Consider the following 72,089-nt stretch of genomic DNA (forward strand, 5'->3'; position numbering starts at 1 on the left):
AAGAAAGCTCTGTTTGTGTGAAAAAAAGGACGTCAATTTTGTTTGCGTGCAACGTCGCACGACAGCGCAATTGTCAGTTAAAGTGACGCAGTGCCGAATCGCAAAAAGTGCTCTGGTCAGGAAGGGGGTAAATTCTTCCAGGGCTGAAGTGATTAAATGCTTGCCTTTATTTTAGAGCTGTCCCTGCAGTACCTCAGAAGATGTACTCCATCCTGTGGGTTAAATGATGCCCAGAATCATTGAACCCGTAAGACTGAGCACATACTGTGAGTACAGGGTGTCATGGGGAGGGTGTCACCACTGTGCCCCTCATTCTCAGTGTACTGGTGCAGAGAGCAGAGCTGACATTATCATATCAGTGGTGCTCTCTCTATCACTGAGGTCTGATGAGGCTGGAGAAGAGTCAGATGAAACACTGCAGCTTCATATGATTGGCCTGAAGGCTTCAGAAAAGGTATTAAAAACACACAAAACCAAACAATACCGCCAGCGGGAACCGCAAAGAGGGCAGCTTTAATCTGATGTTCTATATTTTTGATCGGCTTTGTGTTATGGCTTCAGAAAAAGCATTTTTTTATCTGGTCCCTAAGGTTTATTTTTAGTACAGTCTAAGTTTCCTTTTTGAGCTGTAAATGTTCCGATATGTGGTTAGTCGTAGTACACTAAACATTACATTTGCAGAGCTGCAGTTTGTATGACCACATCTGATTATCCAAGTTAGATTAAAAGCAGACACCTGTTAATTAAATGCCAGAACATGATAAACAAGCCCGAGGGTTTATTTACCAATGTTATTTATTCAACATTTTCCACACTTTCTTGCGCCGTGTACGATCTATACACATGAAGGGCAAATAGCTGCTGGAACCACAGTAAGTCATGTGAAGTGCAGCTCACAGCATCCTCCTAGTAACATTGTACACTATATTGTCAAAAGTATTGGGACATCTGCCTTTACACATGCCTGAACTTTTATGGCATCCCAGTCTTAGTCCGTAGGGTTTAATATTGAGTTGGCCCACCCTTTGCAGCTATAACAGCTTCAACTTTTCTGGAAAGGCTGTCCACAAGGTTTAGGAGTGTGTCTATGGGAATGTTTGACCATTCTTCCAGAAGTGCATTTGTGAGGCCAGGCACTGATGTTGGACAAGAAGGCCTGGCTTGCAGTCTCTGCTCTAATTCATCCTAAAGGTTTTCTATCGGGTTGAGGTCAGCACTCTATGCAGGCCAGTCAAGTTCCCCCACCCCAAACTCGCTCATCCTTGTCTCTATGGACCTTACTTTGTGCACTGGTGAACAGTCATGTTGGAACAGGAAGGGGCCATCCCCAAACTGTTCCCACAAAGTTGGGAGCATGAAATTATCCAAAATGTTCTGGTATGCTGATGCCTGAAGAGTTCCCTTCACTGGAACTAAGGGGCCAAGCCCAACCCCTGAAAAACAACCCCACACCATTGTTAGAAAAATACAACAGCAAAGTTGCTTATATAAACTGACAATATGTACTGTATGCATTATACCTTTCTATCCAGCAGGTGGCACTGCAATATGATAGTGTGTTATTCTATGGTAAAGTAATAACAGTTTGTTCTGTCTATGTTAAGTGCATGTACTTGTACTGTCCTGTTTCCTGTAAGACATGATAAAGACATCCTCCATGAAAGTAAAGCTATCCTCTGCATACAACAAGCTTCCAGCCCATGATTTCAATACTCTGATAATAACCATAATCCCCCTCCACCAAATGATTTGGACCAGTGCACAAAGCAAGATCCATAAAGACATGAATGAGTGAATTTGGGGTGGAGGAACTTGACTAGTGTAAGAGAACTGCTCTGGTGCACACACGTGCACATGATCACAGGAATGGAGTCTGAAAGGGAGGTCTCCCCACCAGAGGATCAGTTTTTGCACTAACATCTGTCGTGTAGAGTTTACAGAAGAATCTTAGTCGCATGGAGGAGCGACTTTCGGACAAGATGAATGTTGCTTCAGTCTGTACTTCTCCTTCAGTTACAGATTCTTCTACTCAAACAGAGTTTGGCTTGTTCCACGAGGCTACTCCCCCTCCGGAACCTAGGGTGCCTATTCCTAAACGATTCTCCGGAGATCGTAATATGTTTTGAACTTTCCAAAATTCCTGTGAACTTTATTTTTCTCTACTACCCCGAACCTTTGCATCAGAGGACATCAAAGTGGGAAACTTTCATGGTCTATTTTAGCAGATCGACCACCTGACGACTCTCTAGTTCTCGGTTGGTCGCATAGTCCCTGAGACAGTCCTTACAGACCAATCTATCAGGGAATGGTACAGCGCCACATGCCCAGCACTTCTTGTTTGACCTTCAAGATGGGGGTGAAGGAGAGCAATGACGTCTTCGAGACCCAGATCTTCTGGAAGACTTATGACGTGAAGAACGTGACTCTCGCTCATGACTGTCGTCATTGTCATAGCGTCTTAAAGACTTTCTGGACCGCTTTGCAGAAACAGGGCTGCAACAAACAGGGTTTGTTTGTAAGTCACGCACTCTTTTTTTTTTTTTTTATATACTCACATAAAGATGGTCCCATACCTTTTAGATACAAGAGGATCAGCAGGAGGATCTGCTTCAGGGAAACGAAGTAAGAAAGAAAGGATAGAACCCAAAGGGAAAAACTAACAAAATCAATGTCCGAAGTGTTTTCGAGCTGCAGGGCACAGACTGGCTATGTGGAGCAGCCCTGAGCCCAAAAGGAGCCAAAGTTTTACAGGAAGAGGGGGTGGGAAAACCTAATAAACAAACCCACCCCTCCTGGCAACAATTACCAATCTGGGGAGTTCCTTTCGCCAAAGAAAGATGGAGGTCGAAGCCTCACCGCCCTATGTGCCTGCACGTGCGCAAGCGCACCAGCAGCAGCAGAAGGCTTCATTGATAATTGTGTCACACTCTGTGTTCCGGGCTGCGCCTGTGCACATAGCCCTGGGACACGTCACCCCACGCCAGGAAGGATGCCACAACCCCCCTCTTCCCACTGCTTGTACAGCGAGTGGGGAGCGAGAACGACAAACCAGAGGTCACGGTAAGATCTCCTGATCGCCCCGAGACCAAAACCGGAGTGGATAGCACCATTCCCCGCGATTTGGACCCCAGGAAAAGGACCACCCGGGGCCACGCATGCGCGGACCAGGAGTTAAGGTCTTAAAGGGGACAAGAATTACTGTTGTATATATATTCCCCTATTCTCTCTCTCTCTCTCTCTCTCTCTCTCTCTCTCTCTCTCTCTCTCTCTCTCTCTCTCTCTCTCTCTCTCTCTCTCTCTCTCTTTTTTTTTTTTTAAAAGCTCAATTATCAAACTTACTACTCTTTCTTTATTTATGAAATAAGGGAGAAAGTCTAACCTGACCAATGAAACAAAAAGGCTGATCTTCCTGCTGCATTCGCCAACATTCGTTTGTTCTTAAAGTACCAGCAGACTGCAATTTTAATATGATGTTTATACAAATTATTCTTGCTGTTTCTCACCAATCTCCCTGTTTATATTTATATTTTTATTTGATTTGATTTTTTTTATATATTTTTTCTCCCTCCCCTTCCCCTTTCTTACAAACCAATTCTTTTTTCATGTTCCCAAATCATCGTTTGGTTTTGACTTCCTTACCATTTTGAGATTTGATTAACACACATCAAAAAAAACTTTTTATTTAATTTACCATCCGGAAATGATGGGAGGTAGTTAATCCCTTTTCTTTTTTATCCCCCCTTGGTTGTGACTGGATACCTGGGTGGTTTTTGGGGGGTGGCTTGCACCTTTGGCTGGATGCTTCCTGCCCGGCACACAAAGGGGGTCTTTAAACTCTCTGAGCATGGGCCCCTCCCTAAGTACAGACCCCCTCTATCAGTGCAGACCCCCCCCTATAAGATAAGCCGAGGAAGCCATGGAGGGGTGAGTGCGGGTTAGACCGTCACCATAGAGGGGTGAGTGCAGGGGGGTACAGACCCCCCTCCATCAGTGCAGACCCTTCTCCCCTCAGTGCAGACCCCCTCCATCAGTATAGACCCCCCTCAGTACAGACCCCCCCTTCCCTCAGTGCAGACCCCTCTTCTTCAGTATAGACCCCCCTCAGTGCAGACCCCCCCTTTCAGTGCAGACCCCCCTCAGTACAGACCCCCCTCCCCTCATTGCAGGCCCCTCTCCATCAGTATAGACCCCCCTCAGTGCAGACCCCCCTCCATCAGTGTAGACCCCCTCCCCTCATTGCAGGCCCCCCTCCATCAGTATAGACCCCCCTCTCCTCAGTGCAGACCCTGCTCCATCAGTATAGACCCCCTCAGTGCAGACCCCCCTCCATCAGTGCAGACCCCCCTCCCCTCAGTGTAGACTCCCCTCCATCAGTATAGACTCACCTCTGCACTTGTGCTAGTACAGGGGGGTTGGGGGGGGCACAATGGGAGGGGAGAGGGCTTGTGCTCTTGTGGGGGGCTGGATTTCAAATCCAACCCCCATGTCTAGCATAGGACCTTCCTCTCCCCTACCATAGCGCCCCCCCCCCAGCACATGTCCTCTTAACCTCCCCAATTACACCTCCATCTTTTTTAACTGTCTACTGTCCCCCTGGGCCCTTTTCTGTTCTCTGACAATGTACATACCTCAGATCAGCGTGGGACATGCACAGTAGTGTGGAGGTGGCTTTGATCCGCTCCGCTGTGTGTCTGGGAGACAGCCCGAGCCAGCAAGACAAGAGACACAGATCCGTGTAGGGGTGCGGTGTTAGCGGTGCCCCTGCCCACAGGTGTCACCCCTCTGCCGGGTGTCAACCGGGTGTGACCCGCACCCCCCTCCACCACCTAGCGATGCCACTGACCACAGCAGTACAATGTCACCATAATGATACTGCCCTTCCTCTGGAGACAGTATGTTAAAAAAATGTATATGATTGGGCACAGCATCACATGGTACAGGGCCAATCACAGCAATCACAGTAGTAACATGGGCTAAATTCATGAAATAAGATGAAGTTTCACTTTGCAAAGAATACCCAATTTACGCGAAAAGAAAAACTGCATGATTGGATGATGGAAGTCAGTAGAGCTTTATCTCATTTACTAAGCTCTGGAGCAACTGCACTTGCAAAGTGCACAGTCTGTTTGCCTACCACATTGTTACACAAGCCAATAAAATAAAAACAGATAGCACTTTTAAGCGTAATCGCTATTACTTTTGTAAAAATATTCTTTATTTACCCTCGTTTTTATGTTTTATTTCGGTGGTCATGTGACTGCACAGCCTCCCTGGGAGCCTCTGTCAATCAAACAGGAGGGTTGGGCAGTGGCCTTGACAGGTAAAATTACTATGGAGATTCTCCAAGAATGATAGAATAGGCATGCAAACTGACCACACCAGCATTGATCTGCTTCTGTGCTTGGTGTGGTCAGGATGAAACAGATACAAAGGGCAGGGCTGGTAGGATCACCAGGTACAGTATATAAGAGCAAACAACTCAAAAAAAAAAAAAGGCATGGTAAAAAAAAAAACGAAAAATAAACACATATACTGTATGTGTTTTTGGTGAAACATACGCTTGTATGGACCCTAAATACCTTGGGCGCCATTTAACTGGACTGCGGACATCTTGTGGTGAAATAGAAGTACTGTGGGGGGGCAACTCCAGATCAAAGGTGAGTATTGCAGCCTCAATTGTCTGATTTTAATTTTTTAAAAAAGACTTTAATCACAGTGATCACATGATTGGTAACCACCCACTAATCACACTGTTGAATCCAGTAGGTCAGCATGGCAGCCAGACAACGAGCATTGTAGAAGGGGGAGAATGGCAGCCTCTATGTTTTAGGTTTTCTTAGCCGCTCATTGAAAAATCCATTTCATTTCTTTGTTCAGTTCCTTTGAGGCTAAGCAAAAAACTGGTTGTCTGTATAACATATATATAACAACTTTATTCATTCAAACTCTCAGGAATGTCACAAATACTTCATTATATTCATTTTTTAAATTGTGTTCATTTTTAGTTAAAAAAATTAACAAAGCAAATTATATAATTCCATATATATCAAACTAAAATGATTTTACTTTGTAAATGTACAATTTTCAGAGACAGGTGGAACAAAGTGACAGTTTCGCAAGGCTTCAGCTAGAAACAGGTGTGACCCAGTGTCCTACTTCTATAAAAGAAAAAAAACAAAACAATAAAAAAGTATAAAACTTGCACAACTTACAGCCACCAAATAAGGAGAAATGCCTCCTAAAGCTGGGCATAGACTGCTCAAATTTTACCCATTCAGCCTACAAGAGATGGAAAAATCAGTTCATTCCCCTATTAACACTGAACATGGATGGGGGCTTCTTGCCTGTATTATGTGGCCGCTACTGCTGACGATGCCAAACAGTGAGTTTTAAAGTATACAAATATACAAGTAATGCATATAGTATAAGACTTGGTGATAACATTACTATGTCTAAACTAAGGTATGTAGTGAAAATGGAATGGTTTAAAAAAAATTATTTGTTTGTTGATCTGGGAGAAACGGAGGAACCATAGAAGGCAAAATATAAGCGCACTACAGTCCATTTAGCATGGCCTCCTATGGGACACGTTCACATGTATGCTTTTTTCAGCCACTGTGTTTTTGCAAAGGGTCATAGATTTCCATAGACTTCAATGGAAAAGCAGAATTCTGCAGAAAAGCATTGCATTTTGCATTTTTTAATCTGCCCAACAACAAATTGGCCAAAAACTAAAACGCAAAACGCAAATTGCTGCAAAATCACGTGTCCAAAAACACAAAATGCACTGTAGAATGCACCAATCACAAACTGCATAGATGTGAACCGAGCCTAAGGCAGACGTTTGCATTCCCAATGCAGGGCAAAGCAACAGTTTTGGACACTTTAGTACAGGGTTTCTCAACCAGGGTTCCGTGGAACCCTAGGGTTCCTCCAATGGGTGCTAGGGGTTCCTTCAGCAATGACCAATTTTTGCCTTCAAGATAAGTCCCCACTGACACCAATGATCTTTTTAGCTATCTGTAGGGGGGGGGGGATCTTCCCCAAGACCACAGATGTAAGGGACACTCTTCCACTGACCATCACACCAATGTATCATGAGTTGTAGATATAGCCATTTTTAACTGGGGTCCCCTGAGACCGAAAGGTTATTTCAAGGGTTCCTCCGTGTTGAAAAGGTTGAGAAAGTCTGCTTTAGCAGATCACTAGCAATGGATACCACTAGCACTGATGCCTATATATCTCAACACCAGACACTGGGAAGCAAGGACATTTATTTACACAGAACACCAGATTTAACAAAAGAGCACCCTGGACACACTCTTGCAGAAAGTGGCTCCTCACCCTTTAAAATCAGCCACATTTTGTGTGCTAGCATTCCTTCCATTCATGCCACTGACCTCCGAGGATAAGTGACGTAGCTGCTTGATTTTGCATTTGTCCACCCAAAGTCTAGCCATTTGAGATTCTGATGCCTCCCTTTTCCCCAAAGGCATTATGTGATCAGCTCCTTTTCTAAACCCCGATTTTGCTTCAAGCGGCATGACAATTTGGATAATTTAATTTGGGACTATATTAGACAAGGACAGGATAAATGCTAAACCAATCTTGCAGAAATGATTAGGTTGAAAGCAATGATGGTGACACCAGTTTCTAGCAACTTGGTTCACTGCAAGCTCAAAAATACTAATGAAGCCTACAGAATGACCTCCACAGTTGCGTAAAATTGTCAGGCACACTTTATAAAAGGCAACAAAAGACACAAATAGCCTGTACACAATGCACAAGATAAGATTTTAGTCCATGTACTAATCATGAAAAAGCTAAGTAGGTCAGCGTTGAGGAGGTCCACCGCAATTACTTCTTGTATTTGTTCATGAGGTTCATTTGACCATTATTTTCATCCAAGGGCCTAGAAAACAGATAATATTTCATCATGTCATATTTTTTTTTTAATTCATCTAGCATTGATATATTGAACATTGCCCTGCGGAGAACTTTAACCATCTTACATCACAGTGGTGACTTTTGGGACATGGACGCTTATTATTTAGTTATTACATGAAATTTTTACACTCCTCCATGCAGTCAGCAGCTATCATAGAGTTACATTACCCAGCACTAGAGATGGGTGAAGTGGATGGGCTAGCTCGCATAATGTGCTGGTTGGTAACTTGACAGCTGACCACACCAGCTCATCCTCCCAGGAGGTCATTGCTAACTGAATTCAGATTTCTCATTTTGCAAAGGATCTTCAGAGGGAAGGAAGTAATTTTTAAATTTAATCAATGTGGCTTGCATTTTTGCATTGAAGTCAATGGGGACATGAATTTGCATTGCAGTCGATAGGGGCGTTTTTTGCATTGAAGTCAATGGGATGTGATTTTTGCATTGAAGTCAATGGGACGCAATTTTGCATTGAAGTCAATGGGACGCAATTTTGCATTGAAGTCAATAGGACACAATTTTTCATTGAAGTCAATGGGACTTGATTTTGCATTAAAGTCAAAGGGACGCAGCATGCCATTATTGGCACCTTTTTTTTCTGTTAGCAAAACACCGATAACCCTATTTTCATCTGATAAATTTCAGTGGCCCACATATCGGTGCATCCCTAGAATGAAGCAATGAAGAGCATTGTAATAAAAGGTGGGTAAGTGGATTAAGCATCAGGAAATCTACTGATTATAACGTATCACATCTGACATGGTAGGTGATATTCCATAAAAGTTTCATAACCATGGTACCACAAGGCCTCACAACATCTTCACTGAAATGTTGCAGCAGAACATGGAACTTGTTGTGAAATGCTATACCTGGTGGGCAAGTGTAGAAACTGGAATTTCATGCCGACAGAAATAACATCAGTTTATTCATGTAAACAAATGCACAAACTACATGCATGTCCAGTCAAAACTATTTTTGTAAACTTTTGAATAGAGTTGTGAACGCTTAGAATCCCGTTCAGGTTTTTTTTGCTCTGTTAGAGATATTTCCACTCACTTCCTGTTCTGGTGCAATAGTTTAGCCCAGCGGTCTCCAAACTGTGGCTTGTAGGATGGATGTGGCCCTTTGCATGCCTTTAATAGGCCCCTGGGACACCTTTCCTATCACTGATATGAGGCTCTGCTACTCCCTCTGAAATGAGGCACTATTTCTTCCTCTGACACCAACCATTGGGCATTATTCCTCCAACCTATACCAATGATGGGGCACTATTTCTCTTCCTACTGACCACCAAGTCTACTCTCACTGACCCTGGGGCATTTTCTACTCTCGTTGGCCACAGTCTAGCCCTCCTAAAGTCTGAGGGACAGCAATCTGGCCCTTTGTTTATAAAGTTTGGAGACCCCCTGGTTAAGCCATATCTCCCAACTTTCTGAGATGGGAACGAGGGACACCTATTAGCAAAAGCATGTATGTATAGGACACACCCCCTGCCAAAGGAGAATTATATATATAAAAAAAAAAAATGAGTTAAACCCACAAGTGTTTTTTTTTTAACCACTATTATTGCTTTACACTGGCTTTTGAAATTTACAAATGCAGCAATTTAGAAATTGGTTGAAAGGTTTAGCACTGGGAAACACTTTTTGAAAGATAAAAAGTGCATTTTATATACAACTATATAGATTAGACCAAAATGAGGGACAAATGAGGAGGAAAGAGGGACATTGTTCCAAATCAGGGACAGTCCCTTGAAATCAGGGACATGTTATGGTTTAGCCAGACAGAAAGTGAGGGATAATCTCTTACAGAGTCCCAGATGGAATCCAGCTGTGATTCTAACCTTTTCTCCACTTTTTTTCAAATCCAGGAAATACATTTTGGCTGGGTACACACTTTAAGCATTTGATAAGGCATTAATATGGGCTTAGATAGGAAAAGTTGTTTTTTTTAAACTTTTTTTATAATTAGCTGCAACTGTCTGCTACAGCTAACTATCCTGCATAAAAATACTAACATTGTAGTTATTACTGGTCACTGTCTGCTTATTTTAGTGGTCAATGAAGTGGTAAACCCTGACGGTTCGGATGTCATGCTTAGGCCTCTTGCACATGGATGTCTTAACAGCTACTGTTTTTGACTTCTGGTTTTTTTCTACATCCAGTAGACTCCCCAGCATGGTATCCCATGTGTCCATGCACACATAGGTTTTCTTTTATCAGCGTTTTTTGGCAGGGGCATTTTCTGGCTGAAACCCCCCCCCCCCCAGAACTAGTGGATTTGAAGAAGAGTTTTTCAGCTGTAAAAATGCTCTAATACTGAAAAATGCGGCTATTCAGCATTTATGAGCATTTTTGAGCCATAAGCTTTTGTGGGGGTATAGTTTTGCTTAAAAAACGTAAACGCTAAAAAAAGATTTTTTAATGCGGCATTGTACAGCTAAAGCTATTGCCAGTTTGCATGAGGCCTTAATCAACGGCTCTGCAAACCACTGCACAAAATTTGACTGATTGTTAGTCTAATGCTTTGGTGTGAAGCCAGGCTTACAAAGCCAGGTAGGTGGAGATGACATTGTAGGATGTACGCCCTCTTGGGTTGATTTACTAAAGGCAAATAGACAGTGCATTTTGCCAAGTGAAGTTGCACTCTGCTCCAGAGCTTAGTAAATGAGGTAAAGCTTCACTTTGCAAAAAGTACCCAATCACGTGCTCATTTACTAAGCTCTGGAGCAACTGCTTTTGCAGAGCGCAACAACCCTTTTCAAAATGCACATCTGTTTGCCTCAGGCTCCACTCACATCATGGCGTTCCGGATCGCTGTCGGAATTGGCACGATTTTGGATCGCTGCAAAACGCGGGACGCCATGCGATCCCCGTTACTTTAAATGCCACTCAAATCATGGCACAATTTTGCCGCTATTTGTCAGGCGGCAATCGCGTCAAAATCACTCAAACAGAGTCACAGGATGTCTGTTGCCCAAAAGAAGTTCCGAAACTTCTTTTGGGCGACAGGCGTCCAGCGAGTATGTTTGCGCGATTTGGGTGCCATTGAAAGTGACGGGGATCGCATGCGATCCGGAACGCCTTGGTGTGAATGAAGCCTCAAGTAAATCATCCTCTGTGGGCTTACAGTTGTGCTCATAAGTTTACATACCCTGGCAGAATTCATGATTTCTTGGCTATTTTTCAGAGAATATGAATGATAACACAAACACTTTTCTTTCACTCATGGTAAGTGTTTGGCTGAAGCCATTTATTATCAATCAACTGTGTTTACTCTTTTTAAATCATAATCACAACAGAAGCTACTCAAATGACCCTGATCAAAAGTTTACACACCCCAGTACTTAATACCGTGTATTGCCCCCTTTACCATCAATGACAGCTTGAAGTCTTTTTGTTGTTTTTTTTTTTTGGATGAGGCTCTTTATCATCTCAGATGGTAAAGCTGCCCAATCCTCTTGGCAAAAAGCCTCCAGTTCCTGTAAATTCTTGGGCTGTCTTGCATGAACTGCACGTTTGAGATCTCCCCATAGTGGCTCAATGATATTGATGTCCAGAACCTTCACTTTATTCTGCTGTAGCCAATGAGAGGTCGACTTGGCCTTGTGTTTTGGATCATTGTCATTTTGTAGATACCTCCCAACTTTCTGAGATGGGAACGAGGGACACCTATTAGCAAAGGTATGTAGGCATAGGGGAAAAACCCCATGCCATACCCCCCCTTAAAGGAGAATTGCACAAAATAAAATGATTGGCTAAACCCACAAGTGCTTTTTTTACCACTACTATTCCCTTATATTAGATTTTGGAATTTACAAAACATCAGCGATCCACCTCCGTGTTTCACAGTAGGAATGGTGTACCTTTTCATCATAGGCCTTGTTCACTCCTCTCCAAATGAAGCGTTTATGGTTGTGGCCAAAAAGCTAAATTTTGGTCTAATCACTTCAAATGACTTTGTGCCAGAAGGTTTGAGGCTTGTCTCTGTGCTGTTTGGCGTATTGTAAGCGGGATACTTTGTGGCATTTGCGTAGTAATGGCTTTCTTCTGGCAAATCAGTCATGCAGCCCATCTTTCTTCAAGTGCCTCCTTATTGTGCATCTTGAAACAGCCACACCACATGTTTTCAGAGAGTCCTGTATTTCACCTGAAGTTATTTGTGGGTTTTCCTTTGCATCCCGAACAATTTTCCTGGCAGTTGTGGCTGAAATTTTAGTTCGTCTACCTGACCGTGGTTTGGTTTCAACAGAATCCCTCATTTTCCACATCTTGATTAGAGTTTGAACACTGCTGATTGGCATTCTCAATTCCTTGGATATCTTTTTACATCTCTTTCGTGTTTTATACAGTTCAACTACCTTTTCCCGCAGAGCCTTTGACAATTATTTTGCTTTCCCCGTAACTCAGAATCCAGAAACGTCAGTGCAGCACTGGATGAAGAATGCAAGGGTCTGTCAGGAGTCCAGAAACTCATTGACCTTTTATACAGACACACTAATTACAAGCAACCAGATCACAGGGTGAGGATGGTTACCTTTAATAGCCATTCAAACCCTTTTGTGACAACTGTGCATGTTATTAGCCCAAATCACCAGGGTATGTAAACTTTTGATCAAGGTCATTTGGGTAGTTTCTGTTGTCATTATGATTTAAAAAGAGTAAACACGGTTGATTGATAATAAATGGCTTCAGCCAAACACTAACCATGAGTGAAAGAAAAGTTTTTGTTTTATCTTTCATATTCTCTGAAAAATGGCCAAGAAATCATAAATTCTGCCAGGGTATATAAACTTATGAGCACAACTGTATGTGAAGTCACGCTGTATGTGCATCAAATTCTGAAGCAATCCTGAAATGACAAATTTTTCTAACGTAATACAATGCCAATAGCCAATGTCAATGGTTCAAGCACAATCCTATCTCTCTTTTATATTTTGTCGTAGGCACATATAAATTACTGCGCATCCCTTTCTCTGAGAGGCCATATTACATTTCTAGCATGGTTCAGCATTTAGAGCCAGTGAAATAAAGAAAGGAAACTTATATTGCTTTAACGCGTTGTTTGGCCATTTCCAAAAATAAGCTACATCCTGCCTCCACGTTGTGGTTAGGCTATTTTTCTGCCTTTGCGGCCCTTGACAATATTGTCACTCCTGACAGGTTTTGTTTCTGTCGATCATGCTGACAATCAAATGAAAAATGAAAAATTCTATTTAGTAATGCCCTCATGTGCGATAATTCTGTGGTGTAGTGTAACAAACAGGAAGTGGTCAAACTTCAGCACTTTTCACAAATAAATTATGGGTTTCATTATTATTCTATTAAAGACACCTACAGGGCTGCCATAAATGAGGTCTGTAACAACATAGTGCCTAGAGCGCTGTGTGATCTGGTAGAACCGCAAGGTGTTTTTTCAAGCGTATGCTAGGTCGAAATAAAAAATAAATTGCAATACACTTTTGTAGTAGGGATGAGCCGAACACCCCCCGGTTCGGTTCGCAGCGAACAGGCAAAAAATTGGTTCGAACACGCGAACACCGTTAAAGTCTATGGGACACGAACATGAATAATCAAAAGTGCTCATTTTAAAGGCTTATATGCAAGTTATTGTCATAAAAAGTGTTTGGGGACCTGGGTCCTGCCCCAGGGGACATGGATCAATGCAAAAAGAAGTTTTAAAAACGGCCGTTTTTTCGGGAGCAGTGATTTTAATAATGCTTAAAGTGAAACAATAAAAGTGTAATATTCCTTTAAATTTTGTACCTGGGGGTGTCTATAGTATGCCTGTGAAGGGGCGCATGTTTCTCCTGTTTAGAACAGTCTGACAGCAAAATTACATTTCAAAGGAAAAAAATGTAAAACTACTCGCTGCTATTAATGAATTGTCGGTCCAACAATACATATAAAAGTTCATTAATAAAAACGGCATGGGATTTCCCCACAGGGGAACCCCGAACCAAAATAAAAAAAAAATGCGTGGGGGTCCCCCTAAATTCCATACCAGGTTTCAGGTCTGGTATGGATATTAAGGGGAACCCCGCACCAAAATTAAAAAAAAAAAAATTAACGGGTGACCCGCCCCCCTCTGACAACATGGGGAAAGTCACAGGAAAGTCCCCGTGCATCAGAGGAGGGCGGGGTCACCGGGTGGCCCCGCCCTCCGTTACATAAGAAATGTCAGAAGAACCGAAACGTCACGTGCGTCACGTGCGGACAGAGCGGAGAAGATGCCTGGAGGAAGATGCGGGACAAGAAGAGCGGAGGAAGAAGAAGATGGAGAACAAGAAGATGAAGAAGAAGATGGAAGAAGAAGAAGAACACCGAAGGAAGACCAGAAGAAAGAAGATGAAAGAAGAGGAAATTAATAAAGGACTTGTCAAAAACCGTTTCTTATGTTTTTTAACCTTTTTGACACTTTTTTTGTGAAATGGTAGGGGGCGGGGGCGGCGGGATCTGGGGACCCGCTTGTTAAAGGGGGGCTTCCAGATTCCGATAAGCCCCCCGCCCGCAGACCCCTACAACCACCGGCCAAGGGTTGTGGGGATGAGGCCCTTCTTCCCATCAACTTGGGGACAAAATGCTTTGGGGGACTACCTCAAAGCACCCTCCCAATGTTGAGGGCATGTGGCCTGGTACGGTTCAGGAGGGGGGGCGCTCTCTCATCCCCCCCCCTTTTCCTACGGCCTGCCAGGTTGCGTGCTCGGATAAGGGTCTGGTATGGATTTTTGGGGGGACCCCACGCTATTTTTTTTTAATTTTGGCGTGGGGTTCCCCTTAAAATCCATACCAGACCTGTAGGGTCTGGTATGGATTTTGAGGGGGACCCCCATGCAATTTTTTTTTTTTAATTTTGGAGCGGGGTTCCTCTTACTATCCATACCAGACCTGAAGGGCCTGGTATGGAATTTAGGGGGACCCTCATGCATTTTTTTTTAATTTTGGTTCGGGGTTCGCCTGTGGGGAAATTCCATGCCGTTTTTATCAATGAACTTTTATGTGTATTGTCGGACCGACAATTCATTAATAGCCACGAGTAGTTTTACATGAATTTTTTTTTCCTTTGAAATGTCATTTTGCTGTCAGACTGTTCTAAACACGAGAAACATGCGCCCCTTTACAGGCATACTATAGACACCCCCCAGGTACGAAATTTAAAGGAATATTACACTTTTATTGTTTCACTTTAAGCAGTATTAAAATCACTGCTCCCGAAAAAACTGCAGTTTTTAAAGCTTCTTTTTGCATTGATCTATGTCCCCTGGGGCAGGACCCAGGTCCCCAAACACTTTTTATGACAATACCATAGCATATAAGCCTTTAAAATTAGCACTTTTGATTTCTCCCATAGACTTTTAAAGGGTGTTACGCGGCTTTCGAATTTGGCGCGAACACCCCAAATTGTTCGCTGTTCGGCGAACTGGAGAACAGCCATCGTTCGAGTCGAACTCATGTTCGACCCGAACATAAATCCCATCCCTACTCTGTAGTACTTGCACATTTCTCCATGTTTTATTTCCTTAAAAGACTCTGCAAATACAATAATATACAATATACAATAATAATAATACCTGCTGATCTCCCAGAAATGCACTCAGCTCGTAATTCCTGTTGTGGGCTCAGACACTGCATTTTTGTGGACTGAGTGGTGTCAGCCCTGCATAATTTTCTTTTGCTAGACTACTCAAACACTTCCACTCTCTTCATCCACTAATGGCCACTAATTGACTTGTTGTCCTAGGAACTAGGATGGCTAAATAAAATCTTTGAATTAACACAGGCAGGAAACACAGGGGCAGAACAGCTCTGAATTTCTGATCATCAGTTTCTTTTTTCACTTCTAAACCAAATATGACAAAACTCTTACAATTGTTTATTAGTAGGGTCCAGGACATATACTTTAAGGGAAGGGCGTAGAAGTTATTTTTGGATGTAAATTTGGCAGTGAACTGGTTGTTGCTAAAATTAAAGTGGTAGTAAAAGCCAAAGTTTTTTTTACCTTCATGCATTCTATGCATGAAAGTAAAAAATGTTCTGGGTGAAGCTTCCCTCCACAGCCCCCCTAATACTTACCTGAGTCCCCTCTCAATCCAGCAATGTTCCAGGCTCGGCTGTCCCAGGACTCCCTCACCTCATTGGCTGAAACTCCCGCTGCTGTCAATCACAGCCAGTGAGCCAATGAGGAGAGAGCAGGGGGCGAGCCAAGTCTGTGTCTTATGGACACATATAGCAGGGCTCGGGAGTGTGCACGAACCAGTGCCCCCATAGCAAGCTGTTTGCTATTAGAGGAACTGGTCAATGGGGGTGGAGCAAGGAGGGCTGACGGGGGACCCAAGAAGAGGAGGATTGGGGCTGCTCTGTGCAGTGGTTTTGAGATGTTTTGTTTTTTGTTTTTTAAACTGAACCTTTACAGTGCCTTGAAAAAGTATTCATTCCCCTTGAAATTTTCCATATTTTGTCATCTTACAACCAAAAGCGTAAATGTATTTTATTGGGATTTTATGTGATAGACTAACACAAGGTGGCACGTAATTGTGAAGTGGGAAGAAAATGATGGTTTTCAATTTTTTTTTACAAATAAATATGTGAAAAGTATGGCATGCATTTGTATTCAGCCCCCTTTACTCTGATACCCCTAACTCAAATCTAGGGGAACAAATAGCCTTCAGAAGTCACCTAATTAGTAAATGGAGTCCATTTGTGTGTAATTCAATCTCAGTATAAATACAGCTGTTCTGTGAAACCTCAGAGGTTTGTTAGAGAACCTTAGTGAACAAACAGCATCATGGAGGCCAAGGAACACAACAGACAGGTCAGAGATAACGTTGTGGAGAAGTTTAAAGCAGAGATAGGTTATAAAAAAAATATCCCAAGCTTTAAACATCTCACGGAGCACTGTTCAATCCTTTATCGGAAAATGGAAAGAGTATGGTACAACTGCAAACCTACCAAGACATGGCCGTCCACCTAAACTGATAGGCTGGGCAAGGAGAGCATTAATCAGAGAAGCAGCCAAGAGGCCCATGGTAACTCTGGAGGAGCTGCAGAGATCCACAGCTCAGGTGGGAGAATCTGTCCACAGGACAACTATTAGTTGTGCGCCACTGTTGAAAGAAAGCCATAAGAAGTCCCATTTGCAGTTTGCGAGAAGCCATGTGGGTGACACAGCAAATATATGGAAGAAGGTGCTCTGGTCAGATGAGACCAAAATTTAACTTTTTGGCCTAAAAGCAAAATGCTGTGTGGCAGAAAACTAACACTGCACATCACCCTGAACACACCATCCCCACCGTGAAACATTGTGGTGGCAGCATCATGTTGTGGGGATGCTTTTCTTCAGCACGGACAGGGAAGCCGGTCAGAGTTAATGGGAAGATGGATGAAGCCAAATACAGGGCAATCTTATGCCGCGTACACGCGACCGGACTTTACGGCATACTTTGCCCGGTGGACTTTTCAACGGACTTTACGACGGACTTTCCAAATGAACGGACTTGCCTACACACGATCAACCAAAGTCCGACGGATTCATACGTGATGACGTAGGACCGGACTAAAACAAGGAAGTTCATAGCCAGTAGCCAATAGCTGCCCTAGCGTGGGTTTTTGTTAGTCGGACTAGCATACAGACGAGCAGACTTTTCGACCGGACTCGACTCCGTCGGATAGATTTGAAACATGTTTCAAATCTAAGTCCGTCAAACTTTTGAGAAAACAAAGTCCGCTGGAGCCCACACACGATCGAATTGTCCGACGAAATCCGGTACGCCGGACCAAGTATGCCGTAAAGTCCGATCGTGTGTACGCGGCATTAGAAGAAAACCTGTTAGAGTCTGCAAAAGACTCAAGTCTGGGGCAGAGGTTCACCTTTCAGCAGGACAACAACCCTAAACATACAGCCAGAGCTACAATGGAATGGCTTAGATCAAAGCATATTCATGTGTTAGAATAGCCCAGTCAAAGTCCAGACCTAAATCCAATTGAGAATTTGTGGCAAGACTTGAAAATTGCTGTTCACAGATGCTTTTCACCCAATCTGAAAGAGCTTGAGCTATTTTGCAAAGAAGAATGGGCAAAAAGTATTAACCCAGGGGGGGCAGTTTACATATTCATGCCACACATTTCACATATTTATTTGTAAAACATTTGGAAAACAATTTATCATTTTCCTTCCACTTCACAATTATGTGCCACTTTGTGTTGGTCTATCACATATAATCCCAATAAAATACATTTACGTTTTTGGTTGTAACATGACAAAATGTGGAAATATATAGAGTCAGCAGGATGTGTCCCTTGTGCTGATTCTTCTTCTTGTATTTGAAATCCTCCTCCGTCCTGTCACCCCCACCCCCACCACTGTAATCTTCTGGTGCAGTGGGGGTTAATATATCTAAGGGGCTGTCACAGGCTCCCATCAAGAGAACCAGACTATGCCCTCCCTTTCCACCCAGCTGCTCCATTCATAGAAGCCATACTACAGCATCTATGAATGAAACAGGACCCATGAATGGAGGGGGCGGAGCTTTCAATCATCCATCCATTCTCCAGTTATAGATTCTGTTTTATGAAAATTGAAACCTTTTACTTAAAAAATGCCAGTAGCACGTTGTTAATGGGGGAAAGGACCAACAAAGGAAGGCAAAATATATGCAGACTTAACTTAAACTTTAAATACATACTGACCTGTGTTTACAGCGGCATCTCCTTCTTCTTGTACCTAAAACAGAAAAGAAAACATTACATCTCCTTAAAAGGATTCACATTACTAACATATAGCATAAAAAAGTATATACAGTAGGAGGGGCAGATTTTACATTTATCAGGCTGTAGATTTTTAAAAATCTCCTGTAAATAGAAAAATGTAGTAACAGTTAGTGGTTAGTGGACTTTTAGTGGACTTTAGTTAGTGGGCCTTACATTGTACTTGGCCCTTTTGGTGAAGACATTTGGAATGTATTTTGGAGAAGGGTTACATGATGTGCTTTATTAGTAGGGACATATTTTTTGCTGTTACTCCAGTCATTTTGCCCCATCTCTAGTTTTCCTCAACTTGATGTCCCTAAATACAATAAAATGTCAGCTGTGCAGAATTACTATTTTTTTGCTGCCTCTGCATCTCACAAGCAGTCATCAGCTTTCACAAGAAACTTAAGGTACAATTGTGGAGCCTACCAATCTCCATTAGAATATACCAACAGCCCTGAAGAAGAGGGAGGCAATTTCCGCTAAACATGTCACAAAGTTCTGGTGGGGAATATACATTTGCTAAAGGAACACTTCAGTCAAAATTTAAAAATTTAAAATTTAACCTGAATATGCATACAAAGAACATAGCCAGCATGCTGAGTACAGGAAATAAAGGGCACATGCTTTTATCAAAATGTTTTACACAAATAGTGTGAGAATTCCATCTAAGCTGACATTTTCTTGGAAGGTCCTCTTTAATGCAACCCTTTCCAGCAGCACATGCTCCCATTTCTTGCACTTTGCCACGTGGGCGTAGATAAAGGGAGGGCTATGGGGGTTCAAGCCTGCTTCCCAAGCAGGATTGCCTTCCATCAGTAAAAATAAATGTAAGTTTTATAACAGTCCATGAAAATATCAAGGGTTTTGAGATTCTGTTTGGCTGGAACAATCATCGACAGTTTTCCATGCTGTGATGTATAGTGTAGTTTAGAGCAGAGGCAGCCTGCTCATTCCTCCATTGGTTGCTGTTGGCTGCCATCCATGCAGAAGAACTGAGACTGATTTCTAGAGGTGAGGAGTGCTGACTGACCAGAGGGCTCCTGTGTCTAAATGGAAATAACCCATTTACAGTATACAGTAGCTCCTTGGTGCCCCATTGTGTCAACCCTGCCATCACTAGTGCCAGCATGCCAGTGCAGTGCTGGGACAAGGTCATTCAGTACCCAGGGCAAAGATGTCAAACTGCACCCCCCCCCCCATTCATGATGTGCATGCTTTGGGTGATTCTACGCCCAGCAGTATCTCACTTGTCAAAATCACTGTGTAGCTCCGTTTTAACACTGGGCACATGCTTGTGTTGATGGCTCTCTCCTCCACTCCCGGCTCTCTCCTCCACTCCTGGCTCTCCCTCCACTCCTGGCTCTCTCCTCCACTCCTGGTTCTCCCTCCACTCCTGGCTCTCTCCTCCACCCCTGCTCTCCGTCCACTACAGACTCTCCCTCCACTCCAAGCTCTCCATCCACTCCAGGCTCTCCCTCCACTCTTGGCTCTCTCCTCCACTCCTGGCTCTCCCTGAACTCCTGGCTCTCTCCTCCACTTCTGGGTCTGTCCTGGACACATCTCCACTTGGTGGTGTGGGCTGAGCTCTCTCTCTCTCCCCCTCCTGCTTCCTGCTAGTGCAGCTTCTGCATGTCTATAAACACTGCCGCCTGCTTGTTAATACAGTAGTGCTGCACTGTCGGGGGGGGGGGGGGGCGGAGACAGCCCACACCACATCTTGCCTCTCTCCTCCTCTCCTTGCTGCTCCCAATGCTGGGCTGACAGGAGTAGTGATGCTGTTGTCACTACTCCTGTCATCCTTGTAACAGGAAAAAGCACCACCCCATCCCTACATTAAACCATTAAGTCCAGGGCAGCTGCCCCTCCTGGCCACCCCTCGTCTCAGCCCTGTGCCAGTGTCCTGTATATTACCCCTGGCTCAGATTCTCCCCAACACCTGTTTTTTTTGGATCTTTCATTACAAAGGTGTCACACCCTACCAAACTATGTTGGATTGTTTAGTCATCCCATGGACCTCAGAGTGACTGCAAACCCAAGAACTAACATTCCAGCTACATACATCCCCAGAGAAGTCAACTATCCAGGAGATATCATAGATGGAGGGGATGCACAGAAACATTAAGCACTTCCCACTCTACCAAAATTCATGTGGAATCTCTCCAACATTCCACATTACTGCCTGCAAACCCATCAAAACATACCAAGCTCAAATAGGCACCTGCATGCCCTAGGACAACTAGTTTCCCCAGTGGATAACTATGTACTAAATGTAACTATGTAACTATGATACCACATTCCTACTGCTAGATTTACACTCTTGAAGTTCTTTTTACCCTAACCAAGTTTGTGCCTGCACTGCCACATCCTACAATATGTGTGTATTGTAATTGTACATGTCTATTAGACTCCCAGTTTTGGCACAGTAAGTAAGCATAATTTGTGGGTAAAAGGACTGTGCTATATGTTACCATGTACACTGTGAGTATGCCCAAGTTATACCACTGTCACACCCATAATTTGCTGCTACGTGCCACCTAATGGTTCTCCACTGGATTATCTATGGTCCTGCTCTCCAACTGCTCTGTTCAGCCACTGGAAGTGATGAAAATACTTCTACGTTGGTGCTTGGCCAAGCTGTGTCACAGATATAGGTAGATAAAGAGGGAGCGCCCGATATCCAATAAAATACAAGTCGAGAGGTGGATTTGTGGTTGTTTATTGAGAGTAGCAACAAGTGATCAAGCCAACGTTTTGGGGTAAAAAGACCCCTCCTTCCTCAGTGCTGCTGCTGATTCCTGATGGTGAATGGGGAAGAACCCCCAACAAGTGTGTCTGTGACACCGAGATCAGAATGCTGCCGCTGCAAACTTGGCAGACTCATATCATTCCGATCTTGGTGTCACAGACACACTAATTTGGGATCCTTCCCCATTCAACATAATTTTTTCCCCGAAACACTTTGGCTTGATCACTTGTTGCTACACTCAATAAACGACCACAAATCCACCTCTTGACTTGCATTTCATTGGATATCAGGCACTCCCTCTTTATCTACCTCTCCTAGTACACGCGGAAATTACCTCAAGGCCGTAACCAGAGGCAGAAGCCCAAGCCCCCAAAAAGGGCTCACCACCTCCTTCCGTTTTAGTTGTGCAGAAAGCATCGGAAGAGAATTCTTCCAATCCGCCCACACTATTACCTAACCATTTACCTACAACCGATTGAGTCAGTCCAGAGTGGTCTCCAACCCTATAGAAGCTCTGTCACATGGTATCTTCACCAGCTATCTTTAAAAGAGAAGTATGGCCAAAGCTCTTTAGAGTCATAGGAGTGCACTTATTTCTGAACTCCTGTGACCCAAAGTCAGATGAGAGAAGGCTAAAGCCCACTGTAGGCTGACATCACAGAACTAGTCCAGGCTCCTGATAATGTCAGGATCCACCTAGATGCCTGGACCGGAAGCTGGCTCAGGCTCTCAGTGCACCACTGAGAGTCTGAGCCAGCTGCTCCCACCTCCTCCATAGCCGAGTGCTCCAATGACCGCTGGAGGGGCAAAGCAGAGTGCTAATGACGGACAGTTACCACTCTCTGCTTAGGCCCCGGAAGGAAGAGGGGTGAAGATGGAGGTGGCCACCAGCGGGGACATCGCGGGCTTCATTTGCAGGTAAGTTGCACATAATGGGCTAGTATGCAATGCATACTAGCCCATTATGCTTTTACTTTGCAGGGGAAAAAAGAGGAAGTAAAACCTATCAGGGTTTACTTCCCCTTTAAGACTGCATATGATGTAATACAGAATGGATAATACCATATTAAATACTAATACATTTCTCTTGTTAAGGTGTATCTAACTCCAAAATCGAAGATACAGTATATGACAGCTTACCTTAGATGGGGTGGTTGAGTTAGTTTTTTAAAATGTTTTTCCTTTATTGTCACCTCTTAATGCTGTGATCAACTCACTTCCAGTTCCTGGGTGACTATGCTGACTCCTCTGATTTCTATACAGGCAGCTGGCTAGACTGCAAATATGTCTTCCTTTCTTCATTTCCATTACACATCAGTAGATTACAGAAGAAAGATAGAATTTCTTTTATCTCTGAGTGCAATTCAGTTTGAATTGAAGTGACAAGGACACAGCATTTCTGGCACATGTATATCCAGTACTTGCTGAAAATGTTCTTAGCCTAAAAATGAAAACAAATGCAGCCACTACATCTAGCAACTGGTAAGCTGCAATATATTAGTTACATAGTTACATAGTAGGTAAGGTTGAATAAAGACACCAGTCCATCCAGTTCAACCTGTGGTGTGTGTGTGAGTGTTTGAGTGTGTGAGTGAGTATGTGAGTTTACATCAATAGAACCCTCTACGCAGTTTCTCTTCCAGTTTCAATGAATGGCCGCATTTTTTTTAAAACTCCCTCCCACTGAAACGTTTTTTTTCCCCCATGCAAGGGTCACTAGTAAGGTATTTGTATATAGCTATCATATCCCCTCTCAAGTGTCTCTTCTCCAGAGAAAATAGGTTTAATTCTTGCAGTCTTTCCCCATAATTGAGGTCCTCCAGTCCCTTTATTAGCTTTGTTGCCCTTCTCTGCATTCTCTCCAGTTTCAGCACATCCTTCTTGAGGACTGGTGCCCAGAACTGGATGGCATACTCAAGATGCAGCTGGACCAGAGTCTTGTAGAGTGGGAGAATTATCGTTTTATTGCTGGAGTGAATGCCCTTTTTAATGCATGCTAATATTCTGCTGGCATTGCTTGCAGCAGCTTGGCATTGCATGCCATTGCTGAGCCTGTCATCTACTAGGACCCCCAGATCTTTTCCTATCCTGGATTCTCCCAGAGGTTCTCTCCCTAGAGAGTAACTTGCATTTGTATTTTTGCCACCCAAATGCACTACATTTTTCAACGTTAAACCTCATTTGCCATGTAGTTGCCCATCCCATTATTTTATTGAGGTCTTCTTATAAGGTTTCCACATCTTGCTGTGAAGTTGTGGAAACCCTATATTGCATTTTTGCTCTTGGGTTTAGTTAATACGTTGCACTGGATTTGATTTTACATTTTCTATTTTTACTGGATTTTACATTTTCTATCAAGCCATAGTTTTATATTGGCGGTAATTGTCCACAGCATAATAGATTAAACTAAATAAAAGGACGTCAGCAAACTCAAATTGTTTCAGGTGAATTTTGTTTGGCATTGATAAATCTGCAATGGAACTTGACAGACTGCCTCAGTACTTGCTGTGAAGAATAATTCTCTATGTTAGCTGCCATTTTAGGCCAAAGGAGGCCCCTGTACTAAGACAAAAACTTTCAGATTGCCTGTATAGTAAGCAACATAAGATGCCACTACTTGCAGTTTTACATTTGTAATGACTACTATTATAGCCTATTCAGAATGAGCATCCTTCTGTATGCTAGAATTGGTGTGTCGTACAACTCATTGGTAAGGTGAAGTGTGGGTATTTTCCTTACATGTTTTGAATCATCTGTTCTTTGTAGTCAGTATTTCAATTTCTCCATAGAAAAGGAAACAACCTTTCTTAAACTGTTCAGAACCACATATCTATGAAAGATCACATTAGTAGTAGGTCCTATTACGGCTGAGTGCTGAATAGGTGAGAAATAAATCACCCACCTCGGGTCATTCTCTGTAGGTGTTCTACTTTGATTTTCACCCTAATAATTATGGGTCATAAGCTAAGGCTAAAGCCTTGATAACATGTATCTAGCAATCATTTCTCACATTCAACTGGACTTGTATTACGTTAAGGACCTTTTGCAGCTTACCCAAGCAGCTTTTTAGTTTTAATGAGTACCAGGAACATAAAAAAAAAATTACCTTTCAATGTATAAAGAGAAATGCTGATTGTCCAAAAGCAGGAGGGGAAGTTTGTAAAACCAGTGTTAATATCAAAATTCCAATCCATGACTTCCATGGAATCTGGGATGGGTGTCAATCCTTTGATTTACACCTGCCCCGACTTGGTTGGAAAAAAGCTTTTTTTCTTAAAAAAGTTCAAAAAGAACATTAGGAAAAAAATATTTGTCAAAAAGAGTGGTGGATGCTTACAACAGACTTACAGCAGAAATATTGAGTCAGTCAATAGTAAGTGAACATAAACATAGGTCTAGCCTCAGACAAAAATGTAATAAAATGGCACTTCACTCTTTCTGCTATCAGGCAATTTTTGTTGGAGAACAACTAGGACCCTATTTAATTTAATCAATGAAACCCACTAAGGGCCACAGAAGCCATGTGGCACAAGTAACACCCAATTAACATATCTGCCTGGGAGTCTAGTGTAGACAGTTGTACCCCCATAAACGGTCAGGCAGACTGAATTTGAGCTATTGTTGCAAATTTGGGACATCCTTTACACCCATTACCTTAAAAGGTTCAGACCTATGTAACCAAACCTATGCCTTCAAAAGCATATCTGATCCTTGGAAGGTCCTATTATCACTCTCTTGATGATCCAATCACCTCTCAGTTTTCATAAATGATGCTCAAAACTAATGCACATCCTTTTTGGTCATTCAGCAACAAAATTACCTCAGTGTCTCATATAAAAACGTTGAAGTGCATTGGTGCAATGCCCAGTTAGATTTATACTTACACCGGAAATGAACAGATGGTATCTAAAATTCTTTTTATGTGATTGGTTCTTATGTGACAATGCAAACATTAAGACTAGAATTCACTGACTTGAGCCTTTAGGAACACAACTTTTAGTGCCCCTCTCCTGTTTAACACTTGCTGTTCTTATGCTGGCTTAGACAATTGTAATAATGTGTAAAACGTTTAATGTATAATATGTATAATATGTGATGATTATACCTACTGATGCTGGAAAAACATGTAGCCAGTTATTATATGGTAAGTCCCCTACTTACGAACAAGTTCTGTTCCGAGAGCTCATTCGTAAGTCCAACAAAGATCAGCGCATTTTTGAAAGTTTGCAAGCTGAACGTTCGTATGTAGGGATTAACTGTACAAGAAAAAGCTTTTCTCTTTGCCTCTGCTGCCTATAGGCACAAGTCTACTGTGCCTGATGGTAAATCCAGCCTTGCAAATCTCTCTTTCAGACAAACAGCTATATGAAAATGTCTACACGATCCTGAGACTAAACTTCATGTATTTATGTTCTCACACATCAGACTTATAGAGGGTCCCACTGAAAAACGGATGCCGCAGAACTTTTCACCACATGTAACATCTACTGTAACATTATCAGAACATTCATCTTACATCGCCCCGGAAATCTTTGACCTAGAATTTTGATATGATGTATGTTCCACCATCTGCTCTGTTTTTCTAAAGGGGGTCTTCAAGAAACAATTAAAACTCAACTACTGTTCTGTTTTGTATCACCTACCTATACCAAAATTGGATAAAATAGAATTTATGAAAAAAAAAAAAAACTCAACTACTGTGTCAGGGCGTAGGAGTTTACCTACTTTTTGCTGGCCAGGGGAAATTTTAACTGGTGTCCCAAATACAAAAAGTAAGCCCCATCAACTGGCAAGCTTTGCCCCAGGTTATCATGTCTTATCATGTTAATTTCTTATGTTGCGAAACCAGCATGCCCCACTACACAAAACAGCAATGACTAAAAATAAAACAGTCAAGCTCCTGCATAGGGTGTACTACACCCCTGTGAGGATGTAGGATGTACCCGACATGAGATCCGAAGTGTCCTTGATGTCATGTTCACCTAGGGTCCTACCTATACATGTTTTGGGACTGACTGAGTATTGCAAAATTCTGTTCGGATGCTTTGAATTGATTAATCCTAGGTTTCAGTTGACACTTTCAGCTTCCCTGGAGTTGACCCTTCTGGGAAAACATGAGGATGAGCAGCGTTCTCATCATACTAAATTGATGATTTCCACTTCAACTCCCCCTGTGGTGTCCTCCTAGGAGGCAATGGTGGATGCTGCCCTGCCTATATATAAACTTATGTATATTAATCGAGGCTGCCCCTGGAAATATGATAACGTTTGGTCTCCTTGGACCTCAAGTTGAGATGCATTTGGCTATTCCCACCTCTCACCCCTGCTCTTATCTCCTTCCCCTACCTCTTTTCTCATACCTTCCCATTCTCCTCCCTATTTCCTGCTACCACTCCTTTTATTTCTTTTTGTGTCCCTCCTATTACCTGCTGCAATGATCATTTTTGTTGATGGATGGATAATTTACCAGGTGTTATTCTGCATCTCATGCGTTCGTGCTGGGACTTTTTCAATTTCTTTTTTTTCCCTGTAAGTGTATGTGGTAAATGCTCCATGGCATTGTATGGTTGGGTCTTAATGACTTGCTCCTACTTATCAATTTGGTATAGCACTGTATTTTATTTATGGGATTATTTACTCTGTACCATTTTGTTCTTCAATTAAGCACTCTTGATTTAAAAATAAATAAATAAATAAATAAAACTGTAATACAATTTATTGTGGTTATAAGCCTTGTGAGATGAAAGCACAAATTGGACGTAATATGTTTACCATGTAAAAATAATCTCAACAGAATTAGAAATGAGCTAAGTGATTCCCATGAGGTAGAGTCCTATCTGTATTGCAGCTGAATCAAACCTGCTAAAAATGTAATGGAAACAAACCTGCTAAAAATGCATTTTTTATAACCTGTTAATGTTTATTAGGCTTTCCCTTGGTGTTTTGCATACCCTCTGCCTTCCTACTTTGTTTCACAACCAGTCGAGGAGGAGATGTGTCTTGTGTCATCAGATACAACACACAAAACTGGAAAAACACAAAACTAGAAAAGTGACAGCGTACATGAAATCATGTGTTTGACTTTCACAATGATGCTTGCAGCATAATTGGCGCTGCAGGAAACAAACATTTTTGTAATTGTGGTCCAAAATAATATAAAAATAATATACAGTAAATACAAGAAGAAGAACATTTTTGTGTTACAACTTGAACACACAGTCCCCGTTTATATTGTAAAGAGCTGCATAAACGGTTGATGCTTTTTTAAATCCTGTATAATACTAATCATAATGTACAGCCTGTATTTCTTATTCAACAACAGTAGCGAGTAATACATTTATGTTGAATCTAGTTATTTTTTAAAGAAAAAAATGTGCATGATGAAATTCACAAATAAAAAGCAGTAAACTGTCCCTTAGACCTTATAACACCTATTTTTTCCTTATAAAGATACCAGCCTTAATGTACATTGCTGCTGTTCTTGAAAACAAACACAGACTGTAAATGTGTGTTAATTTTTCTGAAAAGTTGTAACACAAAAGTGTACCATTTTATGTATACAATTCCGAAACATTTTATTTTTTGCAGCATTAATTATGCATCAAGCATCAGTGTTGAAGTCAATCATACAATTTCGTGTACACTGTTAGTTTAAAAAAAAAAAAAATAATGTAAAACAATGCAGCATTTTACACTAGATACATTTTTCGTGGAGTTTGGACACTTTTGATGCTGCAGCTTTATTATTTGTTATAGATGTATTATTTTATTGTTGATTTTTTTTTTTTCAACAGAGATTTTATTGTTGATTTAGTATTGTAAATTGTTTACTTTTTTGTAGGGTGAGTGTGAAAAGGTTTTTTGATTTAATAAGTTAAAGAATTTAATTATTATCCTTATAGATCTTACCCTATAATCTTTTCTGGACAACCTACAAGTATTGCGTTTTTTGTGTGTGTGTGAACCCAATAGGGGGAATATTTTTCTGATTCTATACAAAAATCTATTAACTACATAAAAGTCACACAGAAAATGTTCAATTTGTAGCAGAATTGAAAAATCAACGTCTTTTATTCTTAAAAAAAAAAAATATATATATATATAGATATTTCCTAATACCTCTGCTACCACACACACAATATGAAACCTTTGATTGATTTGTGAACGTATATATGTGCTAGAATTGTGAATTAATATTAATAAAAAAGCTGCTGCTAAAACAACATTGTGTGTTCCCACAAAACAGCATAAAAAATTAGAGATAATGTGGTGTAGCGCTGCTTATACAAAAAATAAAAAGTCAAGTTCCACAAAACAATAAATTATTATGTGAAAAATAAATCCATCAAACATAAATCATCCTTAATTTATGAAGTAGTAAAGAATGTGATGCTATCCCTAGCTAAAAAAAAATAACGCCACACACTTTGCTACTTCATTTACTGTTATGTGTGGGGACACATCGTAGCCTCCCTGACGGTATTCCCGAGTGTGGCTCGGGGTTAAATTTCAGCACCATTAGCGGTAACCCCGAGCCACACTCGGGATTGCATTGCAGGATCCTGGTGCGGTATACTTACCTTGTCCCCAGGATCCTGCGATGTCCCCCCACGGTGTCTGCGGGCTCTGTCCTCCACCCGAGGCCTCTGTGTGCCGGGCTCCGTTACCTGTGAGCGTCGCGACGCAAGGGGGCGGAGCCTGGCAGCAAATTAAAAAAAAACTGTAAAAATCATAACACATACAGTACTGTAATCTTACAGATTACAGTACTGTATGAAATCATTTCACATCCCTTTTGTCCCCAGTGCTTTGTCCAATGCCCTGCATGCAGTTTTATATTATATATACTGTTCTTTCTGCCTGGAAACTTGACATTGTTCATAGCAACCAAAAAGTGTCCCTTTACGTCAAAAAAGGCTTTAGACCAGCTAGAAAACAGCGATAGTAAATTAGAACACTTGCAGAATTGAGCGATAGTGAATTGTGGGGAAAATGATTTTATTATTATTATATTATTTTTTTTAAATTATTTATATTTATTTATTATATTATAATTTATGATTTTGTGTTTCAAACTTCATCATACCCGGGATATCTACTATACTCTTGGTGGACAGATTTAAGTGTGTTATTGTTAAGAATTACAGGACTACAATATAAAACACCAAATTTCCATGCAAAATAATTGTACCGCTTTCAGCACCTAAAATCCGAAATAATCATACCGCCAGTGAGGTGTTGACAGCTCCCACTGTTTGTTCTTAATTTACCAGTTGGTGTTGGTTAGAGCATAAGTGAATTTATTTGATGTAATCCTTTTTCCATGAGTCTATATATACCAAAGTATACATCAAAAATTTCTTTACTGAAAGTGCTCGATTGCTTCCATTAGTGTATTACGTGATCGTGACGTAACGCGTAGGATGGGTAGGACACGTGTGGAGACAGTGTGGACCGGAAGTCTGGTGCTTGGTTATGAAAGGTTTTAAAGGGGTTTTATTGACATTTTAACTTTGAGTGTATTACCCTTAGTAACATTCGCTGGTTTAAGTTTTACTACACTATGAGAGCCCTTTATCTATGCTTGTCATATTGCAATTACCATCTATTTGGCCGCGTGGTGTATTGAGGATTCTTAAAGGAGTAGTACCCCTGTCATCCCAGAAAATTCCTATCGGTGTCCTAAAGGAGGCCCCAGTGGACAGAGGTGGAAGTAGTCCCAAGCGGAGGGCTTAGATGTCCAGGAGTCTGCTAATATAAGTTATATACCCCCTAAGTAGAGATGAGCGTTCTGGGAGCCTGGAGGGAGCATGTGGTGTGTTTCTTTCTTGTTTAATTCACTTGGTGTGAGTTACATTACTAATATAAGCACTCAAGCACTTTAAGCACTGAAGATTTTGGTGTTTACTTTGGTATATATGGACTCATGTATTAAGGATTATTTATGTTTGATGGACTTATTTTTCACAGATTAATTTTTTTGTTTTGTGGAACTTGACTTATTTATACAGTATATTGCATAAGCAGAGCTACACCACATTATCTTTATTATTTTATTTATTCCTGATAGTTTAATTTGATTTGATTTGAGTTAATAATGAAAGTCCTTTAGTTTAGATTTGCCCTTCCTTTCTTGTCTCCCCCCCCCCCCCTTTCCTAAATTTTGACCCCCTCTGAAGGTAAGGAAAACCTCGACTTTGTGCTGCAACATCTATTTCTTTTCTATTTTCTTCCTCCCCTAGCCTTACCTTATACCTTATCCCTTTTTCTAAAATCAGCGATGAAAATCACTGAGGCTGCATTCACACTTCAGCGTTTTGAATCGTGGACAGATTTGCTACGAATCTGCCCACGATTTGAAAGCGCTGATGTGTGAATGGCAATTCGCGGGACTTGCATTTGAGATGGCATTCATTTGAATGCCATCTCAAATCGCGACACAGGTCTGCCGCAATTGTCGCACGATAAATCGCGCTGCAATCGCGGCAACATGCATCACGGGAAGCATGTCGCCCAAAAGTAGCTCCTGAACTTTTTTTTGGGCGACATGCGTGTTGCCGCGATTGCAGCGCGATTTATCGCGCGACAATCGCCGTGATTTGAGGTGTCATTTAAATGAATGGCATGTCAAATGTGAATCCCGCGATTTGCCATTTACACATCAGTGTTTTCAAATCACAGGCAGATTCGCTGCAAAATTCACGGCAAAGTGTGAATGCAGCCTTAGTCGGGCTACTTCCTCTCTTTAGGATTATTCCATCTCCATAGTTGTTACAGTATAAAATATATAGTGTACAAGACAATTTTCTCATGCTTTACTATGACTCAACATACTGCGGAAATTTCTACAATTTTTTTGGAAACAGAATGTCTTTTGAAAAACCAGTGGAAATTTATTGAAGAAAAGCCCTTTAGGCTTGACAGTTTTATGAAAGATTTTATGCACTGTTTTCCCCAGCATTAATAATTTATACCTGGAAAGCTGGGGAACAGATGCAGTGGCTTTTTACAAATGAAGAACAAAATTGTCCCATTTTTAGGTAAAAAAAAAAAAAACCTTGTGAAATACAGCAAAAGTCTACACAAGTCGCTTGGTCCCCTGGGTCGTGCTTATTCTTTCTACACTTTGAAATAAATGGCGTATACCGTCAAAATACTATACGGGATGCAGAGACTTCCTAGACCCTGGAGTCCACTACCTGGACTTCAATTATATGTTTATCATCAATGACATTGTGCTATTTGTGCATGTGGTCGTGTTTGTGATTGTGCTCCACTGTACGTATACCATTGTTGAGGTTTCTGTGTTACCGTATGCCCTATCTAAATAAAGAATTGGAAAAAAAAAAAAAGTCTACTCTTATATAGATATTAAGAGAAATGTAATCATTGGTCCAATTCAATTTAAAGTGTTGCTTTCCTTTAACATTACATGGAAAGTTTTTGAAAAATTTTGACATGGAAAGTTTTTTTTAAATTTTTTAAAATATCCTTTCAATTAAATTAATAATCGTCAATTAATATGTTTTAAACATTTTTTTTCTGCAAAATATATCAGACAAAGCAAATCAAAACATCTCTCTTGCCAATACATTATTAATCATAATTTTTTATTTTTTATTTTATTTTTTTTATTAGGCAGCCTTTAGTGTATTTGTAACAGCTCACAAATAATCAAACTCTTGATTATTGATATCTAGCATGAAAAAACAGGCTGATAAAGGGACATGTGCTCTAAAACACATAAGTGGGGGTACTCATTACCATCCAGGTTACAATTTCAGTCCCTATTTCCAGCTGTCAGATTGGGGCGTATTGTTGTGCCTTCCTCCACAGCTGTATTCAGCATCCACTCCAGATGTTTTCCACTTTTGCTTTCATCTCTCTTTTTGCCGGCTACGTACTATCAGTGAATCCAGCACTTGTGACCTGGTATTCTTTGGGAGAGGATTTTCTTGGTTTTACGCCCCAATCTAATTATCACAATTTTAATATTTTACTTTATTAAAAGGTGCTTTACCTGCACTATCCCGTGTGCTCTGTTTTGTTTCTTTCTTTACATTCAGTTATATGGCCTTCAAAAACTAATTTTAATTGCAGATTGCATAATTATCCTCAATACTTGGCATTTGTATTTGCCAGAAATAACCCTATACCTTGCTGTATAATAATAATATATAATATACATATATATATATATATATATATATATATATATATATATATATATATATATATATATATAATTTAGTAATAATAATCATAATAATATTAATAATAATAATAATCGTAATATTTTACATGAAGATAATAAGCTGTAGAATAATAAGTCATAATATTTTTACATCTTTTTTAATTTACTATCTTTATATTATTTAGACATGCGTGTACTGTAAATAGTATTATATAAAAATGAACGTTACAAAAATATCGCTGTTTCCAACCTTCAATAAAAACTGCTCTCCTAGTGGCTTATTTTTGGAAATAGACAGGTTGAGACTTTCCTACTGCTTCTGTGTCGTGTGGTCCTACTCCACGTATGAGAGCAGCAGCACTAGGATATGCATAGTAATGAATAATTGAAAACAAGTTTGCCTTGCATCTCTATGGTACAGTAATGCATGAGAGCTCCAAAATTACACAAGGCATACGATGACCGTTAATGGCTGTGTATCAAACAAAGCAAAAAATAAATGGTGGGTACGTATTACGTTCATAAACAAGCAAATGAGGCAAACAACTGAGATCTCTAGTTTTTGCTTCTAATAAATGAACCCATTATAGCCATTATCTTAATTTTAAAGATGCATTAAAGATTATTAAGCAAGATCTGTGCTTTGGAGTCAGTTTTATTTGATTACACATTTTTAAACTGATGTTTGATATCAATTTTTTTTTCCAGTCAAAACTTTTCTTATTTGGAAACGCTTTTTTGAATAAAATGGGGTAGAATCAAAACTTCTGGCAGGTTTTTATTGTTGTCTGTGGCTCCATTGGGGAGATTTCCCCAGTGACACCCCAGTGGCTGAAATTCGGGGTCACCTTGAAAAGATTGTACAAACAATAATAAAACAATTCAAATAGTTCTAACCCCTGGAACATAGGATTTGCTGCTGTCATTCTTTACCATTGTAGAGATTAACCATCACAACTGACCCTTTTTCATTGGGACAGGAAGTAATATATAATATAAGTGTCCCATATATATAATATAAGTAAGATATGAAGTCTCCCGAATAAGTTCAGACAGCAAAAACAAATTCTATTAGTTCCCCACTCTACAAGCTGTGCCTATAAGACTGTTTAAGAAAAAAAAAAAAAAAAAAAAATATATATATATATATATATATATATATATATATATATATATATATATATATTCAATCTAAAACATTATACAATTATTGTAAATGGGTAATACTCATAACTAGAAAAAAAACAACTTAGAAAGGCACTTATATTTTTACAATGACTTCACAGAAAACCTTAAAAAGTGGCTAATAAAAGTAGAAAATGGTTAATTACATATTTAGTTGCTATGGCCCAATTTCTACAGGTTGCCCGTAGTTTTCTATACAGTTCACAGTCCTGCAGGAGGAATAATGTGGCCTCTCTAGGCTTCAAAGCCAACAATGCTACAGCAACCAAAACTTTTATTAGTCAGCTCCTTGTTTGCCCTTGCCCAATGGCAGTGTGCTCAACTGCATGAATCAGTTACCAGATTACCATGTGGTGCAGTCCTTCACCTGGACTGCCTTTGATCAAGTGCAGAATATCACCAGTCACCACAAGTAGGTGGGAAATATTGAAAAGTATTGTCTTAACTGGAGCACAGCCAATCAGCTTTTAACTTTTCATTTTCTAGGCTGTGTGGAAAAAAATGAAAGATAGAAGCTGATTGGTTGCTATGGGGCACCAGCTGAAAAAGAACTTGTCTCAGGCACTTTTATTTAATTGCCACCATAATGTGAAGGGGCCTAACGAAAAAAGAAATACCATGCACAGGCAGTATGAAGGTCTGTGTGATTATATAAATTTGAATGGATTGTTTAGGTAAACCCAAAATAAGCACATACCAGGGAATTAACTAAGCATCCTGCACAATTATAATGGTGCCATAAACAGGAGTGGTGTGCACTACATTAACAGAGAAGATACTCTTGTTTTAGATCTGTCTGCACCAGCCGCACCAGTTTCTATTTCAGAGTGAAATAGAAACTGGTGTGGGTTCTGCATCTAATTAGCTAAGAGATAGAGAAAACTTCTGCAGATCTCCACCAGGTCAGACGTGGAGTACGGTATGTACACAGAAGACAGCTCATGTACCTTCCCCTGCTTGTGCAGTGATCACACTGCACGAGCAGAGCCTACACAGCCTTCCTTCTTATTCACACACTAAGCTGAGTAGGGGGTGGGGATGGACACAGAGATCAGAGCAGGCAACTTCAGCTGTACTGTTCTGTGTTATGTCTGTCACAGACACAGCATAGAACAGGGACCAGATCAGTCCTAATTAACAAAGTAGCTTGTACACCTTTTGTTAACTTGGAGCAGGATCTGCTCCATTTCCTCCGCTTAGAAGAGTGGTGCAGGCACAGAGGCTGCACAACTCTTTGTTAATTCGCTGGATGGTAATTTCATTGATCTGAATCTCACCACACAAATTATAATCTGATTGTGCAATCTCATTTTGATTTAACAGCAACTATGTAGTTAGATGGAAATAAATCAATTAGATAATATAGGTAGGTCCTTGCACCAAACAATTTCTGATAAATGTAAACAAGGTTGCACAAAGCTGTTATGTGTGTAGCCAGTTTAAGAGAGTCTGAAACATAATTTGATTGCATGGGGTTTATTAAAAAAAAAAAAAAATTTAAAAAGATTAAAGTCACATTAAAGATTTAATAAAAAAATTAAAAAAAACATGTCATACTTACCTGTTCTGTGCAGTGGTTTTGCAAAGCAGGCCCGATCCACATTTTTTTGGGTCCCCCGCCGGCACTCATGGCTCCTCCTCTTTAGCCAGGGCCCCCAATAGCAAACTGCTTGCTATGGGGGCACTGGTGCATGCTCACTCAAAAGCCCCGCTTTATGCGTCCATAAGACACACAGAGCCATGGCTCGGCCCTGCCCCTCCTCTCTGCTCATTGGCTCATTGGCTGTGATTGAAAGTAGCAAGATTTGCTGTCTCTGCCAATGAGAAATGAGAGACCCGGGAAAAGTTCAACTCTCACATCACTAGATCGAGTGGGGGGTCAGGTCAGTATTGGGGGGGGGGGGGGGCACAAAAGCCTTGAGCCGTTAAAACCACTTTAACATAACTTGCATGCAATCGATCTTCAGAGCAGCTATGATAGGCTCCTCTATATACGGGCATACCCCACTTTTAAGTACACAATGGGGTTTATTTACTAAAGCTGGAAAGTGCAAAATCAGGCTCACTTCTGCATAGAAACCAATGTGCTTCTAACCCAGTGTTTCTCAGCCTTACTAGTGCCGTGACCCCTTGATAAAATTTCCCAAGTTGTGGGGACCCCTAACAGTAAAATTATTTTCATTGCGTGGGTTGTCAGCACCCAAAGCAAGACAAGTAATTTGCACCCCTAACCCATGGACATTTAGCGCTCCCTGAGTCCCTTCCACTCGTACAGTATTAAAACCCCTTATGGTACATTACATCTCTCTCTTTGTTCTCCTTTCTTTCCCTTTTGTTTCTCTCTATGCTAATTTCTTGCCCCCCCCCCCCCCCCATCCCTCTCTCTAGCTGTCTTTCTTGTTCTTTCTCCTTATTTTTTCTCTCCCTTTTTCTTTGCTCCTCCCCCTCTTTTCCATGTGTTCTCTATTTTTATTCCTTCTCTAACTCCTTGGTGGGGGGAATAGGATGAGTGGCAGTGCTGGCAGAGAGTTGTGATGAGTGGCAATGCTGGCGGGGAGTTGGGATCAGTGGCAGTGCTGGGGGGAGTTCTGATCAGCCAACCTAGGTGCTCTTGATCGAGGTCATCTGCTGATCTAAGAACTGTAGTGGGGACTACTAATGGCAACTATAATCACAGGTAATGTTACTCACTGTGTCTCCGGCTTCACTGTGTCTCCAACTTTGTGGTGTCTCGCAGCAGTGACACCTATGCCGAAATCAGGAGATAGGGTCTCCTCCAGCCCCTCCCACTTCACATTCCTCACCAGTCAGCTGACCTCTAGTCTCTGCCCCCCAGCCATGCTGTGAACTTAATGGGCGGCTGTGAAGAGGCTGAGTGGGCAGCCGCGGGCTCCAGAAACAGCCCTGCTGGGCGGCCGCGAAAAGGCTGGGAGAGCAGCGCGGGCTTCAGGAACAGCCCAGGATTCAGTGACCCCTGGCAAATCGTCATTTGACCCCCGAGGGTGTCCCGACCCCAGGTTGAGAACCACTGCTTGTTCAATTAAGCTTTGGTAATAAAATCTGGAAGCTCATTGGCTTCTATGCAGAAGTGAGCCTAATTTGGCACTTTCCAGCTTTAGTAAATAAACCCCATTGCGTACTTAAAAGTGGGATATGCCTGTATCAAATTGAGGGCTTAAAGGCATATTCCACCTTTTAAAAATTGAAAATGTAAGATTACCAAATGTACCAAAACTGAAAAGGTAAAAAATGTACGTTTATTATTTTGTTTCATTTGCAATGCACAAGCTCCTGCAGACTCTTCCTCCATCCCCAGGTCTGTACTGAGATATGGGCCTTCAACTATGGAGCTGAAGTATCAATGAACTATGAGTGTGGTGACCTCACGACACTACATTCAAGAATATGAGCTGCGGTAGCAGAAGTATTATGCAGTTCAGGTAAGTTGGGGGTGGTTTGGGCTGGGGAATGGCACCATGTTACACCCTAAATATGGATGTAACATAAATTGTGCTGTGAAAGGTGGACTTAGCCTTTAAAAGGCTCATGTATGACAGTTTACACAAGTACCAAAGCCAGTTACTATGGGATATATTACAGCAAAGCCCACCTATATTTGGATGTATACTTTTAACAGGATCCCCAAAGCTTGCATAAATCCTGGAAACAAAGGCTACTAACAGTCGTTGCAATCTATGTTACATTTAGACCTCATATTTTATATTGGCGTGCATATGTTATGCTCCCTACTGGAGCAAATTTGGTATAAAGTTATAGTTTCTTACGGCAGCAGAGCATTATGGTAGTGACCAGCAGACAGATGAGAAGAAATCCGCAAAGTCCAGCAAGCGGGGCCCAGATGTTCATATTACAGTCAATCTTCCAGATTTCAGTCTCTTTATCTGTTGGGTCTATTAAAGAACAGTTTTCAGTAAGTATTTCTGTCAATGCGTTTTAGCAATCTATATGTACTCTGCTTGCCACATATAAAATGGTGAAGACATTTAGAGATTTAATAAAAAAAAAAAGAATTGCATTTACTAAAGTTAATGACATTCTTCTAAACCTTTGAGTATCAGGACTCTTGTACTGTGAAGAAGGGGGTAGATGCTGCATAACGTGTCCCGAAAAATTAGTACAACCAAAAAAATGTATTATAGACATACTCAACTGTGTTCTTGCAAGTGCACTAATATGGCTACAATTATCCTAAACATTAATTAATGAAAGAAACCCTAATGCCGCGTACACACGAGTGCAAAAGACCGATGAGATTTTTTCATCGGAAAATGCGACCGTGTATATGCTCCATCGGACTTTTGCTGGCTGAATTCCAGCCAGCAAAAAATTGAGAGCATGTTCTTAATTTTTCGGTCGGAAAAAGTTCCTATCCGAAAATGCGATCGTCTGTGGCACTTCCAACGCGCAAAATTCCTACGCATGCTCGGAAACAATTCGATGCATGCTCAGAAGCATTGAACTTCATTTTCTCGGCTCGTCGTAGTGTTGTACGTCACTGCGTTCTTGACGGTCGTAATTTCAGCGAACTTTTGCGTGACCGTGTGTATGCAAGGCAAATTTGAGCGGAATCCCGTCGGAAAAGCCATCATATCTTTTTCCGACGAGAAAACCATGTGTACGCGGCATTAAAGTCTATGTAAAGCTAAAACCTTTTTTAGTTTGCATAGAGTGGGAAAGGTTTAGAACCGTGAACTCCTTTCGGGTTTTTACTTCTATTTGGGGCTCAGTTACAGAGATGTATCTTCACTTGCATTTCTGATAATAGTAGTTTTACCAGACAAGAACTGAGAGAAAATCTGCAAGAGGGACACAGAGAGATATAAAAATCTAACCGAGGTTCTAGGCTTTTTGAATTTTGCCAGTGTTGCTGTTGGAGATTTATCCTCGCTTTCTGTATCATAAAACATTGACAGTGGGATAGAAAGCGAGGATGAATCTCTCTAACCCTACTCTATCCAAAACCAAGAAAAGCAAAGTTTTGGATTCAAAGTGTTGCTAAACCCACAGCAGTAAAATCATTCGGTAAATGCAGTAAAGCATGCTTGTTATACTTACTGTGGAACTAAGGGGTTAATCCTCTGCATTGTGTAAAAAGGCTGTTTGATCCTGTGTTCTCTGATCCTCCCCTTTTCTTCTGCAGTCCCCAATCCATCTCCTGATAGAACAGAGCTTTGGAGGCATGCTGCACATGCTCTGTTTGGTGTGTATTGCTAGAGGTTTGTTTTTTTTTTTTTTTGGGGGGGGGGGGTGCATGTGTTCAGCACAAGGCCAATCAGCACTGTCCAGACAGAGGGTCAGGGGTCATGCAGCTTCATAGGACAGTCAGAGAAGAGCAAAAACTCCTCCTACAAGCTTTAATCTGTGCTCAGCTGGACACTGATAAAAGACACAAGACTGCTCTAACTGCTGATGAGAAAAGGTATTTAGCAGTTTATATTCACTAAAATAATTGCATTTCCAGTGTTCTGTGTACTGTAGGAGACCAGATATAGTGAATGCAGGCTCCTGGGGTTAGTAACACTTTAAATACACTTTAAAGCCCCAGTCAAAATTTTTTTCAGTTTAAAGAGTAAGAACCTCTGCTATTTTTTTGTAGCTATAAAAGTTATTTATCATTAAAATTAAAATACACAGGCACCTAGAGTACCTGCTGCAGTCTCACAAGCCCCCTGTTGTTAATTTTGGCCCCCTTGTTGCCAGTCATAGTGAGTGTCCAATAGGAACATGGGGGAAAGATTTTTAAGTGGCAGCCTCAGACACTACTTGGAATTGTTTGACTTTTGACTGTCAGAGTTGTCTGGGATTCGGCAATGATGGGTAGATTAGGGAGCTGCTGTAGGTACGTGCTTATATACCTACAGATTTTTATTTATTTATTTACATTTTTTTCATGACCTTCTTTAACTGGGACACAAGCAACAATAAAAAAAAACTGACAGAGGTTCTAATCCTGCAACTCAAAGACACCCCACAGTGTTTAGATACCTTTTTTTCCAGACTTGCAGCTACAATCATCTTCTGATTTTGAGTCCTTAGCTGAGGTGGCTGGAGGTGATTTGGTTGTGGTGGCTGGAGGTGGTTTGGTTGTGATGGCTGGTTTAGGTATTGTTATTTGAAGAACAGAGAAAAAAATACTTTGTAAATAGGCAGTATGGCAAAACACATTCTTGATGCTTAGGGGGAGATTTACTTAGAATCTGGTGCATCTGTGAAGAGTAACCAATCAGCTTCCAGGTTTAATTGTCAAAGCTTATTTGAACAAGCTGAAGTTAAAAGCTTATTGGTAGCTTATTGGTTACACTATACACAACTTCACCAGATTCTGTGTGCACCAGTCTTAGTAAATCCCCTCTTATTGTCATATGGATTGCATAGGGCTGTTAACTCTGGGGGGTTATTTACTAAAGGCAAATCCACTTTGCACTGCAAGTGCACTTTGAAGTGCAGTCGCTGTAGATCTGAGGGGAAGATCTGAAATGAGGAGACGCTCTGCTGATTTTATCATCCAATCACATGCAAGCTAAAATGCTGTTTTTTTTTTTCCTTGCATGTCCCCCTCAGATCTACAGCGACTGCACTTCCAGGTTCCCTTTCGGTGCACTTTCAAGTGCACTTGCAGTGAACTTGTAGTGCAAAGTGGAGTTGCCTTTAATAAATAACCCCCTCTGATTCGTGTCATCCCCAGTGCCCTAGGATTTAAATAGAGTTTATTCATTAAAAAAAAAAAAGTCTTTTACCCTATCTGAGGAATTATAATATACCCTTTTGTATTTCTTTTCAATAAAATAAACACTAAAAGCTAAATAATAAGGTTTTCTTTACACCCACTCATATTGATTTTAACATGTTTTATAAAGCACTTTACCATGTGTTGGCAACATGCATCGCTCATGCATTTTGGGCAGGAGGAGAGGGAGGGTGCATACCTTATGTCTCCAAAGGGCCCCAATGCATTTCAATGCAGTGAACAACAAACCTGACGCTTTAATAAACCATAACACAAAATAAGTCAGGTGTTATTTAACAGCTGGATTTTTTTGAAAGAGAAACTGTACATTTGGTACTATTTGTCCTTTAAGGCATACCCCCACCTTTGGGGTAGACCCCAACTGATCCTAAACTTATCTCTGCCCCACTTATTTAATGTGCAACCTTGCCCAGAGCTACACGATCTCTCTTTCAACCCTGCTGGGCCTTCTTAATCCTGCATATGTGCACCATGGCCACATTCATACCTTTAGGGAGAGCCATACCACTAAAGAATGAAAAGGACTCCATACTAATAATGGCCAACAAAAATAAACATCAATGTTAGGGTCATTCACATTGATTACCAATGTACCACTTTCTTCCTCCAACTGACCACCATTGTAAGGGAACATTCTTCCTCCCAGATTGGTGATCATTAGGAGGATAAAGGCCCAACTACGTTGGTGTTAGCAGAAGGAAGAATGCCCCATTACATTTTCCGATCACCAGTTTAACTGCTTCCCGACCAGCCGCCGCAGTTATACTGCGGCAGGTTGGCTCCCCTCCGCGAGCCGTCGTAGCTAGCCAGGATAGCAGGCGCACGCGTGAGCGATCAAGGGACAGAACACGGAAGTGTGTGTGTGTAAACGCACACACTTCCGTGTTCTGTTCTGAGAGATCGTGTGTTCCTATTAGCTAGGAACCACGATCCGTCACTTCCTCCAGTCAGTCCCCTCCCCCTTCAGTTAGAATCCCCTCCCAGGGAACACAGTTAACCCCTTGATCGCCCCCTAGTGTTAACCCCTTCACTGCCAGTGACATTTTTACAGTAATCAATGCATTTTTATAGCACTGATTGCTGTATTAATGCCCATGGTCCCAAAAATGTGTCAAAATTGTCCGATGTGTCCGCCATAATGTCGCAGTCATGATAAAAATCGCAGATCGCTGCCATTACTAGTATAAAAAAAAATTAAAAATGCTATAAATCTATCCCCTACATTGTAGATGCTATAACTTTTGCGCAAACCAATCAATATACGCTTATTGCGATTTTTTTGCCAAAAATATGTAGAAGAATACATATCAGCCTAAACTGAGAAAAAATTTGCTTTTTTTTAAAAAAAAAATGGGGATATCTATTATAGCAAAAAGTACAAAATATTGTGGGTTTTTTTCAAAATTGTCGCTCCTTTTTTGTTTATAGCACAAAAAATAAAAACCACAGAGGCGATCAAATACCACCAAAAGAAAGCTCTATTTGTGTAAAAAAAAAAAAGGACGTCTATTTTGTTTGGGTGCAGTGTCACACGACCGCGCAATTGTCAGTTAAAGTGACGCAGTGCCGAATCGCAAAAAATGCTCTGGTCAGGAAGGGGGTAAATCCTTCCGGGGCTGAAGTGGTTAAAAGGATACAGTTTCTTAAACTGACTTCCAATGTAAAAAGACATTATTCATCTTGCTGATTTTAAGGTTCAAAGAACATTCAGAATTTCCTCACATTGGTGTTCAGTGAAAGAAAAGTTCATGAGAATAATTTAGAATTAAGCCAGCATGGGAACGACCCTATAAAAGCATTTTTTTTACACCTTTAGTTGTAGTAATGCATAATTCCTTTAGTTAAATTCTTACCAAGCAATACACACGCCTACCATTTTGCTTCAATGCTATTGACCTGAAATAAGCATGCATTAAAAGGGCTTTTAGGTTTTCTCTCATTTTACTGAGCTGTATACTTGATTCAGGTCACTGTAATAGAAAGCATTGAAGCCAGGGATCATCATATCAGCCAGGTAAACAGCATTTTCAGGAGGTTAGCGATGGCAGCCAATACATTGCTCTCAAAGCCAGAAACATTACTGCACAGGTACTGTATTGTCTTCTACTTTACATGATCATACCTTCAGGATAGAGTAGTTTATGTCCAGGACTGAAGGTTAGAGCTGAATTCTTAATAACCATACAGTAATAAGTGCCCTGGTCCTTATCCTCAAATTTGTCAATGGTCAGAGTGAAAGAACTTCCTGATTTCTCTGCTATGAAACGCTTGGTTTCCGATGCGTCTATTTGGTAACTTGATCTTTTCACCACATTGAGATAAACAATTGCTTCAGGATTCTTTACATTTTTCCTCTGGCGGAACCAATGTACTCCATGTTCCATAGAATCTCCCGAATCTGCAGAGCAGTCCAGCCTCACCTTCTCGGCATTGCCCCCCGATACCTGAGGACCACTGAGCTTCAGTTGCTGTGAACCTAGAAGAGATATATATTCTAAATATGACAGACCGGTAGATGATGCACACAATCCAATAAGTGACTTTCTTAAAATCATTTTGAAAACCTGAGTACATTATTTATTTTTCCACCTTAAGGAGATCCTGCGTCCATCTTAAAAAAAATTATACATTCTATTAATAAATGGTTACTTGCAATTGTCCTTTACAGAAAACATTGTTTTATTCACGTGCAACGTGTTTTTGAACTTGCTAGTTTCCCTTGCCTCCTGCCATGTCATAGCCCTCTACTCATCTGGGAGAGTCCAGTTACTGTTTGTGCTGGCCTAGCACCGTAGCCCCTCCCCTTACCTCCTTTATAACCTTTTATGTAGCCGCTGAGAGAGGAGCGAAGGAGAATACTATAGAGCAGGTCAAACTGGCGGCCCTCCAGCTGTTGTGAAACTATCCATCCCATCTTGCCTCTGCCTGTAGGAGTTATGCTTGTAACTGTCAGCTTTGCAATGCATCATGGAACTAGTAGTTCTGCAGCAGCTGGAGGGCCGCCGGTTTGACACCTGTGCTATAGAGTGTCACTTGAGTGACAGCCCTGATTCTTTTGGGGCTGCTGACCTTACATCCATGATGGTGGCACCCAGCAGCAATCTCAAGGTTTTTTGATGTCTACACAAGGGAGCCTTTTACAAGAAAATAACATTTCTAATGTATGTTTAATGTACAAGTGTTTAGGGTCTGGAGAAATCACAAAATAAACATATATTTCAAATAATGTAATTAAAAATGAGACAGAACTTGGGAGAGCCCTTACTTAAGAAAATTAATGGAGGTCAGGTATGAGGAAGAAATGATTATTTTCCTCAAAGGATATGTCATTTAAAAAAAAATGTAATATCACATGGACCGATCTTGCACAGAATGAAGGAACGGGGCAGACATAAAGATGCCTAGTGGCTATCAATCAACTACAGCTGGACTTGCTAATTACTCTTGAAAAAATGTTCCATCATAGAACATTTCAGATGAGTAACATTCCAAGTGGGTGGCTTTTTTTAACAGCGCTAAGATCTAACTGGACTGCTGAGGTCAACCAAGTAGAGTAAGCATAATTTTTTAATGTGGTTAATCAGTCCAGTGGCTTTTATCTTGAGTCTCTCATACACAGAAGCACACTTTTAGGATAGAGTGTAATTTGTGTTGATGGCGTTCTAAGTATCAATAGGCATAATTCGCAAAACTGTTTCTCTCTCATTTGGCCACAATTTTCTTTCATTTTTTCTCATTCAATATTTCTTATTTTAAGAAGAAAATATAGGAAAATACAGAACATATGAAGATCAGACCAAATTTGTCCAGTGCACATTCCGAGTACAAGGGTAGTCAGACAATTGATTAGCATTGAGGCAGGTAGGCCATGGGGTAATATCAACAAATCTACTGCCATAGTGCACCTAAAAAGCCCCCCCCTTCCTTAGGGGACAGATCCACTCATATCTGATCAAGAGTAATGACAAGTACCCCAACGCCGTACATCAACTACACTTCTAAAAAAATTTAGAGAGAGAAGAAAAATGGAGGATGGAGGAAGAAAGAAGAAGGGGAAGAATATAGACCTAGAGATCTCCATCTTGATGCAATCCCCATTATAGTCCATTATCCAGGCAAACTTTCATATATGTAGCATAGGGTTTCTTTAATTTTTTAATAACGCATCTTAAAGTGTTTATATTTCCAAAGCCTAGTTTCACAAAGGAGTATAACATGCATTATTTAGCTGGCTTTGTATGTATTGGTGTACTGTATTATCACTACTAGTTCTAAAGTGGACATGTGCCCAGACTATGGACATTGAAGCATTAACATATTCTTAACAATCAGTAAAAAAGCTTTAAAATAAGCCCTCATTGGGTTCTTGGGGTGGTCGGACATGCAGGTGTGTTCCGACAGCATTTAGGTCCTTCTGTCTGTTCTTGGCTCTGCAGTGTTTCTGTTCCAATGAACATTCAATGGTAAATTGAATAGAATAGAAAGAGCAGCTCTGGAAGATGCTTCTAGAGCTTGCAGATCAACTGTTCTGACTTCACATTTTAGATTATCTCTTGGTCTTTTGGTATGCGACCTTACATGTACTGCACCATCTTGATGTGATATGTGAATACTTAATCTGGACACTACAGAAATGTGGGTGTCCTGCATATAGAGAAGGGATAGTAAACCACAAAGGGGCAGAGAGGACCTGTTCTTTGAGGAAAGATTAAATTAGCCGAATTCACTTATCAGAGGCGGTGATTATATATATATATATATATATATATATATATATATATATATATATATATATATATATATATATATATACACGCATACCCCACTTTTAAGTACACAATGGGGTTTATTTACTAAAGCTGGCAAGTATTAATCAGGCTCACTTCTGCATAGAAACCAATGAGCTTCTAACCCCAGTTTGTTCAATTAAGCTTTGGTAATAAAACCTGGAAGCTCATTGGCTTCTTTGCAGAAGTGAGCCTGATTTTGCACTTTCCAGCTTTAGTAAATAAACCCCATTGCATACTTAAAAGTGAGGTATGCCTGTATATATATACTGTATTTATACTGTATATATATATATATATATATATATATATATATATATATATATATAACTATATATATTCAAAGAAAGTTGCCACCCTAAAACTTATAATAGCAGTCCTTGCATCCAGAAGACGTTTAACCTCCATATGAAGTAGAGTCTTTATTTATACAGATGGAAAATTTAAAAATGTGTTCAACAGGGGCTGGTTCTAGCAAAATTCAGTAGATTGCTTAAAAATAGAGTTGAATGTGTTGCTAACATAGAATATAAACAGCTACATACATTTATAAAACCATATGCAGCAGAATAGTGACACAAGGACACATCCTATCAAGTTTTGGTAGTCAGAAAGTATTTTTCCCTTGGATCAACGCTTGTAACGCACTTTGCTGTTTATTATGTTGTATTTTTAAATGTTCTTACCAATTTAATGTTTAAAAAAAAAGTTCTGAATGCTGCTTTTTGGGTGCATTGAGCTGCACATTAACATTTAATTCATATCAATTTAAGAACTTTGTGAACGTGTTTTTTTTTTTTTTCATTCTATCTATATAACTACCTATTAACCTTGAGAGTGTATTCCCATCTCTATACTTTAATATGTTAATATAGGCACTTTTTTTTTAAATAGTGACCTATAAGGCTGGGTTCACACTGTGTGCGGAGCGGCTCGCAGCAAGGGGTCCAGTGCGTCCTTGTTCACCCCCCGTTTCAGGTCTGAAATCAGTCCGAATTTTTGGCTAAATTCGGACCTGAAATGGACCAGAAGACACACAGGACTCTTCTGCAAACCGCTCCGTGGCCGCCCTGTACATGTGTGAACTGGTTCCATTGAGAGCCGGTCACAGTCTCCTGACATGCGAATTGGATGCGGAGAAACCCGCATCCAATTTGCACCAGCCTGAAAAACCACACCATTATAAGGCGCTCTATACAATTTCTATTAAGATTACAGACAACAGAAAATGCAAAACATAACACCTTTATGCTGTGTATAGACACAGTGTATAGAATGCTGGCTTCCTGAAAAAGACTGACTAAATGGAATGCAAAATATATGCTTAGAAATATCTTTCAAAAGAACCACGTATGATGTTGAGACTTCAATCTGTTATTTCCAAAACTGTTTTGATAGGGTAATTGTAGGCGTATTAGCTTGCTAGCAAAAAAAAAAAAAAAAAAAAACGAGAACTGTAAATGATAGCCTCTCGTTTGTGGCAGGAGTTCAATTTTAAGAGAATCTTTCCGTGAAGACTATACTCCGCGTGGATCAATTGGACACACAAACAAGTTCTAGCCAATGTGAAGAAAACTGTTAAATGTGAGAAGAAAAATGCTGTATGTAGCTTGGTGCTGATGATTTGGAGTTCAACCTAAACTGCCTCACCTCAATTTATTAAAGATGCAAGCTTTCATGACCGGGTTGGGTTAATTTTTGAGACATGAACTGTAAAATGCCTGAAGAAGGACGTAACAAGTCCTAAAAGCTTCCATCTATAATAATCTAAGTTAAACATTAATTAATTGCTAACATGGCAGACTCTACTACTGTTGTGCAGACTGGGGAAAAGGTATGAACTGTGTAAAACACAAAGAACATGGTGCTCATACTAGTACAATTAAGTCAACCCTAGCTTTAAAATGCACTTTTTTGCCTATAATGCTTATAATGTCACACATTACCTATAGCCTGAAATCCTTATATGGATCCTTTATATTTTATATATATATTATATTATATATATCTCTATATATATCTCTCTCTATATATATATAGAGAGAGATATATAAATATATATATCTATATATAAAGCTTTATACATGCAGTTTTGTCCATCCAGAGCTGTGTAAGCATGCTGTAAAGGCCATTTAAAAAGTAAATAAAAGTTTAGAAGAGGTTACATTATTTCATTATTTCTTGAGGTTACATACCTCTTCAGCTCAGTCTTTCTCAATATTTTTAATGTGTCCCCCCGGTCTAATAGCCAGTGTCCCTCAGCACCTTTGATCAGTGTACATTTTTTGATACCCCTAACTGTAAATAACTACCCATGCTTCAATACCTGCTTTATAAAGAATTTATAGCTAATATTCTAACCTGCTTTTCTCAACATTTTATACATGGAGGAACCCTTGAAATAACCTTCTACACTCAGGGAACCCCTGCTAATCACTAGACCTACAGCTCACGGTACAATAGTATGATGCTCACTGGGAAAAATGCTCCTTACATTTGTGATCATTGGCAATAATCCCCATTACAGATAGCTAAAAAGATCATTGTTGTCAGTAGTTACTCATCTGAAAGGCAGAAGTTGCTAACTTCTCAAGGAACCCCTGGCAACCTCTGGAGGAACCCTGGTTGAGAACGACTGCTCTAAACTGTTTTAACAAATGTAAATTAAGAAGCAGAATTACTATATATGCCAGAAGAGGTCCTTGGGCAAATGACCCGTGTTTTTGTTGATTTTTCAAACTTTAACTAGTTTGGATAAGATAGATAGATAGATAGATAGATAGATAGATAGATAGATAGATAGATAGATAGATACCGTAGATAGATACCGTAGATAGATACGATAGATAGATAGATAGATAGATAGATAGATAGATAGATAGATAGATAGATAGATAGATAGATAGATAGATAGATAAGAGGCCCTTGGGCAAATGACCCGTGATTTCATTGATGTTTTAGCCTTTACAATCTTTGACTAGCTTGCAAAAGATGGACAGCTATAGATATATAGATAGATAGATAGATAGATAGATAGATAGATAGATAGATAGATAGATAGATAGATAGATAGATAGATAGATAGATAGATAGATAGATAGATAGATAGATAGATAGAGATAGATAGTAGACAGATAGACAGATATGGATTGATAAAAGTATAGATGGCTTTTAGACCAATGGATTGATGATCCATGTCTGATGATGCTAGATGATAAGTAGATACACAGATGAACAAATAGATAGGCAGATAGTGGGATAGAAGATAGATAACCTGTGTTTTAATTGATGTTTCAGTCTTTTCTTTTCTTTTTCTTTTGGATAAGATGGACAGAGAGATGGATGATAGACCAATGAATTGATAGACGATAAGTAGATAGATAGATAGATAGATAGATAGATAGATAGATAGATAGATAGATAGATACAAACAGAGAGATGATAGATCAATAGATGTATAGATAATAGTACACAGACCAATGGGTGGATTGATGGAGATAGATAGAGAGATAGAGAGAGAGAGAGAGAGAGAGAGAGAGAGATAGATAGATAGATAGATAGATAGATAGATAGATAGATAGATAGATAGATAGATAGATAGATAGATAGATAGATAGATAGATAGATAGATAGAGAGAGATAGATAGATAGAAAGAAACAGAGAGATGATAGATCAATAGATGTATAGATAATAGTACACAGACCAATGGGTGGATTGATGGAGATAGATAGAGAGAGAGAGAGAGAGAGAGAGAGAGAGAGAGAGAGAGAGAGAGAGAGAGAGAGAGAGAGGGAGAGAAGATAGATGACCTGTGTTTTACCTGATGTTTCAGCCTTTACGATCTGACTATTTTGGCTATGATAGATTGATTAATAGATGAAAAGATAATAACTCACAGACCAATGTGTGGATTGATGGAGATAGATAGATAGATAGATAGATAGATAGATAGATAGATAGATAGATAGATAGATAGATAGATAGATACACAGAACTAATTGATTGATTAATCAATAGGATATCTAGACAGACAGAATTGCACAATTGCCTCTTAAGCCTCTGTCTTCTTTATTATTATTTATTATATAAAGTTTACATATTATACTATATTATACATAGCTGTATAGTTGCCATTTGCTCCTGATTCATATGACCAGCCCCATGTTTTCAATACCTGTTGGTATTGTTCTTGTGTTTTTATATAAACTCTAAAGCCACATACACACGGGCGGACTTTTCGAACAGACTGGTCCGATGGAACGAATCCGTCGGAAATTCTGACCGTGTGTGGGCTTCATCGGACCTTCAGCGGACTTTTTCTGTTGAAAATCAGATGGACTTTAGATTTGGAACGTGTTTCAAATCTTTCCGACGGACTCGAGTCCGGACGAAAAATCAGTTCGTCTGTATGCTAGTCCGACGGACAAAAAAGGACGCAAGGGCAGCTATTGGCTACTGGCTATGAACTTCCTTATTCTAGTCCCTTCGTACGTCATCGCGTTCAGTCCAATGGACTAAAGTCCGTTCGTGTGTGGGCAAGTCCGGTCGTTCGAAAGTCTGTCGAAAGTCCATCAAAGTCCGTCGGAAAGACCGTCGGAAAGACCGTCGGACCTTTGATGCTGAAAAGTCCGCTCGTGTGTACGCGGCATAAGTGTTCATTTCCTATTTGGCATGCTACAAACTATTGTTTAAATCTTTATCACTGAATCATATTCTCTTCTAAAGTTTTTCTGTTTCAATAGTTTTCATTACTTTTTAAAATAAATAAATAAATAAATAATTACAAGGTACAGAGCCAAACTGACCACTCTTCTGAAGTTTTTATGCAAAAATTTACTGGATACATTGCTAATACTTATATGATCAGTTTTGCTATTCAGAGCAGAACTGTATCTAAAAGCTTTGAAGGAGCTTGGCAATAAAGTTCTACTGGAGATAATTGCAAGCTGTATAACTGCGCCTAAATTACAGAATACCGTAATTATATTTGACACTACCATTTGTTGGTGATAGTGTGCCATATCTGCTGCTAAAGAATTGCTAAAATGCATTTTAGACCAAAACTAGCAATAACAGTCAAAAAAAATAAAAATAGTAGCAAAATAAAAACATTAAAAGAGAAAACAAATTATATAATCCAACCACCAAAAAAATTCCAAATGATTAAAGCCCTAGTTAAATTAGATATGTTACATACAAAGTATGATAATATTATTTTACAGGCGACTTTTGAAAAGCCTGCTATGTTCGCTGCTATAAAGGCAGTGGAAAAGTGATGACAAATTATTTTTATATATCCAACTCTATATCAGAAAACTGCTAGCTCTGTGGGCTGTTCTGAGCCTGATTATACATGTTTCAAATGGCAACACTGAATTCATTACTACTACTTTATTTAATTAATCTACTGCTGCATGTCCAAATTCCTTTTCTGTTAGTGTCTTTATTATTACACAAATGGCATAACATGGCTAATAACTGTCCTGCTGACCATACAGGTGAATGTGAGGGTAACAAGTTCTAACTTACCTTGGAATTGACAAAGGAAAATAAGCAGAGTGGTGACAGTCCCTATTATATTGTCCATCATTGCTCTGCTGAAGTCTTCTGTTAGTAACGAATGCTGCTTTCATTTCTGGGATCCCACCATAGAGAGAGGATGTGATGTCACCCATCCTCACTGCTAACAGAGAAACACACTATATAGTGAACAAATGTCAAACGAGAGATAAGCAATAAACACGTCCAATATATGTCTGCATTGTATATAGAAAAGATTGCATTTGGAGAATAGCAGTCTAAAGCAAGACAATCCATATTCATTGGTATTCATAAAGAGCATCCTAGACATTCCTTAGAACTATGTAGTGATTTCACATAGCAAACGTTAGTGCCTGCAATAGCTTTAGGAACCTGTTGGAAATAGGTACAGTACATGAATTTGTTGCGATGTTGCGGTTTTTAACCTAAACTGTTAGACAGGGTCTATTTGGTTGCTTTGCAGACTGGCTGGTAAGTGTGCTGGGAAATATTTTGTTTGTTGGTGATGTGCATTGCCCTTCCATGTGCACCTTGCTGCAAAGGCCAGTTATAGCTTGGTGTGGTTGCCACTTTTTTTTTGTAGAGTTGGTGGAATTGGGTGCAAGGACAAACTGTATGCCTTTTGCTGGGTGTCACGTGTAGGGATGGTCCCGCGGTTCGAGGCGACCGTAAGTTCAACTTGAACATCGGGTGTTCACGAATAGCAAACATTATGGGGAATTCGCGGCAAATTCGAGCGCCAAGGAACACTCCATAATGCACTGCGAGATCGCAGTGCATTGAGGTCTGATGATTGGCCAAAGCATGTACCTGACCTGCATGCTTTGGCCAATCACAGCGATCTCTGCTGCGAGAGCCATAATTGGCCAAAGGCAGGGTGCCTTTGGTCAATCATGGCTCAGGGGGCTTACACAGCAGCCGTATGTAGTGTGTTGGAGTGAACGGAGATAGTGATAACTTGAGCTAGATTAGGCAGATTAGTTAGTGGCGTGCAGGCAGTGTATTAATATATATATACAGGATATCCCAAAAGTGAGTACGCCCCTCACATTTTTGTAAATATTTTATTATAGCTTTTCATGTGACAACACTGAAGAAATTACACTTTGCTACAATGTAAAGTAGTGAGTGTACAGCTTGTATAACAGTGTAAATTTGCTGTCCCCTCAAAATAACTTAACACACAGCCATTAATTTGTAAGCCGCTGGCAACAAAAGTGAGTACACCCCTAAATGAAAATGTCCAAATTTTTCCTTCCCGGTGTCATGTGACTCGTTAGTGTTACAAGGTCTCAGGTGTGAATGGGGAGCAGGTGTGTTAAATTTGGTATTATCGCTTTCACACGCTCATACTGGTCACTGGAAGTTGAACATGGCACCTCATGTCAAAGAACTCTCTGAGGATCTGAAAAAAAAGGATTGTTGCTCTACATAAAGATGGCGAACCTTGGCACCCCAGATGTTTTGGAGCTACATTTCCCATGATTCTCAACTATACTGCAGAATGCATGAGCATCATGGGAAATGTAGTTCCAAAACATCTGGGGTGCCAAGGTTCGCCATCACTGGCCTAGGCTATAAGAAGATTGCCAAGACCCTGAAACTGAGCTGCAGCATGGTGACCAAGACCATACAGCGGTTTAACAGGACAGGTTCCTCTCAGAACAGGCCTCGCCATGGTCGAACAAAGGTGTTGAGTGCACGTGCTCAGCGTCATAGCCAGAGGTTGTCTTTGGGAAATAAACGTATGAGTGCTGCCAGCATTGCTGCAGAGGTTGAAGGGATGGGGTTCAGCCTGTCAATGCTCAGACCATACGCCGCACACTGCATCAAATTGGTCTGCATGGCTGTCATCCCAGAAGGAAGCCTCTTCCAAAGATGATGCATGAGAAAGCCCGCAAACAGTTTGCTGAAGACAAGCAGACTAAGGACATGGATTATTGGACCCATGTTCTGTGGTCTGATGAGACCAAGATAAACTTATTTGGTTCAGATGGTTTCAAGCGTGTGTGGCAGCAACTAGGGAAGAAGTACAAAGACAAGTGTGTCTTGCCTACAGTCAAGCATGGTGGTGGGAGTGTCATGGTCTGGGGCTGCATGAGTGCTGCCGGCACTGGGGAGCTACAGTTCATTAAGGGAACCATAAATGCCAACATGTACTGTGACATACTGAAGCAGAGCATGATCCCCTCCCTTCGGAGACTGGGCCGCAGGGCATGATGATAACAACCCCAAACACACCTCCAAGAGGAGCACTGCCTTGCTAAAGAAGCTGATGGTAAAAGTGATGGACTGGCCAAGCATGTCTCCAGACCTAAACCCTATTGAGCATCTGTAGGGCATCCTCAAATGGAAGGTGGAGGAGCGCAAGGTCTCTAACATCCACCAGCTCCGTGATGTTGTCATGGAGGAGTGAAAGAGGTCTCCAGAGGCAACCTGTGAAGCTCTGGTGAACTCCATGCCCAAGAGGGTTAAGGCAGTGCTGAAAAATAATGGTAGCCACACAAAATATTGACACTTTGGTCCCAATTTGGACATTTTCACTTAGGGGTGTACTCACTTTTGTTGCCAGCGGTTTAGACATTAATGGCTGCATGTTGAGTTATTTTGAGGGGACAGAAAATTTACACTGTTATACAAGCTGTACACTCAATACTTTACATTGTAGCAAAGTGTCATTTCTTCATTGTTGTCACATGAAAAGGTATAATAAAATATGTACAAAAATGTGAGGGACATAATCACTTTTGTGAGATCCTGTATATATATATTAATACACTGCCTACACGCCACCAACTAATCTGCCTAATCTAGCTCTCACGTTTGTGAGATACTGTATACAGTGCATTCGGCGGTGAAATACTGTATACAGTGCATTTGGCGGTGTACGGTATATAATACACTTCAGATGGTGTATTAACCACTTGACCACTGGGCACTTAAACCCCCTTCCTAACCAGACCAATTTTCAGCTTTCGGTGCTCTCACACTTTGAATGACAATTACTCAGTCATACAACACTGTACCCATATGAAATTTTTGTCCTTTTCTTCACACAAATAGAGCTTTCTTTTGGTGGTATTTAATCACCGTTGGGTTTTTTATTTTTTGCGCTATAAAAGAAAAAAGACTGAAAATTTGGTAAAAAAATGAATTTTTCTTTGTTTCTGTTATAAAATTTAGCAAATTAGTAATTTTTCTTCGTAAATTTTGGCCAAAATTTATACTGCTACATATCTTTGGTAAAAATAAGTACAACTTGGTGTATATTATTTGGTCTTTGTGAATGTTAGAGAGTCCAAAAGCTATTGTGACAATATCTGAAAATTGATCACACCTGAAGTACTGACGGCCTAATTTCTTGAGACCCTAACATGCCAGAAAACTACAAATACCCCCCAAATGACCCCTTTTTGAAAAGAAGACATTCCAAGGTATTTGAAAAGATGCATGGTGAGTTTTTTTGAAATTGTCATCTTTTCCCACAATTCTTTGCAAAATCAAGATTTTTTTTTTCTTTTTTTTTTTTCACAAAATTGTCATATTAGAAGGTTATTTCTCACACACAGCATATGCATACAACAAATTACACCCCAAAACACATTCTGCTATTACTCCAGAGTATGGCGATACCACATGTATGAGACTTTTACACAGCGTGGCCACATACAGAGGCCCAACATGCAGGGGAGCACCTCCAGGCGTTCTGGAGCACCCAGGCCAATTCTTATATTTCTCTCCTACATGTAAAAATAATAATTTTTTTGCTAGAAAATCACATAGAACCACAAAACATTATCTATATTTTTTTTAGCAAAGACCCTAGAGAATACAATGGCGGTTGTTGCAACTTTTTATCTAGCACGGTATTTGCGCAGCTCAAAGTCAAGGACGTCATATGACGGTGGGCGGGAACTGGTTAAAAATTGCGGAGTATTGCAGAGTATTGCGGGATATTGCAAAGTATTGCGGGGTATTGCAGAGTATTGCTGGGTATATTGCAGAGTATTGCTGGGTATATTGCAGAGTATTGCCGGGTATATTGCAGAGTATTGCAGGGTATATTGCCGGGTATATTGCTGAGTATTGCCGGGTATATTGCAGAGTATTGCCGGGTATATTGCAGAGTATTGCCGGGTATATTGCAGAGTATTGCCGGATATATTGCAGAGTAGTGCCGGGTATATTGCAGAGTAGTGCTGGGTATATTGCAGAGTAGTGCCGGGTATATTGCAGAGTATTGCCGGGTATAATGCAGAGTATTGCCAGGTATAATGCAGAGTATTGCAGGGTATAATGCAGAGTATTGCAAGGTATAATGCAGAGTATTGCTGGGTATAATGCAGAGTATTGCAGGGTATATTGCAGAGTATTGCTGGGTATAATGCAGAGTATTGCGGGGTATAATTCAGAGTATTGCGGGGTATAATGCAGAGTATTGCAGGGTATAATGCAGAGTATTGCAGGGTATAATGCAGAGTATTGCAGGGTATAATGCAGAGTATTGCTGGGTATAATGTAGAGTATTGCTGGGTATAATGCAGAGTATTGCAGGGTATAATGCAGAGTATTGCAGGGTATAATGCAGAGTATTGCAGGGTATAATGCAGAGTATTGCTGGGTATAATGCAGAGTATTGCAGGGTATATTGCAGAGTATTGCTGGGTATAATGCAGAGTATTGCAGGGTATAATGCAGAGTATTGCAGGGTATAATGCAGAGTATTGCTGGGTATAATGCAGAGTATTTGAGTAGCGATCACATGGTAAACGTCCGCGATCCGTGATGCGCCGGGTCCTCTGTACCCGGCGGTCACGGAAGTTCTCGGGTGCGCGCCCCAGGGGGCGTGCGAGAGCAGGATTCTGGGAGGACGTCCCACGGACGTCCACCCAGAACTAGCCGACCGCGCTGCAGCCATTTTTCGGCTATGGCCCGCTCGGCAAGTGGTTAATATATATATATATATATTTCTTTATCGTACATCACAGGACACAGAGCACCATAGTAATAACTATATGGGTTATAGGCCACCTTTAGGTGAATGGACACTGGTATAACCAAAAAGGAAATAGGAAGTCCCCCTCCCTATATAACCCCTCCCACACAGGAAGTACCTCAGTTTTTTGCCAGTGTCTAAGGTGTTGGTCACTGTTGATGAAGTGCTAAGAGAGCTCCGCTAAGTAATCAGAGACGGGATCAAGGGGCTGTGCAAATGGATCCATCTAAAGTGTTTGAAAGCCAAATGGATGGTACCCAGGCCTCCTACAAGAAGAAACAAGGTTTTTGCCTGTAATGCTTCTGTTTTGACCTTGGTCATGTTGATACAGCCAAAGAGTTTTCTGGCAGTGGTGCTGTACAGGTCCAAGGGAGTGGACCCGTGAAAGGGGACCCGGTCCTTGAAGGTCTGGTATGACATGGCCCGCTGTGATGGGTGAAGGCTGGATCTGTCTGTGATAATTTCCAGCAGTCCTGCGGCGGGGATCAGGTAAGTCAGAAAGACAGAGAATGTATAGATATACGATTCACTTGATCTTTCTGGTGTGAGTATGCAATGCCTTGCCTGTGTTTTGCCACTAGAGGGTATAAAAACTACATACCTGCCTACATGCTTCCCCTGTGATGTGCTCAAGTGTCAGCAAAGGCTTCCTGTGGCAGCATTGCTATTTCTCCTGCTCTGTCAGCCATCAGTAGGGGTTTGGGGGGACCATCCACCATCAGAAAGGTCAGGTTCCCCCCTGCTGAAGAGCCCCCACCCACCCCATCCCCCAATCCTTTACAAAAAAAAATTGCGCGGGGGGGGGGCATGGCTAGAAATCCGCCGGGAGGGGGATTTCCTGTTTTCTTTTTGGTTATACCAGTGTCCATTCACCTAAAGGTGGTCTATAACCCATATAGTTATTACTATGGTGCTCTGTGTCCCTTAATGCACTCCAAGAAAAGGATTTTTACAGGTAAGCTGTTATAAAAATCCTATTATATATATATATACAGTATACTGTATATACACTGAATTCAGTGTAGACTATATATACAGTGCATTCGTGGTGTACAGTATATAATACAGTACAGTCAGTGTTAAAAAAAATCCCCATCATGTCCGGAAGGCCACCAAGGAGAGGCAGATGTTCACAGGCCACTAAAAGAGGGCAAGCAGCCTTTGTGTCTACAGTGAAAAGTGGTGGTGTTGGACATGGTGTTTCCTTTGCAGGCAGGTCACGTTAGTCCTTTTTTCTGCCGCTGGTGTTGTTGAGCCACAACATGCAGAAGAGTTGGTGGAGTAGATAACTAAGTGGTCCCCATCCTCCTCATCCTCTGTCACCCAGTTTGCCTTCCAATGCAGCTACCAAAGCGGCCTATTCCACCGGCTCCTTGTCCACAGTTACTCCTTCCGTAGTCCTACCATCATGCACAGAGGAATCACCAAAATTATTCGACCATAGTGCCGGTTACATGCTGATTGAGGATGCACAGCAATTTGAACGCTTCGATGTTGGTTCCCAGGTTGAGGAAGGGAGTAACGTGAGCCTAGAGAGAGGGGGTGCCAAAGAAGGACAAGAAACTTGCAGTCATGTTCCTCCAGCTGCAGCATACTGCCAAGTTTGCTCCAGTGACGAGGAGGGAGGGGATGATGAGGTCACTGACTGTACTTGGGTGCCTGACAGAAGAGAGGAGGAAAGTGAGGAGGAGGAGGCACATCTCCAATGAGGCAGGATGTCCTCCAGGGGCCAGCTTAAGGGCAGCCATCCTGTTGCATCACATCACAGAGCTCCACAGGTGCAGGGCATTGCTGACTCCCTGCTGACTTCCAAAAGTTCATTAGTGTGTCCTTTTTTTGACACTTGTGCAGTAGATCGCACCATTGCTGTTTGCAGTCTAGGTCTGAAGCAGGTCAAGCCCGGCCAGAACAGCAGCTGCTTGGGCAGCACATGCTTGAAAAGACATATGACGACCTGCCATGCAGTCCATTGGCAACAGAACCTGAAAGACCCAGATCATAAAACACGGGGGACTTCTCCTTGCTCCTCATCTGTGATCTCAACCCCTACTAAACCTCCAGTCCTGTACTCAGAGAAATTAAAGTATAGCAATGGGTGCCAAAAGTACTTGCAGCCAATCTGTTAGCAGTACACCACCAGTTGATTTCAGCAGGCAAATTTCCCTACCCCAGTTGCTGAACCGTAAAAAAAAAATACTGTCCCAGCCATCCACATGCTTAACATCTAAATGCTAGCTTGGCCAAATTGCTAGCACTACAACTGCTGCCTTTTCAGCTGGTAGACTCTGCCCCCTTTCGTGAATTTGTGGAATGTGCTGTACCACAGTGGCAGGTTCCAAAAAGAAATTCCATCTCTCTACCGTCATGTGGAAGACAATGTTTTGGCCTCGTTGGACAGGGCGGTCAGCAGCAAGGTTCATATTACTGCTGACTCATGGTCCAGCAGGCATGGTCAGGGACGTTACCTTTCCTTCACGGTGCACTGGGTAACTCTGCTGGCAGCTGGGAAGGATGCAGGACAGGGTTCAGTGTTGGAGCTAGTTCTGCCACCACGCCTCCAAAAATCTTGTGGTGATTTTGCCACATCTACCTTCTCCACTCCTCTGCTTCTTCTTCCTCCTCTGTGGCCTCTTCTGCAGAATTGTCCTCTGAACCAGCAGTGCTCCCTAAGTGTTCAAGGGACTATGCAAGCAGTCAGGCTAAAAGATGCCATGCAGTGCTTCAGTTGGTCTGTCTAGGGTACAGGAGCTACAGTGGGGCAGAGATTCTGTCAGCTTTGCAGGGGCAGGCTCAGAGGTGATGCCATGGCAGCTTGAGCCAGGAATGGTTGTATCTGATAATGGCACCAACCTTCTCTCTGCCCTCTGACAGGGACACTTGACACATGTCCCATGCTTGGCACACGTCCTGAATTTGGTGGTGCAGCATTTCTTGACCAGGCACCCAGGCTTACCAGATATTCTGAGGCAGGCCAGAAAAGTCTGTGGTCATTTCCGGTGGTCATACATTGGCAGTGCTCGGCTGGCTGACATTCAATGGGAATTTAACCTGCCTACCAACTGCCTCGTTTGTGACATGCCCATCAGGTGGAACTTTACATTGGCAATGCTGCAGAGCTGAACACACAGCAGAGGGCCATCAATGAGTACCCGTGTGAGTATGGCACCAGGACAGGCTCAGGGGAGCTTGGCTTCTTTTCCCCAGGCCAGTGGCTACTCATCAAGGATGCATGAACTGTTCTGTCACCATTTGAGGAGGCCACAAGGATGGTGAGCATTGACAATGTATGCATCAGTGACACTGTCCCTCTAGTCTTCCTGCTGGAGCACACGCTTTGTGGAATCATGGACAGGGCACTTGAGGCAGAACAGCGGGAGGAAGAGGAGGACTTCCTTTCCTCTCAAGGCCCCCTTTATGCAGATAGCATTCCTGCAGGGCCGCCAAACACACAGGAAGAAGAGGAGGCGAAGGATTGTTTCAGCATGGATGTAGAGAATAACACGCAGCAGTCTTCAAGGGATGGTTTTCAGTCCCCATAAACCCAAGGAGTTGTACGTGGCTGAGAGGAGGTAGTTCCTGACAATGTCAACCTCAGTGACCCAGAGGACTCAGAATCTCATGCCTCTGCAAACCTACGCTGTATGGGCTTCCTGATTCTGCAAAGCCTGTGAAAGAACCCTAGGATTTTTGGTATCAAGGAGAGTGATCATTACTGGCTGGCAACCCTTCTTGATCTACGTTAGAAGGGTAAAGTTGCAGAACTCATCCTGCCTTCGCAGAGGGAGCAGAGGATGAAACATCTTCAGGAGGCCTTGAAGAAAAGTTTGTCTAACGCCTTTCCAGACCCTGGGAGATTACCATTTCCTGGTGTTGGACAACGTGTTTCTGAGCCTTCGTTCAGTCAGAGGAAAAGTGGTGGAGAAGGTGGACAGCTGACTGATGCCTTTAAAACAATTTCAGTCCTCAGAGCCATGGGCTGATAGGTTCAAGCAACGATCACCAGCATCTGCATTATATGGTGCAGGAATATCTAAGGGCCAGAGACCTTTCCAACAGAGCATAAACTGGGTTACTGCGTCTTGAGGATGGCAAGGATGGACAACTTGCTCAATATACAATCGTGCTACTGGCCTGTCATGCATCCAGTGTGCTTTCTGAATGGACATTCAGTGCTGCTGGAGGATTTGTAAGGGATCAAAGAGTGTGCCTGTCCACAGACTCCGTTGATAGGCTCACATTTATAAAAATGAATCAGTCCTGGATCAGCAGCTATCAAGCCCCTGATGCTGATATAATTGATTAAATTTGCTAGGGATCTGGGATCCCTTGAAGGCTGCCTATGCTGCCTAAGTGCCTATCCTATTCCTGAATCTTGATGATGCTAGCTCCCAACGATATTTTTTTATTTTTGGTTTAGGGCACCACCAACACCCAAGGCCCAATTTGTCTGCGCCTGTTTAACAGGGGCATGTCATTTACATTTTTTAAAGAATTGTTTACAGCAAGGCCCGTTCCTGCACCCAACAAGAGTAACTGGGAGGGGTTACAGTGTTCTGGCACTACCAATACCAAGGCCCAATTTGTCTGCCCCTTTTTAACAGGGGCATGTAATTAAACATTTTTAAAATAATTTTTAACAGCAGGGCCCATTCCTGCGCCCAATAAGAGTAACTGTGAGGAGGAGTTACAGTGTTCAGGCACCACCAACACCCAAGGCCCAATTTTTCTGCACCTATTTGACTGGCGCATGTAATTACAATTTTTTAAATATTATGTAACAGCAGGGCCCGTTCCTGCGCCCAACAAGAGTAACTGTGAGGGGTTACAGTGTACTGGTACCACCAACTCCCAAGGCCCAATTTTTCTGCACCTTTTTCACTGGGGCATTGAATTACAATTTTGGAAATATTATTTAACAGCAGGGCCTGTTCCTGCGCCCAACAAGAATGACTGTGAGGGGTTACAGTGTTCTGACACCACCAACACCCAAGGCCCAATTTTTCTGCAGTGTACAGTGCCTTGAAAGAGTATTCATACCCCTTGAAATTTTCCACATTTTGTCATGTTACAACAAAAAACGTAAATGTATTTTATTGGGATTTTACGTGATAGACAAACACAAAGTGGCACATAAATGTGAAGGGGGAAGAAAATGATAAATGGTTTTCAATTTTTTTTACAAATAAATATATGAAAAGTGTAGCATGCATATGTATTCAGCCCTTTTTACTCTGATACCCCTAACTAAAATCTAGTGGAACCAATTGCCTTCAGAAGTCACCTAAATAGTAAATAGAGTCAACCTGTGTGTAATTTAAGCAGCTGCTCTTTGAAGCCCTCAGAGGTTTGTTAGAGAACCTTATTGAACAAACAGCATCATGGAGGCCAAGGAACACACCAGACAGGTCAGGGATAAAGTTGTGGAGAAGTTTAAAGCCGGGTTAGGTTATAAAAAAATATCCCAAGCTTTGAACATCTCACGGAGCATTGTTCAATCCATCAACCCAAAAATGGAAAGAGTACGGCACACCTACCAAAACATGGCCGTCCACCTAAACTGACAGGCCGGGCAAGGAGAGAGAAGCAGCCAAGAAGCCTGTGGTAACTCTGGAGAAGCAGCAGAGATTCATAGCTCAGGTGGGAGAATCTATCCACAGAACAACTATTATTCGTGCACTCCACAAATCTGGCCTTTATGGAGGGGTGGCAAGAAGAAAGCCATTGTTGAAAGAAAGCCATAAGAAGTCCAGTTTGCCGAATGCGAAAGCTTTTTTATTTGGGGGACACAGCAAATATGTGGAAGAAGGTGCTCTGGCCAGATGAGATCAAAATTGAACCTTTTGACCTAAAAGCAAAATGCTATGTGTGGCAGAAAACTAACACTGCACATCACCCTGAACACACCATCCGCACCCTGAAACATGGTGGTGGCAGCATCATGTTGTGGGGATACTTTTCTTCAACAGGGAAAGGGAAGCTGGTCAGAGTTGATGGGAAGATGGATGGAGTCAAATACAGGGTAATATTAGAAGAAAGCCTGTTAGAATCTGCAAAAGACTTGAGGCTGGGGTGGAGGTTTACCTTCCAGCAGGACAATAACCTTAAACCTTAAACCTACAGCCAGAGCTACAATGGAATGGTTTAGATCAAAGCATATTCATGTGTTAGAATGGCCCAGTCAAAGTCCAGACCTAAATCCAATTAAGAATCTGTGGCAAGACTTGAAAATTGCTGTTCACAGACGCTCTCCATCCAATCTGACAGAGCTTGAGCTATTTTGCAAAGAAGAATGGGCAAATATTTCACTCTCTAGATGTGCAAAGCTGGTAGAGACATCCCCAAAAAGACTTGCAGCTGTAATTGTCAATACAAAGTATTGACTCAGGGGGGCTGAATACAAATGCATGCCCCACTTTTCAGATAATTATTTTTGTAAAAAAATTTGAAAACCATTTATCATTTTCATTCCACTTCACAATTATGTGCCACTTTGTGTTCGTCTATCACATAAAATCCAAATAACATACATTTACGTTTTGGTTTTAACATGATAAAATGTCTAAGGGGTATGAAGGCACTGTATATAGTGCAGTCCGTATAGTATATATACTGCAGTTCAGAGTATATAGTGCAGTCCGTATAGTATATATACTGCAGTTCAGAGTATATAGTGAAGTCTGTATAGTATATATATTGCAGTTCAAAGTATATAGTGCAGTCAGTGTAGTATATATAATACAGTGCAGGGTATACAGTGCAGTTCAGAGTATATAATATAATGTATCGAATTCTATGACAGAATTAAGAAAAAAAATCTATAGTGTATTGAATTCTATGACAGAATTAAGAAAAAAACTGCCATGGGTCCCCCCCATCCATACCAGGCCCTTTAAATCTGGTATGGATTTTAAGGGGAACTCCACGCCAAAATAAAAAAAAACAGCGTGGGTCCCTCCAAAATGTATACCAGACCCTTATCCGAGCAAGCAGCCTGGCAGGCCAGGAAAGGGGGGGACGAGTGAGCACCCCCCTCCTGAACCATACCAGCTTGCTTGCCCTTAACATGGAGAGGGTGCTTTCATCCCCACAGCCCTGGCCCGGTAGTTGTGGGGGCCTGCGGGCAGGAGGCTTTTCAGAATCTGGAAGCCCCCTTTAACAAGGGCCCCAGATCCCATCCTCCCTATGTTAATGAGTAGGGGTACATTGTACCCCTACTCATTCACCAAAAAAGTGTCAAAAAGTAAAAACCACAAAAGACAGTCTTTGGCAATTCCTTTATTAAAAAAGAAAAAAAAAAGTGGCCTGCGATGTTCATCCATCTTCAACCACGCCACCTGACGAACCCAAAAAATAGAAAAAAAAGCTCCACCTCGATGGGAGGCGTCTCTTGGCTGTGACAGCTGTTAAAAAGGCAAGGGCGGGGCCACCGGTGACGTAACCGAGTGACCCCGCCCCTTCTGACGTCATGTGCCGTCAGAGGGGGCAGGTCATCTGGGTACATCATCGGGTGGCCCCGCCCTTGCCTATATAACAGCTGTCACAGCGAAAAGACAGCAGTCGGCGGAAGCCCTCCCATGGAGGCGGAGTATTTTTGGGTTTTTTTTCTATTTTTTGGCTCTGTCGGGTGACGTGATTGACGATGGATGTACATGGCGGGATTTTTTTTTCCTTAATAAAGGAAAAACTGTCTTTTGTGGTTTTTACTTTTTGACACTTTTTTTTTGGTGAATGGGTAGGGGGTACAATGTATTCGATACCCATTCACATAGGGAGGGGGCCGGGATCTGGGGGCCCCATTATTAAAGAGGGCTTCCAGATTCCAATAAGCCCCCCACTCACAGACCCTCATAACCACCGGGCCAGGGTTGTGGGGACGAGGCCCTTGGGACACAGCAGAAGACAGATTCCTGTACCAGGCTGTCTCTGGTACCATGTGATCGCTGTGACCAATCACATTGATCACATGTCAGTTTTACACAATGGCTTTCATTCATAACCATTTATTGTTTACTATTGTGATTGGTCACAGTGATTACATGGTACAGGGGCCAACGACAGTGGACTACAATAGTACACAATCGCACATGAATGGATGCCGTTCAAAAAGTGCTTGCTTATTACATTGATCATCACTGTAATAAGCAATCATTATGTAAAAAAATCCTGATCACCTCCACAGAGTAGTAGAGTATCACTATGGTGAAACTATACTGAGCTGGTCACAGTATGTAAAAAAAAAAAAAAAAAAATTGTAGAAAAATAAAAACAAAATGTGAATAAAATGGAAAAAAAATATAAATATAAATATATATATATATATATATATATATATATATATATATATATATATATATATATATATATAAAAAATATGTGTATGTATTACCTGTACATGTACTAAGCTGTATTTTTTTTTTTTATTTTGCCTTGAAATTTTAAGTAAATAGTGTGGTCTGGTTATAGAAGACAGATCACATACATTGAAAGGTACATTATTTGTGCAAGTCTTTTTAAGATCATTACTGTTGTTTCCAATGTAATTTCTATATTGGAATTCTTCTCATAAGAATAATACATTCCAACAATGTTGTCTATTTTGAAGCTGCCATGGTAAGTTTTCCACTCTTTTCTGGCAAAGTAAAAACAAGTCTTGAAAAATCTATTTTGATTGATTTTAAATTTTCATTTCCTAGGCCTGGTCTACCCCTCAGCACTTTGTTATATTGGACTCCAGCTCTGTAGTACATTAAGTTGGCTATACATTATTAGAATTTCATTCAAAAATTTTCTTTCTAAGGCTCCATGCACATTAGGAGCTGAAAAAAATGCTGTAAAAAACACTATAAAAAAAATTCAATATATTATTAACTTTTTTTCCGGTGTTTTTCCCTTTTTTGGGCTGGCATTTTGCTGGCATTTAGCAGTTTAGTTGGTTGTCAATTTAAAAAAAAATTGCCATGTGGTTCCCCCAAAATCCATACCAGACCTAATAGTCTGGTATAGATTTGGGGGGGCACGCTGTTGTTTTCTTTCTTTTTATTGACAGCAATTGTTTTGTTTACATTGAGCTGTCAGCAGGGAATTCCACTAACAGCTGATGAGTCATCTGATGTTAAGGATGTGGCGGCCGCCGGCTCCTTATCAACCAGCTATCCAATAGCTGTTAAAGGGGTTGTAAACCCTCAAGGTTTTTCACCTTAATGCATCCTATGCATTAAGGCGAAAAACCTTCTGTAGTGCAGCAGCCCCACAGAGCCCCCCTTTTACTTTCCTGAACCTTTCCCGCCGCTGTCAATCAAATCCAGTGACATGGGGGGCGGGGCTGAGTCTTGCTGTCTGTGTCAATGGATGCAGCAGCAGGACTCAGTAGTGCGCCCTCACGAGTGCCCCCATGGAAAGCAGCTCTCTGTGGGGGCACTCGAGAAGAGGAGAAGCCAGGAGTGCCACTGGAGGATCAAGGCCAGGTTAGCCCAGGTAAGTATAATATGTTTGTTATAAAAAAAAAAAAAAAAAAAAACCTTTACAACCCCTTTAAGGATGCCAGCAGGCTGCCCAATAAGAAAAGAAGCAAAAAATAAGCATTCTTTTTCTGCTCGTGGAAGCTGAAGCTTAACCACTTCCCGACCAGCCGCCGCAGTTTTACTGCGGCAGAATGGCACAGGTGGGCAAAACGACGTAGCTGTATGTCGGATGCGCGACTGCCTAGGGGGCGTGCGCGCCTGCCCCCTAGGCAGCCGCAGCGATCGGATTAGTTCCAGAACCAATCAGTCTCCAGGCCCAGGCCAATGATTTCCTGACGAACGAAATGCTTCCCCTGTCTGTAAGTGTAAACACAAACATGGGAAGTGATGTCATCTCCCTCTCTGGAAATCTTTTCCATTCCAGAGAAAGGAGAAAGGACATCCACACGTGAGTTGCACCAACACTACACAAACACAGTACACGTAGGCACACATTTCACCCCCCGATCACCCACCGATCGCCCCCCCCCCCCAGTTAACCCCTTCACTCCCTGTCACTGTGTCACCCAGTGTAGTGTTCATATTTTTCTTTGATCACTGTACTGGTGTCATTTGTGACACTTATCAGCATTAGGGCAATTAGCGGTAGGCCCAGGTAGCTTTAGGGTACCCCCCTAAACCCCCCTAATAAAGGTTTAACCCCTTGATCACCCCCTGTCACCAGTGATCACAGTATTAGTGTCACGGGTGACGCTGGTTAGTTAGTTATTTTTTTATAGCGTCAGGGCACCCGCCATACATTACCTAATAAAAGTTTTAACCCCCTGATCACCCTGCGGGTGATATCAGTTAGGTTATAGTTAGGGTCTGCGTCGCCCCAGGCAGCGTCAGATTAGGACCAGTAGCGCTAACACCCACGCATGCACCATACACCTCCCTTAGTAGTATAGTATTTGAACGGATCGATATCTTTGATCTGATCAGAACTATATTAGCATCCCCAATAGTTTAGGGTTCCCAAAAATGCAGCATTAGCGGGATCAGCCCAGATACCTGCTAGCACCTGCTTTAGCCCCTCCGCCCAGCCCAGCCCTCCCAAGTGCAGTATCAATCGATTACTGTCACTTACAAAACACAACACACATAACTGCAGCATTCGCAGAGTCAGGCCTGATCCCTGCGAATGCTAACAGTTTTTTTGGTAGCTATTGAAGCATGTGTGAGACTTTTTGGGAGCCTAGCCATGTACAAGACCCCGAAAACCAATCACCACCTTCAGGCTTTCTAAAGGGCGTAAAATGGTGATTTCATTTCCTCACTATCTATCACAGTTTCGGAGGCCATGAAATGTCAGGATAGCACAAAACCCCCCCAAATGACCCCAAGGGGACACTTTAAGCTATTTGCTGAGAGGCATGTTGTGTCCATACAATATTTTATATTTTCCCACAAGTTTCGGGAAAATTTAAATTTTTTTTTTTTACACAAAGTTGTTACTAAGTGATATATTGTTCAAACATGGCATGGTTATATGTGGAATTACACCCCAATATACATTCTGCTGTTTCTCCTGAGTACGGGGATACCACATGTGTGAGACTTTTTGGGAGCCTAGCTGTGTACAGGACCCCAAAAACCAATCACCGCCTTCAGGATTTCTAAGGGCGTAAAATGGTGATTTCACCTCTAACTACCTATCACAGTTTCGAAGGCCATGAAATGTCAAGATAGCACAACCCCCCCCCCCCCCCTCCAAATGATCCCATTTTGGAAAGAAGACCTTTCAAGCTATTTGCTGAGAGGCATGTTAAGTCCATGGAATATTTTATATTTTGCCACAAGTTTCGGGAAAATTACATTTTTTTTTTATTTTTACACAAAGTTGTCACTGAATGATATATTGTTCAAACGTGGCATGGTTATATGTGGAATTAAACCCCAAAATACATTCTGCTGCTTCTCCTGTGTACAGGGATACCTCATGTGTGGGACTTTTTGGGAGCCTAGCCGCGTACAGGACCCCAAAAACCAATTACCGCCTTCAGGCTTTCTAAAGCCGTAAAATTGTGATTTTACTCCTCACTACCTATCACAGTTACGAAGGTCCTGAAATGTCCAGATAGCAGAAACCCCCCCAAAATGACCCCATTTTGGAAAGTAGAAACCCCAAGGTATTTGCTAAGAGGCATGGTGAGTGTTTGTGCTATCTTGGCATTTCATGGCCTCCGAAACTGTGATAGGCAGCGAAGAGTGAAATAAAATATTTACGCCCTTAGAAAGCCTGAAGGCGGTGCTTGGTTTTCGGGGTCCTGTAGGCAGTTAGACTGCCAAAAAGTCTCACACATGTGGTATCCCCATACTCAGGAGAAGCAGCAGAATGTATTTGGGGTGCAATTCCACATATAACCATGCAATGTTTGAGCAATATATCATTTAGTGACAACTTTGTGTAATTTTTTTTTTTTTTTTGTCATTTTTCAATCACTATCAATAAAATATTCAATGGGCTCAACATGCCTCTCAGCAATTTCCTTGGGGTGTCGAGTTTCCAAAATAGGGTCATTTTAGAGGGGGGGGGTTGTACTGCCCTACCATTTTAGCACCTCAAGAAATGAGATAGGCAGTCATAAACTAAAAGCTGTGTAAATTCCAGAAAATGTACCCTAGGTTTGTAGACGCTATAACTTTTGCGCAAACATTTTGCGCTTTTTTTTTTACCAAAGACATGTGGCTGAATACATTTTGGCCTAAATGTATGACTAAAATTGAGTTTATTGGATTTTTTTTATAACAAAAAGTAGAAAATATCATGTTTTTTCAAAATTTTCAGTCTTTTTCCGTTTATATCCCAAAAGATAAAAATGACAGAGGTGATCAAATACCACCAAAAGAAAGCTCTATTTGTGGGAAAAAAAGGACGCAAATTTTGTTTGGGTACAGCATTGCATGACCGCGCAATTACCAGTTAAAGCAGCGCAGTGCCAAATTGTAAAAAGTGCTCTGGTCAGAAAGGGGGTAAAACCTTCCGGGGCTGAAGTGGTTAAAAAACGACCTCTAGACTAAATCAGTGTGCATGGACACATAGGATAACATTATTTGCTTCTAGAAGCAGAAAAAAAATGCTCAAAAGCTGCTGCTAGGAGTGTTTTTTTTAAGCTAGTGTGCAAGCCCAAAAAACAATAATTCGATTTTCTAATTATTTGTGAGGTCAAATTGACTTTCATTTGCAACCACAGTAAAAAAAAAAAAATCAAAGGATCAAGATGTAAAAGTTTTCTTGAACAAACAGCATTTTATTGCCCTGTACACACGATCGCACATTCCGACAACAAAATCCATGTTTTTTTTCTGACGGATGTTGACTCAAACTTGTCTTGCATACACACGGTCACACAAATCTTGTCGGAAACTCCGAATGTCAAGAACGCGGTGACGTACAACACGTACGACGAGCCGAGAAAAATGAAGTTCAATAGCCAGTGCGGCTCTTCTGCTTGATTCCGAGCATGCGTGGAACTTTGTGCGTCGGAATTGTACACACGATCGGAATTTACAACAATGGATTTTGTTGTCGGAAAATTTGAGATCCAGATCTCAAATTTTTGTTGTCAGAAATTCCGACGGAAAATGTCCGATGGAGCCTGCACACGGTCGGAATTTCCGACAAAAAGCTCCTATTGAGCATTTCCCATCGGAAAATCCGACCGTGTGTACGGGGCATAACAGTTATAGTGGTATTAAACAGCCGCTAGAAATAATCCCATGTAAAATCCAACAGACTGGTTGTACCCAAGTTGATCAATCGCCCCATACATCATATGAATCTCGGCCTTCTATGGCCGGCTTAACACTTTATAATCGGGTACAGCAAACATTTGTTTCATTTTGGGATAAAGGCTTTACAAGAATAAATAAAAGCTGATCATTTAATCACCCCTGTCAGTGGTAAATGGTTTGTCTTGTTTTGCATCAGTTACAACCCATGATTAGTAAATATTTAGACCCTTCGCAGTTTGCCTACCAGCCGAGACTGGGAGTTGAGGATGCTGTCATCTTCATGCTCAATCACATGTATGCACACCTTGATGAGCCTGCAAGCACTGGGGGGGGGGGGGGGCGGGGGTTATGTTGCTTTTGAGACTCTTGGGCGAGAAGCTAGCAGCGATACAGGTTGAGGTTTCCCTTGCATCATGGATTGTAGACTACCTGACAGGAAGACCGCAGTATGTGCGTTTACAAGACTGTGTGTCCGATAGGGTGATCAGCAATATTGGCGTTCCACAGGGGACAATTCTCTCTCCCTTTCTTTTTACTGTCTATACTACTGATTTTAGTTACCAGATAGAGTCTTGCCATCTTCAGAGGTTTTCTGATGACTCTGCATTAGTGGAATGTGTTAAGGATGGGGAAGAGACTGAGTATAGGATGGTGGTGGAGAACTTGGTGTGAGGATAATCATTTGTATCTAAATAAAAGGCAAAGGAGCTGGTTGTGGATTTGAGAAGGAGAAAGGCAACAGTGGCCCCCATCTTCATCTGACAAGTGGGTGTGGATGTAGTAAAGAGTTACAAGCTGTGGTGCCGCTAGGGGGTGGCTTTTGGGGCTATAGCCCCGAATCTGGGGCCCATAGCCCCAAGTCTCTGCAGGGGTCCCCAAGGTGAGGGGAGGCTCTCTGGGGACCCTGATGTAAGTAGGGGGCTCTCTGGGGACCCTGATTTTAAGGTGGAGGCTCTTTGGGGACCCTGATTTAAGGGGGAAGCTCTCTGGGGACCCTAATGTAAGGGGGGCTCTCTGGGAACCCTGATGCAAGTGGGTGGCACTCTGGGGACCCTGATGCAAAGGGGAGGCTCTCTGGGGACTCTCATGCAAGGGGGAGGCTCTCTGGGGACCCTGATATAAGGGGGGCTCTCTGGGGATCCTGATGTAAGTGGGGGGCTCTCTGGGGATATATACACACACGCGCACACACACACATATATTACTGTATATACATGTATATGCCCGCTCAAGCGTATGACTTTCTTTACTACGCTGCTATGGGCTCTAGCCCCAGATCTTTTGTAGACCTAGCAACACCCCTGGTTACAAGTATCTGGGGGGGCTCATAGATAATAAGCTAGACTGGAGCAAAAACACTGAGGTGCTCTGTAGGACGGGTCAGTGCCACCTCTATTTTTTGAGGAGACTGAGGTCTTTTAACATCTGCCAGATGATGCTGAAGATGTTTTATGAGTCTGTGGTGGCCAGCGCTCTCCTATATGCAGTGGCATGCTGGGAAAGCAGGCTTAGGTTGGCTGACATCAACAGACTCAACAAACTGATTTGCAAGGCCAGTGATGCTGTTGGATTGGAGCTGGAGTCTTTAACAACAGTGTTGGAGAGGAGAATGCTGTCCAAGGTATGTTCAATCTTGGACAACTCCTCCCACCCACTCCACAATGCGCTGCTCAGTCTGTGGAGTACCATCAGTGATAGATTGTTACAATCATGATGCACCACAGAGCGACACAGGAAATCATTTTTACCTGTGGCCATGAAGTTATATAATTATTTCCTGTGAGGACTGGAGGTGAAGATTTAACCGCTTCAGCCCCGGAAGATTTTACCCCCTTCCTGACCAGAGCACTTTTTGCGATTCGGCACAGCGTCGCTTTAACTGACAATTGCGCGGCCGTGCAACGTTGCACCCAAGCAAAAGTGACGTCCTTTTTTTCCCACAAATAGAGCTTTCTTTTGATGCGGTTTTTATAAACAAAAAAGATCAAAAATTTTGAAAAAAATGATTGTACTTAAACGCAAAAATATTTTGTACTTTTTGCTATAATAAATATCCCCCAAAAATATATTAAAAAAATATTTTTTTTCCTCAGTTTAGGCCGATATGTATTCTTCTACATATTTTTGGTAAAAAAATGCAATAAACGTATATTGATTGGTTTGTGCAAAAGTTATAGCGTCTACAAAATAGGGGATAGTTTTATGGCATTTTTATTAATATTTTTTTTTTACAACGGACAATTTTGACACATTTTTGGGACCATTGGCATTTCTACAGCGATCAGTGCTATAAAAATTCACTGATTGCTGTAAAAATGTCACTGGCAGGGAAGGGGTTAACACTAGGTGGTGATCAAGGGGTTAATTGTGTTCCCTAGTGTGTTTTCTAACTGAAGGGGGAGGGGACTGTGAAGGGGAGATGACAGATCGCTGTTCCTACTCTGTATGAACAAATGATCGGTCACTTCTCCCGTCAGAGAACCGGAAACTGTGTTTACACACACAGATCCAGGTTCTCCGCGTGCACCTAGCGATCGTGGGAGCCCGGCAGTGATCAAGACTGCCGGCCACTCGCATCGGCTCCGTGGGCGAGCAGGGGGCGCGCGCGCGACCCCCTAGTGGCCACAGGGCGAAGCGACGTTACATAATGTTGTTTTGCCCAGCCATGCCATTCTGCCTCAGTGCAACTGCGGCGGCTGGTCAGCAAGTGATAAACATGGTTTACAATCAGGATTTTTATGTAGTTTTTATAGTATGTTGGTATTATGTTAATTATTATTTGGGGTAATGCTAGAGAAAGTGGTGTATTATTTGCATTTTCGTAGTTTGATTTTCTGTTAATTTTTAATCTGTGTTGTTTATTCTATGTTGTATTTTAATTGTATGGATGGTTTATTAGAGTGTAGTTTTCATTTGTTTTATTTGGTGCTAGTGGCT

The 72,089-nt window shown here is 41.4% G+C and overlaps 1 protein-coding gene across 1 annotated transcript; it reads right to left on the reverse strand.

The window, feature by feature from the left end:
- Window positions 1-5,913: 5,913 nt before the first annotated feature.
- Window positions 5,914-51,049, reverse strand: CD8A (CD8 subunit alpha). Its single transcript, XM_073610981.1, has 6 exons — window positions 50,907-51,049; window positions 42,712-43,065; window positions 39,827-39,934; window positions 37,606-37,731; window positions 18,633-18,666; window positions 5,914-7,912 (listed from the first exon to the last, which is right to left on the reverse strand). The coding sequence occupies exons 1-6, from the start codon at window positions 50,965-50,967 to the stop codon at window positions 7,858-7,860; spliced, it is 738 nt and encodes a 245-aa protein (XP_073467082.1). The 5' UTR covers window positions 50,968-51,049; the 3' UTR covers window positions 5,914-7,857.
- Between the last annotated feature and the right edge of the window lie 21,040 nt (window positions 51,050-72,089).

The sequence above is a fragment of the Aquarana catesbeiana genome, linkage group LG01 (genome assembly GCF_042186555.1).
Source record: "Aquarana catesbeiana isolate 2022-GZ linkage group LG01, ASM4218655v1, whole genome shotgun sequence".
Taxonomy (NCBI): domain Eukaryota; kingdom Metazoa; phylum Chordata; class Amphibia; order Anura; family Ranidae; genus Aquarana; species Aquarana catesbeiana.

Coding starts and splice junctions, on each gene's coding strand:
- CD8A (XM_073610981.1), bottom strand. CDS start 50,967: ATGATGGACAATATAATAGGGACTGTCACCACTCTGCTTATTTTCCTT. Junction 39,935..42,711: donor TAAACTACTCTATCCTGAAG/GTATGATCATGT, acceptor TACCTAAACCAG/CCATCACAACCAAACCACCT. Junction 7,913..18,632: donor AGATGCCGCTGTAAACACAG/GTCAGTATGTAT, acceptor TCTGTTTTCTAG/GCCCTTGGATGAAAATAATG.